Source organism: Lontra canadensis, unplaced genomic scaffold (assembly GCF_010015895.1).
Source record: "Lontra canadensis isolate GAN:19392208 unplaced genomic scaffold, GSC_riverotter_1.0 scaffold73, whole genome shotgun sequence".
Classification (NCBI taxonomy): Eukaryota; Metazoa; Chordata; class Mammalia; order Carnivora; family Mustelidae; genus Lontra; species Lontra canadensis.
Window position 1 is genome coordinate 2,939,993 of NW_022631067.1, and position 70,929 is coordinate 3,010,921.

Genomic DNA, 70,929 nt, shown 5'->3' on the forward strand with positions numbered 1-70,929 from the left:
ACCACCACTCTGCCCCAATCCAGGGACCAGTGTTCAGAAGGTACAACGGCCCCGAGGTTTCATGTGGCCCCCACCAACCAGAAGGAACTGGTAAAAGGAGGTGCTCAAAGCAAGGTTCTTGGCCAGCTCATTCTAGGGAATCACCTCGCTTAAATCTGTAAGGGAATGAAGACTTCTGCTCTACCTTTGTCTTCCTATACTACAAATTATAATTTATGTTGCAAGTAAGTTTCCATTCATATACAACGTCCTCAAGAAATAACTCTTCCCTTTAGGGTTCAATATCTTTAAAATGTTAAGTAATATTGTCCAAATGTATTTTATTTAGTATTGGTATCTATTGGTATGATACAGTAGTCAATCAAATGCCGCTGAAAGTGTATGTGTTAAAAATAGTTGTAAGTTCTTTTAGGTATAAAAACAAAAAGATAAACCACAAGAAAGTTCTCTAGATTGAATGAAAGCATTTGAAAGCCTTTGGTTGTCCCTTTTGGGCAAACTTATGGACTTGATACCTTGAAAATTTTCTGCTGTAAAATACTTATAAGTTATCAAATAAAAACCACATCTTTAAAGTTCATAACAGCTTTGTAGGAAAGTAAGAGAAATCCTCAAGGGATTAAACAAAATGGCGCAGGAACCTAGTGGTGAGCCAGCTATGAGTAATGGCTCACTGGAGGCCAATGCCTGTGTCCCCAAACCTTGTGCTTTGGTTTTAAAATCCACACAGAAGCAGAATAAAATAGCTAGGGCTCTTGGAAGGCTAGACTCTGGCTGGATCTCCTCCTGCAGCAAGAAACTCCAAGAGCCACCCTGAGCAAGAGGATGAACATGAGAAATTATCTGTCCTTCAAAGGGAGAAGTTCAGACACAGAAACCGACAGCAAACAGGCGATGACTCGGACACACACAGACACAAAGTCAGAAGCTGGGATTGTCAGACGCAGAGAGAGAACTTATGTCCAAGTCTGTGTTCAGGGGGACCCAAAGTGAAAGAATGACAAGGTTAAATTCATTCAGAAACAGAAATTTGGTCTAACATTTGAAAATCAATTAGTGCAGTTTGCCATATGCATAGATTAAACCAGAAAATCCAAAGATCATGGCAACAGATGCCCCAAAATATTTGATAAATGTTCCCGTCCTGTCAGCTTAAAGCCATGAGCGTAGTGGGATTTAAATGGGATCTACCAAAGTCTTTGAGAAAGCACAGTACCAAATGGTAGAACTTAAAATGTTCCTTTTCAAAGATCATTAAGACAATGTTGTCCTGGTACCACATACTGTTTGTTCTAGAGAATTCAGTACGAGTTAAAAATAGAGGGAATGAAAATTTGAAAGGAAAACACAAAATTCCCACAACTTGAACATTATCTACAAAGAATTTCCCTTTAACCCTCTCCAAGTTATTCAGATTGATAACAAGGTTTTTAACATAATCACTGGATATGAGATAATGGATTAAAAATCAATTTGATTTCTATACCCAAGCAATGAAGAGAAAAACAGAAATTTTATATACAGATGCTATTTACAATAGCAACAAAATATACAAGGTGTTAGGAATAAATGTAACCAACTATGTTTAGGACATCTACGGGAAAAATTAAAGAACTTTATTAAAAAACATTTTCAACTCCCCTGAATAGATTGGGAGAGACGCCGTAGTCATGGATGGAAGCACTCAGTGTATTAAAGATGTCCAATCTTCCCAAACTTCCCTAAATTTTAACAAGGTGGTTCATTAAGCTTGTCAAGCTGATTCTAAAATGTGTAAGGAGTAGGGCTGCAAGCATTCGCATGTTCCTGTAGAGGAAGGAGAAGTAAATGTTTCACCAGACAGTGAGATGTGTTAAGAGAAGAGACTACTGCAATGGCGTGACATTGACAAGGTAAATAGAACAGAGGAAGAGAGGCGAGCACGTCTATCCATGCGAACAAGGAGATTTGGCTCATTCAAGCAGTGGGGGAAAGCCAAATATTCAAAACATGCCTCCAAAAGGGTAAGAAAAACGGAACTGAGCCTCTATCACATCCATACATAAGCAGGTGAATAAATGTCAACGTGAAAAAGGAAAAGAAAGAAGGAAGGAATGCTTGTGACTTTTACAGTAGGGAATTTTTTTAAAAAGCAAAGCACAAAACCAAAAAGGAAGTTTGATAAATTTGACTCCATGAAAGTTTAGAATTTCTGCTCGTTCAGAAGACAACATAAAGAAAACGAGGAGACGGGAACAAATCAGGAAAATCCATTTTTGCAAAGGATCAGTGAACGGAGGAGGTAAGGACCCCTACAAACCAGGGAGGAAGGACCAACAACCCGGAGGTTGACATGAGCGCCATCTTGATCCCCAGTGCACGGAGGAGGAATGGCAAACGGCCCACCACCCTCCCAAGAGCCGCTCTGCGTCGGGGGCGACCGAGGAAACACAAAGTCCAGTTGTGAGACGCCATTTGCATCCCTGCGTGCAGGAAAACTTAGAGTCAACGATACCCTGCTAGTGGAATTTTTTATTGCATACTTACTTGGGAAAACAATTGTTAAAGATGTGTTACAATTAAGAATGGGCAGAATTAAGAATAGAAATTCCATTCCTGGGGCACCTGGGTGGCTCAGTGGGTTAAGCCCTTGCCTTTGACTCAGGTCATGATCTCAGGGTCCTGGGATCGAGTCCCGCATCGGGCTCTCTGCTCAGTGGGGAGCCTGCTTTCCCCACCACCCACCTCTCTGCCTACTTGTGATCTCTGTCGAATAAAGAAAGAAAAACTTAAAAAAAAAGAAAGAAATTCCATTCCTGTGTCCAGACCAATGTGTGTCAGAATATGTGTACATGTGCAAGTGATTGCTAAACGGTGCTTTAATGGCTAAGAATCACTTAGTTGTTGAACTTACATTTTTTTTAAAACAAGTAATTCTAAAATAAAAATTTCAAAAATTATAAATAGTCAAAACGGCCACCGGCAGAAATGAAACATTATTAGACATGTGTCACCGTTAAAATGAATGAATTATGGCTACATTGGCCAAGTTAGACGACTCAAGGACATCTTGTTGATGAGAGACGGAAGGATCACTGGTTGGCTGGGCTCAGGGAAGGGGCGTCAGGGGAGAGTCCTTGTGGGCACGAGGTTTTTCTTTAAGGTCATGAACATGTTCCAGGTTTAGACAACAGTGATTGTTTCACAACTTTGTGATCATGCTAAAAACCTCTGAACGGTACATTTTTATGCAATATGAATTACATCTCAAGATCTAGAACGTTGTTTAAAAAAAAAAGCAAGTGACAGAAGACTGCAAATAGTGTGATGATATCTCTAGAATGCTTGAATATAAGCACAATGCAGAAATTTACTATTTAGGCTTACGACATATCATAAAGACAAATCATAACGACAGTAAAAGAATGATAAAACCCAATTTAGAATGGTGGTAAGGCCCGTCTCTGGACTTCCAAATATTGAATCTGCTCTCTTAGTTAGGGTTGGAACTGAGTACATTGATGTCCCATGACTTTTAATTGGCATATATGTTAAACGCCCTTTTGCATGTGTGTACTATGTTGCATAATGTTTAAAAAAAAACTGTTTCTTAAGGTAAACAAAACAAAATCCCATCAAAAACGTGTGAGAAAAGTTGGAAGAGGAAAACAGGATCTACTTTGTAAGTGTGACAAGTAAGAGATAACCAGTGCCGTGCCCTGGTGCTCGACCAGTGAGGAACTCAGAAAACCGAGACCCAGGCATGCACACGGGGGTGGGTGGTGGTAGAAAAAGGTGACATGTCTGCAGGATATTTTGCGTGCAAGTCGACGGGCCCTGGCCCTGGACGGGCTGGGAGCGAGCACCGTGAGAACTGCTCGTACATCTCCAGCTGGAGTAACTGAAGTGTTGAGACCCACTTGCCAAGATAAGGAACACCACAAAATTATGTTTAGTCACCGCAGCTCAGTGTTTAACAGTAAGAGATTAGAAACAACAAAAACAGGCAAGCATAAGATGGTAGTTGAATGGGTCATGGTGCATTTGCGCAGAGGAATGGTACGCTTAAAAACTGATAGTTCAAGACACTGGAGACATTTCAAATTTTGCAAGAGGACTAAAGTCTGCCTAGGCACTATGGTTTCCGCTTTGCACGATAACATATCTACTATTTGTGGATTTCTGTATCTGTCTATAATACGTATATTTTTATATCTTTTATATATCTAAAAGATTATATATATATATAATCTTTTAGATACACTTAGTGATGGCCACACATCCAACAGTATTAGCAATGGTGCTCCCTGGGTGGTACAATGATAACGCGTTTAAATTTTCTTCTCTTCACTTTTCCTGGAGTCTAAAAATGTTCTACAATAAGCGACGATGACTTCAATAATCGGAATATTTATGTGGCATTTAACACCGCCACTGGAATCGTTGCCAGTCTCTCCGAGCATCTGTGAGACGGAGAAGGGACACGGGCTTGGGAGACGCCTGGGAAGCCGCGGGTGCCGCGAGCTGACGTGGGAGAGCGGCGGGGAGGAGAAATGTACGTGTGTTATGAAATGATTATGTGGTGCGGGTTAAAAGCCTCTCCAGCAATCCAATTCCAGCGTTCACTCCGACACTTTTAATGCACAAGCGTTACACCTTCTTTTCGAGTGGATCCCACCTGATGCCAAGTGAACGCTCAGCCCTGCGCCCGCCTGCAGGAAACCACCCGCGGGCAGAAGGCGTCTCGGGTTTTCAGACAATCTCTTTTCACCAGGTGGGACTCCAGGCACATACGTTTCTCTCTCCTCCAGCGTTCCGCGCGCCCTTCCTTGCCTTGCCCTCTCTCCTTTGCGTTCTCCATCCTTCTCTTCTGCTCTCCTACTCTTCTGCTTTTGGAAATAGGAACATCTTTTGGAATAAATACTACACGTTGGGGCGTCTTCTACAGTTTAACCATGAGGTTCCTTGGGTCCTCTCGCCGAGGTGACATGCTTCAATCGGGGCAGATTTTATGAAATAAAACTCACATCAGACAAAAGAGCGACATTAAATTATTTCCTTTCATACTATCTCATGGTAGGTTTCTGTGGAGAACATTTTGAAGCTTATTGTTTTAGAGCAGGTTCAAGGTCACAGCAACACGGAAAGGCAGGTGTGGCGAGCTGCCCACCCCCTCCCCCACCCGGAGGCCCGCAGGGGGGCCCTTCCCCGACTGCTATGGTCACTTACCAGGATGGTACAATTTTTACCAAGGATGTATCTTGGAAAGTGGATTTCAAAATAAGAAAGCTGTGTTTGCTCTGAGCTACAGAGACTTGGGGACCCATGTACTTCAGTACAGAGAGGGCGAGTGAGCCTCTCCCTTCCAGTTCACCCCCAGATCGCAGATTTCCCTCGAGATCTACAAAGTACACACTCACGTTCAGTAACTGGAAAATGAATAAAAATGTAAAGAAGACACACGCTTTATCCCGATAGGTTTCTGCAGTTAAAAATCAGAATAAACAAGTTCTACATTACCATACTAGCACAGGAGAAATGACTAAGATTTTATACATTAATCCACTTTCCTGCCAAAATGATTTTTTTTTTTCTCCCTAGAAACCTGTAGCTTTTTCTGATTGGCTTCACTCATTTTTTGCCTCTAGCCATGGTTAGAAAACAAACCATTGCTTTTCTAGAATTAAATATAGAAATAGTTACTAAATATCTACTAGTTTATACTATGTATCCACTTCATATATATTCTTCCAGGCACAACTTGATACAAAGAAGAGTCACTTTTTTAGGTGTCAACCTTGTCTGACTCCCCCCCCCCCACAGAAGACCTCAATTTCCCTACCTGACTCCGTCCCTTTCCTAGGAGGCGTGAGGATGGATTCTTCTAGAAACCTTGAGGGCAGTGAACTCCTGTACAGCTCAGAGCTCTGTAACTCATGGTCACACTCACAGTGTCGGTTTCCTGGGTCCCCTCTTTCTCCCCTGCACCCGTCTCTCCCTGCACCCAACACCCATTTCTGCCCTCCCTGCCCACTCATTTGCTGTACCCTCTGGAATTCCCACAGCTCGACCTCAAGAAACACGGCTCTGTATATCCTCGGGCGTCGGCCCCCACTCCCTGAATAGAAGGGCCCCGAGGTCTCCATGCTTGTGGTGCACAGAAGGTATGACGCAGAACACAAAAGAGTAACAACACACGTTTATTGACTATTTACAACGTGCAGGCCCTTTATCATTGAAAAAGCTTAATAGATCGCTTTATTTGAGTTTTTCTGTAATTGCAAGAATGTCCAATTAGAGGACCAAGTATACAAGCACAATCCGGAAGGTAGAAGAACAATCCTGACGAGAACAGATTGAGCACCTGCAAGGGGGTGGGTTCCTTAAGAAAGTGGGTCAAGTCAGCAAAAGCCCAGGCGGGTTCAAGGGCCGTGAAGCAAGTTCTTTCAGGCTGGGCCGTGAGGAAAGCCCGCCAGCCTGCAGCACCGAGGATGGGAGGAAAGGTCGGGCACGGTTTCTGTCTGTTCCAGAATGACGTCAATGCTCGTCCCGCGTGGTCAGTGGCACCTGACGGTCGGCTAATGGCACAACGTCTGGAAATTCTTGGCCTGAGCTCTCACCGGGAGCTGCTGCATAAACAAGCCGCATCTACCCCAGGTACTATGTGAGCAAGTTCTAACAAGCTGTCAGCTTGAGAGTCAAGGAAAGGGATTCTGACCCATGTTCCAAAAATGCAAAAGCAGAAGAGAGATAGCAAGACGACACTTTGGGGGAAAGTTGGGAATGGGGGTTCTACGATTTACAACAAAGCAGAACCGTGAGATTGAAAGGAATGGTGGGGACCCCGTGTCCGGACATGTACAAGGCCCCCAGAAGCTCCATGCCAGGGACTCCCCCAGAGTGATCAGGGGCACATGTAGATCTCTCCTTGTGCCTGTCCCTGTCCCACACAAGGGACCCGCTGGCTGGAGCCTCTCTGGTCACCAACTGTGGATGCCAACACGAGCAACACTGAGGGAAGGGGTCTCGAGTGCTCTGGCCTTTATGAGGGCTGGCCCCAGCTCAGTGGCCACCTTCACAGCCTCTGTTAAACCCAACCTGCCGTGGACATCAGGCTCCCGCCCACAGCAAAGCCCCTCCTGCCAGACACCTGCTCCCACACGCCTGCGCTAAGTGGTCCGTGCCTTTCAACCAGCCCCGTTTTCCTTCTTTGTTTCCCAAACACTTCTAGTACATTCTTCTACGTGTCATCCCACCGTACACCTGAGTCTGTGTCCTGTGGGGACCCCAGTTCTGTCCTGAGGACGCTGCTGCCCTTTGCCCCCAGGACCGGCGTGTTCTCCAACTCAGCTCTCTGGCTCCTGGTGTCCCTGGTGACCCCCAGGGCTTTGCCGGCACAGGGAAGGGAAGTGCCGCACCCATGGCATTTCCTCCGCAGGGACCCTGGCCAGTCTTCCACGTGCCTCTGGGCTGCGTTCCAACCTCCTCATCCCCGCCGATGCCCAGGGGGGAAGCGCTCTTGCCGTGGAGGTCAAGCCCCACTTCACGGGAGGATTCCCCACCATCGTCCCTGGCTGTGGTTCATCACCGCGGCTGCCGGCTGCCGCCACACTCCCCTCTGCTCACTGTCGGGACTCCTCCCCCAGTGGTTTCCTCCCACTTCAAAGGCTGCTCCTGCCCAGGACCCTCTGTGGGTTCTTCTCCCATCGCCTGTCAGTGCTGGCGTGGTCTGGGCAGCTGTGACCGCCTCTCACTCACCCTCCCAGCCCGGCACCCAGTTAACTGCAGCTCTGGGCCCCGGGCCCCCAAACTGATCCCCTGTCCAAACCTGTCCGTCTGAAGGTCTGCTGACCTCTCCCCTGGGGGGGCTGACAGCTCTGTCCCGCCCCTCGTGTCTAGAATCATTCACTCCATGCTCCCTCCCCGACCTTCTCTCAGGAGAGGGCACTGCGGGTCCCAGTCACCATGCAAGACTTTCCAGGAGCCATTTCTGACTCCCCCCTCTTTCCGCACACCCGAGCCATCCCAAAGGCAACTGAGCCATTCGTTAGAGCTAAAATTATTTTCACATCTTTGACTATTTAATAGGTTCTTGTGTTATAAAATCCAGAAAACCCCAAAAGTCATTTGGTACAATGGGGGTCCTCACCCCACTTCCCACCCCCCCAACCCAGGTCTGCACTGTCACCAGCCTTGAGAGTATGGTTCCAGAGCGTCTGTGTGTGTACACACACATTTCCTTTTTATAAAAATAGCAGCATTCCATTAAACACACTGTTCTGTGATGTCTGTCCCACCTTGCTGTGTATTCTCCAATGGGACTGCGGTCAGTGTAGATAGAGCCGCACCATTCCCATCGCAGAACATTCTGGTATGCATTAATACTACCCTTTTACCTGCTAGGTTTTATGCGGATGTGCCCTGTTTATGAAATGGGCACTTGGTTCTCATCATTAAAATGTTTTCATTATGATTATATTTAAAATTATAATCCAGTCTTGATTAGGGACACCATCTGTCTATTTCCTTGCGAGCTAATATCGATGGCTAGGTACATAGAGGAACAGACAACGTTTGATCAGTCCCAAATTGTTGGCATTCAACTTGCTTCCAAGTTTTTGCTATCCCAGGCGAGCCTGCAACAAATACACCTGCATACGTACATGTGATTTCACACAGCCCTATTTCTTTCTGGTCCAGTCATGAATGCGATCAACACCCTTGTAGAGAAATCGCCTCGTGTATGCACGAGTAATTCCTAGAAGTTAAACCGTGGGTCAAGGACCGTGGGCATTTGTCATTCGGGTAGATTCGGCGAAAGGGCTGGGTACACGAGCTTCTGTTGGTGCCCCTGCAGCCCGCTGTGGGAACCCCTCCCGACATTCTGGCAAACACGCTGTGCTATCAAACTTCTTAGTCTGAGCCAATCTGATAGGTGAGTGATTGTACCACTTTGTGGTTTTAATTTGCATTTATCTTATTACGGGAAAGGTTAAGCAGGCTTCGGTATTTTCCAGACTTTCTGCTGCTTATTTAGTTTATCGTGACATTTGTGTTCAGACCCGTTGCCCATTTTTGGATTCTTGATTATGGTCTTACGGGACCCCTCAGGTACTGACTAAAGACAGAACTAAAGCATTACCTGTGATACAGCTGTGATTACCTCCCCTCACAGAATTCTGGTTTAGGAAGTCAAATTCATCCAAATTTCTTTCATTTTCTCTTAAACTCTATGGTTTCGTGTTTTAATATTGAAATCTTTGGTTCAACTGACATTTCGGTGAAAGCAGACGGACATGCAAGCTTAATGAGTCTTCAGATGTACGTCCCGGTATGCCAGCCCCGTTTAGTGACAAGTTGTCTTCTACCCTGGTGAAGTGTAGCGCCCACTTGGGAAAGGCACCAGGTCCCCCCCGGGCGGGCAGTCGCTCTAGCTGTGGACAGAGCGCGACGGGCCCTCTGATTCGGCTATTTGCATACACGTCCCCTTCTTCCCGGTGGACTATGAGCTTCCTGAGGGCGCTGCCAGGGCTGGAAATTTCATTTCATCTCCTTACCGGCTCATTGGTTAGCCTGCCTCGTGACACATGCGCCAGGCGAGGACGTGAACATCTTGGCTCAGAGACTCGGGGTGGGCCTTGCTTCTACTCCACCCAAGCCCCAGGGGGGTGGCCTGGAGAGACCCAGAGCACCTGCTTCTGTGTGAGGTTGTCCCAGCTGACTCTCGGGGGCTTGGAGAGCCCACCTCCTTTGTAGCCTGAAATAAGCAAGTTTGCCGTTTGTCCGTTTGTCCGGGAAGGAGCTGTAGCTTTTTCTGTTGGGGTGGTTGTCTGCAAACCCGTCCCTAGAGAGGCTTAAGTGAGGGTGGCCACTGTTTACCACTCACTCATGAACCCAGCAGGAGGCGTCGGAGCAGGAGTGAGCCTGGGAAGACGGTCCCTCCCAGCAGGGCCCACTGGGTGGTGGCTGTAGGTTTGCATTGTTGGGGGTTTGCATTTTTGTCCCCAGAGGACCCCACACAGTGCCTAGCACAAAGTGAATGCTGAAAAATATTGATAAATTTTCCAGAATCAAATATTTCATTGGTTATTAGGGATTTATCACCAGATAACATAACCAGAAACCATGTATCCCACATCATTCCACACTGTGCAAACAGCTCCTTCGCCTGGAGCCTGGGGCGGGCTCAGCACATGGGCTTTTTAAAAATTAACCTAACACTGGACTAAATAGAATTAGTCATGTTTGTCTAATTAAAACTTATTTCCATGAAACAAAATTTGGAGACTGTATTTACTAGTTTCATTCCCTTGGAAGGGTTCAGCAGGTAACTTGGAAGGCGGGCTCTGGGTATAAGTGCCCTTAATCTATTTTAAATGAATGTGCCTTAGTTATAAAATGGGCACTTGGTTATTATCACTAAAATGTTTTAATGATGCATTGTCATGTTTGAAACTGTAATCCAGTCATGACTAGGAACACCATCCAGTAAAGAAAGCTGGGAGACCAAAAAAAGGGCTTGTCCCTCTATGGAATTAGCTGCAGATTGCAAACACCATTCAGGAGGCAGAAAAGGGAACTGGATTAAGAATGTAAAGGGAAGGGGCACCTGGGTGGCTCAGTCGGTTAAGCAGGTACCTTTGGCTCAGGTCATGATCCCAGGGACGTGGGATTGAGCCCCACATCGGATTCTCTGCTCAGTGGGGAGCCTACTTCTCCCTTTCCCTCTGCCTGCTGCTCTGTCTACTTGTGATCTCTCAACATCTCTCTAATAAATAAAGTCTTTAAAAAAAAAATGGGACAAGTTCGCCCAAGAGTGTTTACTAAAAAAAAAAATAATAATAATTAAAAAAAGAATGTAAGAGGAAGAGAAGAACCAATGGGAACAGCAGCGAGATTCAACAGCACATGGTTAATTTCCATGTTAACTACTCAGCGCCTAACATCAAGCACAACAAATCAAGACACCTTAAAAGAGATTCATTTTGAAGTCGCCTCAATGTACCTTGTACTCCTTCTCGTGTATCTCCTTTCTTTCTTGTGGTGCAAACAAAATCATAATCGGACAATGCTGCTACTTAGCAAGCTGAAATTCAGTTTTTTTTTTTTTTTTCCATCCCTCCTTGTCCTACAATTTTTCTGAACATGTAATGTGATGTGGTGGGAGATGGTTTGTAAAACCTTTGTGCTCAGAGATGAAAATCACTTTCTCTGCCATATATTATTGGCAAGAAGAGGCTAAAATAGCAATATTAGGAATTAATATCAACTGTTAAGAAAATTAAGAACATGCCAGATGATGGTCATAATAACAAAAAATAATTTTTGTTTCCAAATTATGAGATAATATCGAATAAAAGGTAGAGAAAAAAAGAAACTTCTTGAACATTAATCATTTAAGGAAATAATGCCTTATTATTTAGATAGAAAACCAAAAGGGCAAAGACTTACATTCTAGATAATTCCTAAAATACATTTGAAGCTTAACAAATACTGAACATATGTTTAGTGATTTTTATATTTTGGACTGAGGAAGATACAAATTCACCTGAGTAGTAAAGGATATCCCTCCTTTCCTATTATTCTATAATTAAAAAACAGTGTGACTTTAATCAATGGGGCCAAATGGCTACAAGCATATTGATTTCCTTTTTAATTCATCCTATAAGGGGTATGGGTGCCATGTTGAAATTGTAATACACTCTCGGCGTATAGAAATGTTAAAATCAGGTACAAGTTTACCAAAATAAAAACAGAAAAACATCAGCTCTCAAAATAGCAATATACTTCATTTTCTGTTTGCTTTTCAGTAGCAGTGATAAATACAGCTTTTTAGTTTTTCTATTCACCACGTAAAAAGGCATTCTCACAGTATAAAATGTAATTTTAAGACAACTTTTATATAGAATTCTCATTTTTTCCATGTTTTAGAAAGACGAGAGACTGAAATCTTAATAAAGAACCAGCAAAGGTGAAATTCTGGCCAGTATTTACACTCAAAGTGGTCATTCTTGGAACGAGCTCATTTGAACCGACCTTTCCACCCAACACTCAACAGCCAGCAGGAAAGGCCCTAAGAGCATCGTTGTTATTTTCTTGCGAACCTCGCTAACTCGTATTTCCTCAGGCCGGTTCAGTCGATATCGTTTGCTCTTAAGTGTTCTAGACAAGGAAAAAGTATAGTAACTACGTGAGCAGTTAATCGTTCTTCTTACAATCGTATGTGGGCACATAGCACACGTGAGTGGGATCGAAAGACTGAGGTTCCATTCCCACTTGCGCTGGAAGCATGTCTTTACACGGTGTCAGCATCATGGAATAATTACATATATTTCACTCGTCCCATAACCCGGTAAGAATCAAATAGCGTAACATACATGCATATACTGATAAGCTGCCCTTACCAGTTATAATATTGCTTTTTCCACATCGGCACTTTTTTTCATCCACAGGTAAATGTACCTGGAAGACACGCTTGGTGGCAAAGAAATTGAGTCTTCTGATCTTCTCGCTCTATTTAGACAGAGAACTGACCTCTAAGTGGCATTACTAACTTGAGCATCTCTATTATTTGCACTGCCTGAGGATGAATTAGAACAATTAAAAAGAAGATGTAATTTATACATTTAGAGTTGATAAATAAGTCAAGTGTATAAGTTCAAATTATTTCAGTAAAAAATAGCCACATTGGACATTTATTAACTGCCATTTATTGTTTATAGTTTAAGTGTTTTTGTTATTCTTAGCTTTTAAGATATATTTTCTTTCCAACCCATGCTTTTTCAAATTTTGCTTTTCAATATCCTTGAAGATGACCAGCATTTATTCTCAAAAAATTTGAGACTGGTAGGTCAATGTAGTGAAGAAATATGATAAAAAAAAAAAAGTTTGCTTGCGAGACAAGCAAATCTTGATTGTAAACTCACATTTACTCCAAAATAGTCCTGAGTTTAGATCCTTGTTTGTTTTAACTTTGTTGGCTAGGTGGCTTTCTAAGCTCTTAAAAGAACACTGATGTTCATTTTTTATCCACTAACTGTTCTTGTAAATACATATGCAAATTGAGATATGAAATGGATTTTAAATTTGAATGTATTAGCTTGATACTTCCCCAGGCATAAAAAAAAAAGTTTTTCAACTGAATGGAGCCTTTCGTTTGTCCCCTGATAACGCCCTGGGTGGCTCACTGCCGGTATTTCTTTGTTTTCTCTCTCATTGTTTCTAGCAGCTTATTTAAAGATTTGTGCAAAGCAAATGGATGTTAGGTTGTAACCAACTTTCTGCCCCTACTCTGACTGCAACGTCTTGCAAAAAAGCCTGCTCTGCCTTAGGAAAAAGCGTTGCCAGTTGGTGGCACCATTCACAAGACCGGGTCACATTTCGCTGTTATCTTTAGGTTGGATTTCAAAACAACTCTAGAAAACAGACTCAAAGGCGAGCCTAGAAACAGCACGTGAACTGCAGAAAAGTAGAAGGTTTCTGACTACAATCCAGCTCCACAAAACCCCGGAGCATCTGGCAAAAAGCAGGGTGGCTCGTGTCCTACTTACCTCCCGAGCGGTTTATAAACAGGGTGAAAGCTCGCTGGAGAGCAAACAGTGGGATCAATTGAACACAGGCTGATCTCTGCTTCCTAACATTTGCTCTGTTCAAGGACACACAGCGCTCCTCACTGCTCCTTCCCCCTCCCTCCTAGAAAATAGAGCTGTGTCATTTTAGAGACTTTTTTTTTCTTTTATGTCATCTGCTCATGATCTACAGATTGAGAAGCAGACAATTCTGTTCTGCTCTGACAGAAAGCCACAATAGCAACAAACAAACAACATTTTGACCCAGCAGCTAGGACACTGCCAGCCAGCACTACCCAGGGCACCAGTCTGGTCATGCAAAATGTGAGTGTATTAGGCTACAGGGCCAAGTATGCCAAGAGGGATATTCTAAGAAGGAACGCCCCTTTTTTTCCACGGTACAGTAATGTTATACAGTCATTAATGTAAAATTTTTATTTTGATCATGGAAAGTCCACGGGGAAAAAAAGGTAGTTGTTTTTTTTTTCAATTTAGAAATATATTCTCAAAATCCTAACACAACATCCAGAGGTGAACTGGTAAAAACGTTAAGTCACTAACTATAGTCACTTTGTAATTGGTGGTTTACATGTTTAAGTTTCTTCAACATAATTATATTTAAAATGAAAATGTTTTCGGTATTGGGTGAGCTGTGCTTGTTCCTACAACATAACTGAGTGTTTTCCTAAAGAGCATTAATTCAGTGCATACATTTTTCAGAAGAATTCTTATTTTTAAGTTATATTAAAAGTTACAGTAGTCTGCTCCACCAAATACGCCCATGAAAGTCATTTATTTTAGAAAATCCCTCTTTCAGAAAATCCCTCCTCCCTAATGAATATTTAAGAAAGATGTATGTATTCTTAATGAATGAGCAACATAAACACCTAAGTGGGAAGCCTTTGTAATTTCCAAGGAACCAATCTGATCTATTAACAAACCCTGATTCCTCAGACATTTGGAATGCCATGCATAGATAGTAAGCTACCCAAACAGTGCTTACATTCTCTCATGTCAATCATTCTGTTGCACACAATTAGCAGGTTACAAAATTCTTGTGAAATTTCAGTTGAAACATATTAGCAAATATATTGGTGGGAAAAAAAAAAAAGAACACAACAGCTATGAAAGTCCAGGAAGTCCTCTTATGAATTCTAGATGAGGAAAAAGGCTGCCTTTGCGTGGCTCATTCATCAGAGAAAGAGAACTGTATTAAATGAAATACATTATTTAACAAAGCAAACTGTGATAAAATGCTGTCCCTTTTTTGAAAGACTAACTAGGGGGACGCCTGGGTGGCTCAGTGGGTTAAAGCCTCTGCCTTGGGCTCAGGTCATGATCCCAGGGTCCTGGGATCGAGCCCCACATCGGGCTCTCAGGGAGCCTGCTTCCTCCTCTCTGTCTGCCTGCCTCTCTGCCCACTTGTAATCTGTCTGTCAAATCTGTCTGTCAAATAAATAAATAAAAATCTTAAAAAAAAAAGACTAAGTCTTCTGACATAAGGCTCTGAGGTTCAAATCTATACTTCTTCCTAAAGCATATTTTATGTTATGTTATTTTGTTTTTTTCCCCATAAAGCACATTTTAAATCGAAGCTATTGTAACTGGTTGCATAGTGTTCCACTTAACTATCTGCTCAGACTGTTTTTAGATACAGCTCATCCAGATAGGAAAAACTGTCAAAACTACTGGGTTAAGAATTACAAAGGGAAAGAAAAAAAAAAAAAAAGCCAAAAACCTCCCAAGCACTAAATGCTATCTACTTTTGTCCTCCTAGGTGGGTCTGCCTTCCATGAACTAGCGAAGAGAAGGATGCTTACTCTTATTTGTATTATTATTATTCGTGTTATGGATGTGACGCATTTTTAATGTCTACCTTTTTATGAAACTGACTGCTTTGTGAAAGGTCATTAAAGGATCCCAGGAAGGACATTTGTTTTAATCAAAGAATCATTGTGTAGGATTCTATGTAAACAAAACAGAAAGGACAAACAAAAAACACTCCTGGCTAAAAGATATGGCCATTTAGTTATCCGTAAAACCAAGGAGAACTTCCAACGAAGGATCTTGGACCACGAGAAAAAATTTCACCCAGGCTGCTGGCTGGCAACAGGCCATGCGAAACAGCACCCAGCCCTGCATGGAGAGCTGGTTGACAGATGTTATTAGCTGACTTTTGCTGAAAAAGTACGAGAGAACAGTTGGAAAATCACAAGGTGTCGGACAAGCTTTAAATAAATAAATAGCTTATTTGGCAGTAGAAAGGGAGAAAGACAATGAGCTCCTTCGTTGAGGAAGAAGACAGGGGTACTTCTAATTACAGAGTTCCTTACTGTTGGTTTCACGGGCTGACTTCTTAGTGAGAATGGAAATTGTGCCTCCCACCCTTGTATTTAGAGGTTCTAGGACTTGAGAATGACAATTAGTTTGCAGTTTTGCTCCAGATTTGTGATCTTCCTGGTATAAGAATGCCACTGATGTAGGTGAGAGCTTGTCACCCTCCTCCCTTGGTGACGGAGGCAGCACGTGGGGAAAGTGCCAAGTGCCAACTTAGGGCTTCTAACACCTTGACTTGAATATGGCATTTAACACTAGAATAGCCCTAAGGGAAAAAACAAACACTCCACAGATGACACTTGTTAACGTCTGAGGGGCACAGCAAACAAGGATTCAGAGAATATGTGAAAATCTAATTTTGTAGGAGAGGCCAGAGACAAAAGGAAAAGAATGAAACAACTGCAAGACATACTTTCTCGGAGGAGATCATTAGCCCACAAGGCTGAGAAGAGGTTATCCCAGGATCACCCTTGGCTAGTCAGGGTTGCCGGACATATAGGCAGGCCCATTTGGATCCCTCACAAAGTGAGATGGAAATCATCACAAAGCAGACAAAACTGGGCCACATTTCTTTCAAATTCCAAGAATCCCGTCATCTCTCTTTTCTGAGTAGACATATTGCTAGGCAACATTTGTTAACACAGAAAGGACAACAAGATCTAAAAAGAATAGAAATCCACCAAGTCTACGAAGGTGCGCCAGACACACAATCTTACACACACACACACACACACACACACGCACACGCGCGCACGCACATACAGGCACACACACTTCACACGACGTTCCAAAAGGTATTATTTTTCTAAGCATGACTTAAAATGGAAGATCGACTTTAAATACACGTCTTTGAGGCAAGCTCTGTCCTTCCAAATTCACCGTACTCTACAAGAAACTAACTGTATTCCGGCTAAAACCCTTGTTATCTTTGTGTAAATAGGGCTCTTTTGGCACAGAAGATCAACTGGCAGAATCCTTAAGTCACATGCGGACAAATATGTGAAAATATTTATTACCCTTTCAAAAATCACAATCTTAAGTTATTATCCTTAGACTTAAGATTTCATTATATTTAAAATAAATACCTTTGTAAACTATAGAGGACATTCAAAGGCAAACTTCCAGGACTTAATAGAAAATAACCAACATTATTGTTTCCAATTATTTCACGAAGACACACAAATTAGAGGAACAGAACAGACAAGGGCTGGTTTTGTTAGCCTTCTCGGGTTCCGCAGGGGCCCGGAGCCCACGCCGCTCTCCGCTCAGGGACGTGCCCCCTTTACCCCCCCCCCCCCCGCCCGCTGCCCCCACCGTGACATTTAGGCGACGCGGCTGCAGGGCTGCTTATTTGTGATCGACTTCGAAAGTCACAAAAGCCACCACAAAAGCCCTGTAGCTGGAAAACACTAGAAACGCTTCTTCAAGGGCATTTTCGAGGAGGCCGTCGCCGCCCGCGAAGGGCGCGCAGGTCTGGAGCCTCCCGCCCCGCGCCCGGACGCGGGGGGCCGCGAGGGGCGCGCGGGGAGGGCCCCGGGCACGGGGACCCGGGCCCGGGCTGCGCCCCCGCCGGCGCCCGCCCTCTCCCCGGCGCTATGGAAACCGCATTCTTGCGCGCCTGCTCGCCCTGCCGCTCCTCCGACCACATCCCGGGCCGGGGACGGCAACTTCCCGGGCTCCCGACAAGTGAATGGCGCTGATGACGCCCCGGAAGAGCCCGCGACCTGGGTGCGGGGGAAGGGCGTCCCCGAGAAGGGGGGGGAACCCCGGGAGCCGCCCGAGGGGACCGCGGTCCGGGGTCAGGGGCGCCGCCCGCGCCCCTCCCCTCCTGCTGGGAAAAGGCCCCGCGCGGCCACCGACCCGGCGCGCTCCGGGGACTAATGGGATGCTCGTAAACAAGGCGCGGGCCGGGCTCCCGGGAACCACCCAGGCGCACACCCGCCGCGGCGGCCGGGCGCGCGCCCACCCCGAGTTTGGGCGCCAGATCCGCGCGCCCAAGTGCGTGATGGAGGGAGCGGGGGAGGCGAGGGGAGCCGAGTTCACGGGTCTCCCCAGCCCCCGCTAGGGCGGCGGCAGCGATGTGAGGCCCGAGGAACGGCGCTGCTGCCACCTCCCGTCCCCGGCGCCCAGCCCCGGCCGGCGGTCCCGGCCCTTGATCTCCGCCGGCCCCCGCCCCGCGCGGCGTCCCCTCCCCCGGCCTCCTCCCCGGCGGAAGCTGCGAGCCCAATTAATTGAGTCCGAGGCGGGAGGGAAGGGCCCTCCGCGCGGAGGCCGGCCCCCGCCCCTCCCGCGCGCCCCTTTTCCCGCCCTGGGTGGCATCTCCTCCGCCGGCATCCACAACGAGCCTCTGATTAATGAGGCTCGGGCCGGCCCCCACCCCGCCCGGGCCCCGGCCTCCGCGGGAGGGGGAGGGGACGGCGGGAAACGCAGCCCCGGGAGAAAGGGGGGCGGGGCGGGGGCGCGCGGCCCGCCCCCCCCGCGGCGCGCGCCCATTGGCTGCGCCGGCCGTCCGTCGGGGGGCGCGGCGCCAATGCGGGCGGCGGGGCGGGGCGGCCGCGCCGTGTGTGCCTGCGTAACGCCGAGTCACATGTTGTTTTGCTCTTCTTAGTTCAGTCACTCGGTGCGCGATGTGTTACTCACTGTGCGGCGGGGACCGCGACGAGCCCGGTTCGCCGTTGGCAGCAGCAGCAGCGGCAGCAGCAGCAGCCCCGGTGGCGGCGCGGACCCCGAGTGCCTGGGCGCACCCCGGCACCCCGGAGCGCGGCGCAGCGGCGGGACCCGTGCGGCTGCGCGCGCCTTAGGCTCGGCCCCGCGGCTCGGCGCGGGGACCCCGACTCTCGGCCCAGCCAGCGAGTCCCCAGGCGCCGCCCGAGAGATCTCGCCCGGGAGGCAGCGGCCGCGGGCAGCCGGGCCGGGGGGCGGCCACCGCCCGCGCCGGGCATCCTCCGGGGCCCCGGAGCGCGGAGGGCGCTGCGCCACCGCTCGGGGCTGGCCCCCGCGGGCCTCCCCCAGCCTTCCCCACCTCTGGGCCCGAGGGACGCGGGCTCCGGCGGACGAACGCGGGGGGGAGGGAGCCGCCCCCGCCCGCGCCCCCGCCCTCCCCCACGCGCGCCCCCAGCTCCTCCGCGCCCGGCCGGGCGGCGCGGCCTGAAACGCCGGCGATGGCGAGCCCGCCGCTGCACGGGGCCCCCGGGCCGGCGGGCGGCGACGGCCCCAACCTCAACAACAACAACAACAACAACCACAGCGTGCGCAAGTGCGGCTACCTGCGCAAGCAGAAGCACGGCCACAAGCGCTTCTTCGTGCTGCGCGGGCCCGGCGACGAGGCGGCGGCGGCGGCGGGCGGGGGGCCGGCGCCGCAGCCGCCGCGGCTCGAGTACTACGAGAGCGAGAAGAAGTGGCGGAGCAAGGCGGGCGCCCCGAAGCGGGTCATCGCGCTCGACTGCTGCCTGAACATCAACAAGCGCGCCGACGCCAAGCACAAGTACCTGATCGCGCTCTACACCAAGGACGAGTACTTCGCGGTGGCGGCCGAGAACGAGCAGGAGCAGGAGGGCTGGTACCGCGCGCTCACCGACCTGGTCAGCGAGGGCCGCGCCGGCGACGCGCCCCCGGCCGCCGCCACCGCCGCGTCCTGCAGCGCCTCCCTGCCCGGCGCCCTGGGCGGCTCGGCCGGCGCCGCCGTGGCCGATGACAGCTATGGGCTGGTGGCGCCCGCCACGGCCGCCTACCGCGAGGTGTGGCAGGTGAACCTGAAGCCCAAGGGCCTGGGCCAGAGCAAGAACCTGACGGGCGTGTACCGCCTGTGCCTGTCGGCGCGCACCATCGGCTTCGTGAAACTCAACTGCGAGCAGCCGTCGGTGACGCTGCAGCTGATGAACATCCGGCGCTGCGGCCACTCGGACAGCTTCTTCTTCATCGAGGTGGGCCGCTCGGCCGTCACGGGCCCGGGCGAGCTGTGGATGCAGGCGGACGACTCGGTGGTGGCGCAGAACATCCACGAGACCATCCTGGAGGCCATGAAGGCCCTCAAGGAGCTGTTCGAGTTCCGGCCGCGCAGCAAGAGCCAGTCGTCGGGCTCGTCCTCCACGCACCCCATCAGCGTCCCCGGCGCGCGCCGCCACCACCACCTGGTCAACCTGCCCCCGAGCCAGACGGGCCTGGTGCGCCGCTCGCGCACGGACAGCCTGGCCGCCACCCCGCCGGCCGCCAAGTGCAGCTCGTGTCGGGTGCGCACGGCCAGCGAGGGCGACGGCGGCGCGGCGGCGGGCGCAGGGGCGGCGGGCGGCAGGCCCGTGTCGGTGGCCGGGAGTCCCCTGAGCCCCGGGCCGGTGCGCGCGCCCCTGAGCCGCTCGCACACCCTGAGCGGAGGCTGCGGGGCCCGCGCGAGCAAGGCGGCGCCGGCGCCGGCAGGGGGCGCCCTGCAGCACAGCCGGTCCATGTCCATGCCCGTGGCGCGCTCGCCCCCGGCCGCCACCAGCCCCGGCAGCCTGTCGTCCAGCAGCGGGCACGGCTCCGGCTCCTACCCGCCGCCCCCCGGCGCCCACCCGCACCTGCCGCACCCCCTGCACCAGCCCGCCGGCCAGCGGCCCTCCAGCGGCAGCGCCTCGGCCTCGGGCTCCCCCAGCGACCCCGGCTTCATGTCCCTGGATGAGTACGGCTCCAGCCCCGGCGACCTGAGAGCCTTCTGCGGCCACAGGAGCAACACGCCCGAGTCCATCGCCGAGACTCCCCCGGCCCGGGACGGCGGCGGGGGCGAGCTGTACGGGTACATGACTATGGACCGGCCCCTGAGCCACTGCGGCCGCCCCTACCGCAGAGTGTCGGGGGACGGGGCCCAGGACCTGGACCGAGGGCTGAGGAAGAGGACTTACTCCCTGACCACGCCTGCCCGGCAGCGGCCGGTGCCGCAGCCCTCCTCTGCGTCCCTGGATGAGTACACCCTGATGCGGGCCACCTTCTCTGGCAGCTCCGGCCGCCTCTGCCCGACCTGTCCCGCGTCGTCTCCCAAAGTGGCCTACCATCCCTATCCCGAGGACTACGGCGACATCGAGATCGGGTCCCACAGGAGCTCCAGCAGTAACCTGGGTGCCGACGATGGCTACATGCCCATGACCCCTGGCGTGGCCCTCCTGGGTGGGGGCAGTGGCAGCTGTAAGAGTGATGATTACATGCCCATGAGCCCCACTAGCGTGTCCGCCCCGAAGCAGATCCTGCAGCCTCGCACTGCTGTGGCCCCAGCCCTGCCCCCCACGGGAACCGCGGTACCCGGGCCCACCCCTACAGTCAGCAGGGCGTTTCCAGCGAGCGGGGGCAGCTACAAGACGAGCTCCCCAGCCGAGAGCTCCCCCGAGGACAGTGGGTACATGCGTATGTGGTGTGGCTCCAAGCTGTCCATGGAGAATGCCGACACCAAGCTGCTCCCCAATGGGGACTACCTCAATATGTCCCCCAGCGATGCCGGTACCTCGGGGACCCCTCCCGACTTCTTCTCGGCTGCCTTGCATGGCAGCGGGGAGATGCTCAGGGGAGTCCCCGGCTACTGCTATAGCTCCCTGCCCCGCTCCTACAAGGCTCCCTACACCTGCAACGGGGACAACGACCAGTACGTGCTCATGAGCTCCCCCGTGGGGCGCATCCTGGAAGAGGAGAGGCTCGAACCACCGGCCAGCCCGGGGGACGCGCCGTCCAGCAGCGCCTTCGCGGCGGGAGGCGGCCACAGCCAGCCTCCTCACCCAGTAGTGCCTTCGCCCAGCAGGCCGAGTGGCAGCAGCGGCGGCCGCCCAGAGGGCTTCCTGAATCAGCGCGCCCGGTTAGTGCGGCCCACACGCCTGTCCCTGGAGGGGCTGCAGACCCTGCCCAGCATGCACGAGTACCCTCTGCCGTCCGAGCCCAAGAGCCCCGGCGAGTACATCAACATTGACTTTGGCGATGCCGGAGCTCGCCTGTCTCCGCCCGCGCCTCCGCTGCTGGCTTCCGCGGCCTCCTCGTCCTCATTGCTGTCCGCCAGCAGCCCGGCCTCGTCCCTGGGCTCCGGCACCCCGGGCACGAGCAGCGACAGCAGGCAGCGCTCCCCGCTCTCTGACTACATGAACCTCGACTTCAGCTCGCCCAAGTCGCCCAAGCCGGGCACCCAGAGCGGGGACCCCGTGGGCTCCCTGGATGCCCTGCTGTCCCCCGAGGCCTCGTCCCCCTACCCGCCGCTGCCCCCGCGCCCCGCTGCCCCCGCTTCCTCGCTGCAGCCACAGCATCCCCCCCCGCCCCCCCCAGGGGAGCTGTACCGCCTGCCCCAGGCGTCCACTTGCCAGGGCCCCAGCGCTGCCTCCTCTTCGTCCTCAGAGACCGGGGACAACGGTGACTACACCGAGATGGCCTTTGGTGTGGCTGCCACCCCGCCACAACCCATCGCGGCCCCCCCGAAGCCGGAAGGTGCCCGTGTTACCAGCCCAGCGTCCGGCTTGAAGAGGCTGAGTCTCATGGATCAGGTGTCAGGAGTCGAGGCCTTCCTGCAGGCTAGCCAGCCCCCGGACCCTCACCGGGGAGCCAAGGTCATCCGCGCAGACCCACAGGGGGGCCGGCGGCGCCACAGTTCCGAGACCTTCTCCTCGACCACCACTGTGACCCCCGTGTCCCCGTCCTTCGCCCATAACCCTAAGCGCCACAACTCGGCCTCCGTGGAAAACGTCTCTCTCAGGAAAAGCAGTGAAGGGGGCGGCAGTGGCGTCCTGGCTGGGGGTGACGAGCACCCCATGTCCCCTCGCCAGTTGCAGCCGCCGCCCCCCCAGCAGGCACGCCCATGGGTACCGAGTCAGCCGGGTGGCTTGGTGGGCTGCCCCGGGGGCAGTAGCTCTCCAATGTGCAGGGAGACCTCTGCCGGCTTCCAGAATGGCCTCAACTACATCGCCATCGACGTGAGGGACGAGCCTGGGCTGTCACCAACCCCACAGCAGCATCCGCATCCCCAGCCCGGAGACAAGAGCACCTGGGGCCGGACCCGCAGCCTCGGGGGTCTCATCAGCGCTGTGGGGGGCAGCGGTAGCAGTGGGGTTTGCGGGGGACCAGGCCCTGGCGCCCTCCCCTCTGCCAACACCTATGCCAGCATTGACTTCTTGTCCCATCACCTGAAGGAGGCCACCGTTGTGAAAGGTGAGGCCCTTGGATCTCGTGGTTGGCGGGTGGAAGGGTGGGGAAGTCCGTGAGCAGGCTCTGGGTTCACTGCCATTCTCTTCTCTGGTACCTTGACCTGAGCGCCAAAATACTGGACCAGCCTCCTTGTTTTGTTTTCCTTGGGGCTCCTCCCCTGGCTTCCTTCTTCTCCAGACACCAAGAGTAGTCCGGTGGTCTTTGAGTCGAAGGTGAAGTTTCCCACTCAGTAGACTCGGGTTTGTTTTTCCGGCCCAGCACCCTCTTCCCATTGGTTCCCAGGGCGGTGTCTTCCCAGGTCAGCTGCCCCACAGTGCCAGCTGCGGGTTCTTGACCTTAAGTTTGACAGCTGCCTCACCTTCTGCTTTGTTTTCCTGGAACCATGTCCCACCTGATCTTTGTGGCGGCTCAGAGGTTATCACAACAGGTCTGCAGATCATTTAGAAAATGAGTGTCCGTTTTGGTGGCTGCAGCAGGGAACAGTGAACCATATTCTCTCCTGAGGGTCTGAAATGGGGACGGTGCCACGCACGGCAGGAAAGCGGCGGAGTCCAGGTCTACCTGGCCGTCACCTGGTCCGAGCTAAACCCGGGTGGCGGGGTTGCCCAGGTTCCGATGGCTGAGTCTAGGGTGTGGCCGAGACTGCGCCTTCCTAAGAAGGCTGTGTTGATGCTGCTGGTTGGGGGGCGTCCTCTGAGTGCCCTGTCCCCCGTGAACCTCCCCTGAGGAAGTTACCTCTGGGGCCTGGCCCAGATGCAAGCAAGCGAAGCCTCCAGCGGGCAGACCGCAGGCCCTGGTGCAGTTCAGAGTTTGCCCAGGTGATGGGAACGTGCAGCAGGGTCTAGTATCAGTGCTTTAGGGAGAACAAGAAGACGACCTCACAGGTCTTTTCCAGAACAGCTGGGCGTGACAGTGCCATCAAATACCCACGAGGAGGGAGGGGTGTGCTTGCTTGGCTGGTGGTGTGTTCTGAGGATCTCAAACTTCAAATGGCTGGGGGATGGGGGGGGTGGAGAACAAGGGGGAGCTAGGGTTCATTTCCTCATTTTCTTTGGTGGTGGTGGGTGGGCTGCTAGGCAGGGAGAGGCTCTGGGGGGACCATAAGATAAATCCCAAAACGCAAAGTGGCAAATAGCGTTCCGTAGCCTGAGTTCTGTGCTGGCCTGAGGTCAGCAGGCTGCAGAGGGTCCGAGGGGATGATCTCAGGGGCTTGGGGATCCGTGTGTGCCTTTTGTCCTTAAAACAAACAGAGTAGCAGAATGCCACCTGAGTCCAGCATGGGGTTTGGAGTTTGCTGGGACGGTTGGTCCCTGGCGCTCGGAAGTACAGCGATAGGGTAAACAGCCAGTTGTCCTGTTAGGACAGGGGAAGAGCTGTTTGGCTTCATTTAAAGGGAGTTACCAGGAGCATAGAGCTGTGACATCTGATTAGATCCCGTGGAACTGGTCGGAATGTATCCCATAACCGGCGACTCTCCACTGAAGGTCACTGCGCTTGGAGTTAAGTGAAGCCCTTGCAGATACTTCTGAAAAATGGCTTGTGTGTGTCCTGGGGTGGAAGGAAGAGTCGCCTGCCAGGACACAGACCGGAGAAACGGCCCCCGCAGTACTGGAACTGGGTCGGGGGAGAGATGCATCCTCACAAAAAGTTGTTTTCGTCTGCCCAGATGGGTGTATAGGGTATATGCCCTAGTGAACATGAAAGTACATTTTGCTGAAATCTGATTCTAATCAGAAAAGCAGCCTGAGAACATAACACCTTTTACGCCTTTTGGGGAAGGAGGCAGCAAAAACCTGGACTGGACCGCGCAAGGCCTCGGGAGCGGGTTCTGGCCGCATCAGGAGGAGTGAGCTGGGGTTTGCGTGGCCAAGCCTGCAAGAATTCAAGGCCTTTCTGATAAAGGAGATACATTCGGGAGCGTGATTCGTGTATGATAGAATGAGCCTTTGCAGACTAGAGAAAATTTTAAACCTCAAGGGAGGAGTTTAGTTGGAGACCTGATTTTGCTTTGTTTTGTTGGTTTTCCCACCAGTATAAAATTCCTTTCAACCTATGGGATTCAGGACTCTGAAACCGAAGCAGCCGGTCACACGCTGCACGCCGGCTGAACAGGAATGAGGCCGGGATTTGCTTGCTGTTTTTCCAGTCTCTGTGGGCATTATGCTAAGCCCCCTGGTAAGAAGGAGAGCGACTCTTTTTAAGCAAATAGAGAGCTGTGATCCATTGTGGTGCCCAAACCAGTTTTTTAAAAGGACTACATGCTAAATAGATCTAGTAAACGGATGTGACACAGAACCGGAGAACAGGAAGGACAGGGATGTCGTCTTTATGGACGTGAACCTGAGTTGTGGTCTGCGGAGAAAGGAACTCAGGGAGCGTCCACTTTTATGTACCTCACGTGCGCATGTAGAAGTTGGTTTGTGGTGCTCGTAAGTAAAAAGTTCCCAGGAGATGAGCGTCCTTTGAGAGAATGATTTATAGGGAGGAAGACTTGCAAAGCGTTTCTTTGAAGATGAAATAGGAGAACTTCCTGGGTCATCGCGTGCGCTGGTCTGGTGCTCAGAGGAGGCTTCTGTGCACACACTGAGCTCCTCGGCGCCCGTGAGGAGACGTCATTAATTATGCCGAAGCCGAATAATTTGGGGTTGTTTGGGCAGGGCTTGGCATTTGCATAAGCGGTAACAAAGATACTGGTTTCCTGCAAGGCTTGATGGCTGTTTACAGTAGGATTGGGGATGGTGGGATTTCTGTGCCTTAGCAAAGGAAACAAGTTAGTACACCTTAGGGGTGTGTGTGTGTGTGTGTGTGTGCGCGCGTGCGCGTGCGCTCTCTGGGTTAATATATAATAATATATGTGATACAATAGTTATATATATTAACCCAGAGCAAATAATAATTGAACTCTCAGTTACGCATCTTACTTGGGAGCAAGGGAAGGGTCTTACTGTGTGTTCTGTGTGTGCGTGTGTGTGTGTGTGTGTGTGTAGAAAAATCCAACCCATTTGTCTGAGCGTTGTTGTTTCCGAACTGGAACTAGAGTACGGATCTACTCTGTTTCAAAGCAGCATTTGAAAACTAACTGTATACATTTTGTCCTATGATTGGAGGTTGCTGTATGTTGTAAAAAGTGCTATCTCAGTTTCTGTTCCTCCGTCTCGGGATTTTATTCTAAAATTGGTTTTCATGTCTGTGTAAGACAGGTTAGATAAGAGTTACCACTGAAGCATCTGTATTTAAATTCTGTTTGCTAAAAGGACTGTTCATCCGCGTCCTATGGCCAGAGAGTCTGGGGATAAGAGGAATGTCTCCAAAGGAACAATATAATCACGATTTACGTTTGAAAGGATTGCCTATTGGAAATCTGAAAGCAAAGAACATGAATATTTTTAGAACCCCGGTGAGATCCCTTGACAAACCACATGCCCTTTGTTTTTCTGTTGTGCGTGGTCTCCTGCTTTGGTTGGCCAGCTCCTGTGGTAATAAGATAATAACGGACGCCGCTCCTGCCCTGTTCCCAGGAACAGAGGACTCAGGTGCTAATGAAAACACACGGGCTTTCGTGAATGAAAGTCACGTGACTTGGTCTACTTCCTTTATTGGAAGAGAAACCTTTACAAAAATAGTACTTCGTAGAAGGAAGCGTAGTATTGTGGAACATTAAACCAGGAATCAGGAAACCGGGTTTCTGGTTGCTGATCTTAATGAGTCATTGTGGGACAGAGGAAAACCATTTAACCCCACTTTCTCACTTTCTCTGTCTGTAAAATGGGGTAATTATGACTCTCTCCCTTCCGTGTCCTTGGCCGCTGGGCGGTCCAGCAGATCATAAAAATCAAGAACAGTTAAAGTGCCCTTCTAGAGGGCCCTGCTCATAAACCATTGATGCCCTTGATACTTACTGCCTTGAAACCATGAGTATTTACAGGAAAATCACTTTTGCCCATGACTGTTCTTAAAAAAAAACCCCAAAACCTCAATCTGAAAATGGAGCTAATACCCTTTTAAGAAACGTGTGTCTTTTTTGCTTCCTTGCTAGTTCCACTCCAGTCTTGAAGAACCGTGTTTCCCCCCCCTTTACTTAACTTGAGATGTTGTGCATAGATAATTATCCATTGCAGAGAAGCAGAGGTTAAATTACATAGGAAAATAACAGTTGAGGAAAACAGCATCCTAATGCTGAAACTGCATTAAGACTGCCCTTTTATGATTTGTTTATATGTAAAAGATACTGTCAAGATGAAAATTTGCAATTAGAATATACATCTTTTTTTGTTGTTGTTGTTAACGGATAGTGTTGACTCTCAGCATGGGGTGTATTGAAAGGAAACCAGAACCTTCAACTTTGAGCTGCTGAATCCAGTGTTGGGCCTGGGTTGGTTCAATTAGGGTCGCCCCTCCTGCAGTTTGGGGTTGTGTAGTTGTCAGACACCATAGGGGAACCTCCGAAGTTTGCTAGAGTCATTTGCTCTTCCGCAGTCCCCCTCCCCCACAAAAGAATTCTCATAGATAATTAATGTTTTATTTTCTCTGGAGCTCTGTGGATTAAATGAATCTCTCTTTTTTCTGGAGAGGAGAACTTGCAGCAGTTTAACGGACACCATGAGTATAATGGGTTTTCTGTTAAAATTCCCACTAAGGCATTTTCTGTAGAAGCATAGTTCCAGGAGCTGGTTAACTTTTGGTATCAGATTTGGCACGTGGAGAGGGTTCTTTTTGTTTTGTTTTTTTGGGTAGCGCAGAATCAAGTGTTCCCATTTCACCTTAGAAACTTAAGGGAAAATGTAACTTTACTCTTACCTGCGTTGCCAAGTAGAGTGGGGAAAACTCAGAGGGAAGTAGAGCCCCGCCCAAAGCCCGTTCTCCACCCGAGTCCACTCATAATAGGGGACTTCACTGCCGATTTTGTCTAGTAATACGGGGGGAGGATGTGTATTTCTATACAAGACGGGGAGCGCATCTTAATGTTGGCTTTTTTAGTAAACAAATGAAAACAGAGTGTTCTGACCTTCCCGTATGATCCGTTATAAGCATGTTATTGATCAGGTCGTGGGTTTTCTGAAAACACACTCTCTGAATTTCAGTGGGGGAGGCTCTGTGTTAGTTTTACCTGCAGACTGAGTTCAGTGGGGAAATGGGGGAGTCCTCGTCAGGACGGGGGAAATGCTGAGGCTGGACCTTGCTGGTGATCATCGGATTATTTCTCGATAGCCGCAGAGACTTGCTTGAATTGGGCGCAAACCTGAAAGGCACAGAAGGTTTGAGGAGAGGGAGCTGGAACAGACTTTGTACGCTACCGTCTTGCTCAGTGGAAGCAAACAATACGGGGTCCTTCCGGGTGTGGTGATCTCGCTGCCTCGTTGAATTCCTTGCACGGAACGCTGAGATAGAACTGGGTCACGGTGTAAAGGCTGCGTGTTTACAAGTAATAAAATCGGCAAGTTAGTGGTTCTGATTTCTTGGCGATTGGACTGGAATAACACTAAGTTTGCATAAAGTTGCTTTCACATGTCCAGAGACGTGGTAAAACTCCCGTCAGGTGAATGCGTCTTCCGATTTGCCACCTGCCCTCTTTGCTTACGTCACACATGCGTAGACGCGCACAGAAAAGACTTACAAAATAGTCTTTGCCTGCTGTGCTTTTACTGAAATTTGGAATATTTGGTCAAACTTTGTGGTAGATCTACTTTAAAGGTTCATAGCGCCTTGTAAATACTGGGTTTTATTTTAGTGTTGATTTTATTTATTTTTAAGGTTTTACTTAGTTATTTTAGAGATGGGAGGAGCAGAGGCAGAGGGACAAGCCGACTCCGTGCTGAGCACAGAGCCCCACTCGGGGCCCCATTGCATGACCCCAAGATGGGGACCCGAGTCCAAATTGAGAGTCTGATGCTCAAATGACTGAACCCAGGGACCCCTTTAGTATTGATTTTTGAGTATCAAATTTTCCAGAAAGAAATATTTTGTGTGTGTGTGTTATGGGGTAAGGGCCTCCATGTCTCCTCTGGTCATGCACCAAGAGGCTTGATGTGAATTTCTTTTTAAATTGAAACTCGAATATTGAATAATGACATATTCTCTAATCATGTTAAAACTTTAAAACCACAAGTACAATTAAAGTCTTACTGGTGCTTTAATCTAGCCCCACTGTTGGTATTGGTATAAATCATCGTGTGAATTATTACAGTCTAGGATTAAATTTCAGTTTTTTTAATGTGTAAGAAGGGGGATTGTGAAAGATTTCATTATATTATGTGATTTTCATAATTACCTTAAAATCCATATGTTTATCTGAAGGATTTATGCTTTTCCTTAGTCCTAATGCATAGCCTGCCGTGTTTATGAGTGTGAGATAGTGCTCTCTCCCCGCAAATTTATCAGTAGCTATTTTCAGTCCATCTTTTGCCTCCAGTGGTGGGTAACTGACGGTCCCAGAGCTTGAGGGCAGCTGCAGCTGGAGATGGTGACATTATAACCATTATCCTGATCAATATTGAAAGATTATTGTGCGTCCCTATCCCCTTTAGGTCAAAGGAATTGTTTAAAATCCAGAAAGTGTTTTCCCACTTTGTGGTGGAGAGACATTTTCCTACCTGTAGTATCACGTAATGCCCCAAAACCCAGTGCCGCAGGAATCTGCTGCTGAGGGAGGCCCCGGGACTTGCCAGGTTCCCCGAGCCGAAAGGAGGACTGTTGGCAGTCCCAGCGAACGGTCTGGCAGCGTCCTGGGGCTCTGCGTCTTCGTGCGCTTTTCATTCTGTCCCATGTCTCCCGGTGTCTGCTTCCGAAGGTCCCAGCCAGTAGTCACGTGCGGACTGGACTGTGGACCCGCCTCCGGCAACTCTCCCGGGGACTGTGTGGTGTTGTATCTCACTTGGGGATAGTTACTTCATTTCTCTCTCTCTTTTTTTCTTCCGTGTATTTATTCATTCCCAAGAAAACGTGGGCAGGTGAGCAGGAAGTAGGACACGGGAGGACCGCACCCTAACTTTTTTAAACCAGTGATACGCCCGGCATTGTGAAGAGCTTGGAATCTGGTGGGTCTTTGATGGCTGTTATGGTGTCGCTGGCGTCGTTGTCTCGGGTTGTTGGTTGGTGACAGGTTCTGGAGGTTTCCAGGCTGGCTTCCCGGCATTCTGGGGGTCTGCGGCGAGAAAAGCTGCAGTCCCTCCAGCTGTTTTTACTTCAGCAAAGCTGGCTGTGCCTTACACTGGAGAAGACACCTCCCTGCCCTCCCAGCCCCAAGTGCATTCAGACTCCTTCCACGAAGCGGGGGGAGAACCCACAGGGAATCGAGTTGAGTTCGTGTGAAGGGAGAAGAGCTGGGAAGTGTTGGTATAATGTAACTCATTTAAGGTTGTGAACAGGGAGGCTGAGGGAGGTCAGACGTCTTCTCCAAGGTCGCCATTTAATTAGTTGGTAGAAATGTTTGTAAATAGTATCAAGAAAGAATCGAGTGTGTGCTCTCTCTGTGGGTCCTTTGTGTACTGATGAGTAACTTTGTTCCGGGGCTGCCATTTGCTGCAGAACACCTCAGTGCTTGTAGAAGTGCTATCTGCCTGTCTTACTTGGGGACACTGTGCTCCAAGCATGGACTAAAAGGTCTGGTCACCAGAAGTAGGGGACGCATCGAAGCAAGGCCGTGGGCTGTCAGTCTGGGAATGAGCCCGCTCACGGCCATGTGGGCAATGTTTACTGTGAGGCAGAAAGGCGAAGGTTTGGCTGATATTCAAGATCATGTACTTACTTGTTAAAAAAAAAAAAAAGAAAGAAAAGAAGAGAATTCCTGGCATAATTCAAATGGAAAATCCTCTTTCATCTGGGGAGACAGATGTCCTTGATCTCTGTGATGGGTTCAACCTGCACAGTTGTCCTGGTCATGGCTTGAGGTGTCTTTATGATGTATTCATTCTATATGTGAAATATCATAATCTCCTCATTACGAATAAGTCCATTAACGGTTTCCTAAGAAATGAGTCATTAACCTCTTTAATGATGAGTGTATTTGAAAACTAACCAATTTAGAATTTGCCTAAGGACTGATAAGTTAATTCATCAGTTTTTGCTAAGTGGTGATCTTCTGGGCACTGGGTCCTTTCATGAGTGCCTGTCTTGTTTGCAAGACTTTTTTTTTTTTTTTATCATGTAACTGAAGTTTTACACCAAGAAAAGTGGTTTTTCTACCTTCCTAATGATGTAACTGCAACCCCACTTTCTGAGGCATAAGGGAAGGCGTCCGCCAACCTGAGCTCAGAAGCTGTCCGTAGTTTTAAGAACCATAGTGGGGATCTGCGGTCTTGTGCCGCTGTGGGTGACTTGGTTTTGTTTGCATGAGCTGCTGGTCCCTCGCATCCTTGGAGAGACGACTTCCTTCCGAGCAGATGGCAGCCTTGGGCCCACGCGCCTGCCTGGTAGACAGGGAGACCCGGTAGTCTACCCAGCTGTGCGGGACCCCGGGCCACCTGCCGCGGGGTGCTCAGCGAAACGGGACACTGCCCTGCCCTCCCCGTAAGTGCAGCTTTTTGGGGAGCAGGGAGAGCAGAGTTCAGAGTGCCCCGTCTCTTTGCTTCTGGGTCTGGGGAGTACTTATCAGGATAAATAGAAAAGCTGACCCATAAAGACCGTGGTGTGCCCCTCTGTAGGGAGTCTTCAGAGATAAGCCAGCAATCTTTCCCGGGGCGAGGCTTGGATCCCTTCCATAGAGCACCCCTGGAACGGACATGGCTGCCCTGCCAAGTGTGCGGGGTGCGGGTGCGGGGGATGCCAGCCAAAGTAGGGACCGCAGTGTCTCCCCCCAACCCCACGAAGCCCCGGAATTCCCAGGCCTGTTGGAGAAGCCACGGCCACACCCCCCGGGGTGGGGGGTGGGGGGTTTGTCCCCACTGAGGGGTCTGACCAGCACCTCCTCTCCTGTCCCCAAGCAGGGTGTCGGGCACCTGGTGGGTGGATGAGTTGGGGGAATTGTGAGGTGGGGAAGCCGTTTTGGAAATAGGCCTGGATGTTCTTATTAAGTTTGAAAACTAAGCAAATCATGCTTTAGAAACTCTGAGCAACAAGCAGGATTAAACCAGGCAGGGATTAGTGTGTGTGGAGCAGCTTGGTTTTGTTGAAAGGTGAGAAGCGGAGGCACGAGGACGTCGGGACCTGTGGGCACCGTGGAGCTCCTGGACTCCTCGGGCGGGTGAGGTTGCTAGAAAGTGGTCAGTTTCTTACGCGGCAGCCTGGACGTGTGTTTCAGAAGATAAATCACTCAGGCGACTGGCAGTGGGTGCTTCTGTTTTATTCTTACATTAGAGTAGCGTGTTCAGAAATTGTTTTCTGGCATAAATGTGACCAAAAATAGCGCTTTGTGTACACAGATGAAATGGAAAACAAAACCATTCGCTACCCTCTTCCGGTTGTATATATCAAGTAAGTTCGAAGACATGTCTTCAAAGAGTTTCATTCGTTTGCTGAGTAGACTTCTAAATGTACAGTCAACTGAAAATATTTAGGTAGGATTTAGCAAAATATATTAGTTGCAATACTGCAAAAGCTGTATTTCTTCCTTTTTTAGGATATTGTAAACCCGGAGGGTACGGTTGCATTATAGTTGGCATCAGAAAACTCACTTCAGCTGATTTAGTTTAAAAAAAAAAAAAGAAAACTTAAATAATGCATGGTGTGGACATATTAGATATGAAAGCCTGACAAACTTCTAAACATTAATGAATTTAAAAACATTCTTTAGCTTTTCCTTACTTTGACAGTTTTTCAAATGAGCGCTTTCTTTCCAAGTTTGAAGTTTGTGTGACTTCCAAATATAATGACATTTTGGTATTTGGGGTCATATCAGAATTTTAAAGAGGCAGAAGAACTGACTCACCTTAATTCCATTTTACTTCTTATCATTATTTGCAGTTTAGCTTATCAGTAGGGCTGGTTTATTAGTAGCCTCCGTTCCAAATGAAATAACCCCAGCAGTAAAATACCCAAGTTTCTCTGTTGTGGAGCATTTAATTAAGTTCCTAGAATAACTGGCTGATAAGCATTCATCTCCACACTCTGGAGTCTGTCCCCTTCCACGGGAATGTTCAGAATTCTTCAGGTCTTAAGCCATTTCCTAGAGTCAGAGACGGTTGAGCCGTCACTCGGTTGAGGTTCAGTGTGTCCCAATGTCCAAGTCCTCGCAGGGGCGATGGGACGCCAGCCTCTGGCCCCTCGGAGCTCCCCACACCCGCTGTTCCTGGGGCACTGCTCCGAGAGGTGGGTGTCCACCCTTCGCAGGGGCCGGCCTCACCGAAGGTTCTGATGGGGGAGCATCTCCAGCGCGGAGCCCCTCCCCCGACACCCTGGGGTGACTTCCCAGGATTCTGGATCGTTTTCCGGCTCAGAAGCAATAGCTTTGATCTTGCTGGGGTCCGAGCTGCTGGGTGTAGCCCACTACAGCCTGTGCCCTGGAACTGTCTCGGGATCTGTCTTTGTACCCAGTCTTCGCTGTCAGAGGGAGTTTTCCAGAAACTTCCCGCACTAGGTTAATGGCTTCCCTTTCCTGAGTCTTCTGGTTCTTCTCGGCCCACCACCCACTGCTGCTTCACAGAGTACATGCTCTCTTCAGTTGGGCTGGTGGGAGTTCTTTCTGTGAGCTCATCCTTTATTCTGCAACCCCATGGGGAAAGCTCACGTTTGAAATGTTTGCGGAGGCTGCTTGCGCGCCGGGGTGCCCTTCCGTGAAAAGTGAACCTGGAGATTTTAGCCACTGTCCTAACAATTTCCAAATTTGCTTCAGACCCAGCTATAACACACCTTTGATGGTATGCAGGTGGATCTGAAGCCCCTTTTGAATGCCTAGATCCTGTCCTTTTATAGACCTCGTGACCTAGCTGGGAAGGCCCCTCCCTCTCCTGGGCGGAGGAGGGTCCCGATGGCCACCAGCATCCCCCTCTGCTCGTGGAGCCTCCCACTCCGGGACCTGCTGCTGCTGGAGCCCCATCCTCTGCCACGGTGGCCAGAGGCGGGCAGTCCATCGGCTTGGCGGCTCTGTGTTACCAGCCCATCAGGCTGATGTGGGAAGTAGTTCCAGGCAACTTTCCTGTGCTTTTACCTTTTAATTGCTCATTGGGTGGTTGGGGCCTTCACATAGGGGCTGCTTGATAGAAGGAAGGGCAGTGGGTGGGAGGGACAGGGGCAGAAAGGTCAGATCTGCCTTCAACTTGCAGATTCAATCAAATTGTTGAATATTTTTTCATTGCAAAGATGCCAATTGTTACTTGTTAAACACTTAAAATGTTTCACGTGTTCGAAAAATATTAAAGTGTGGGTTAAAAAGAAATTGGTTTGGTTTCCATGCTAAAAAGAAAAGTGAAAGGTATTCAGTCTCAGGTCTGTATTTGAGACCCAGGAAATAGATTTAATTTTGAAATGGGTTCATACGGTGAAGCATTGCAGGTAGTAGTAGATGCTCCAGAAAATAAAGTGGGGAGCAGAGAGAGGAGAAAGGGGACAACTTGAAGGTGATGAGGAAGCAGGTCTTGTAGCTGTTTGGGGAGAGAATCCACATATGCAAAGGGAACAAATAGCCATGCAAAGGCCCTGGGGCAGAAGATTGCTGCCACACTCCTGAGTTAGAAACGAGAAGTGGATCCGTGTGACTCATGAGGAGGGAGAAAGAAAGGCAGAGCTTATCAGGCGATGAAAGAGGTGACAAGGGACAGTGACCTGTAGGGCCCGGTCAGGGTCAGCTGTTGTACAGCTGTCAGCTCGTATTTAACAGTATAGAAGCAGAGTAGAATCTTCAGAATAACACACAGAGTATTTAAAAACCTTCCTACCGGAGTCATCTGATCCTTCCATCTTGTGGTTCTTGCCTGGTGAGGGACATGGCGGCTCTTGACGTTGCTTCTCCAAACTCACAGAGAAGATGGCAGAAGCCCTTAAGGTGGGCCGAGGCCCTGCGATGCGACGGGGTGCGGATAACGGAGATAAGCAGCCAAGCCCCTGCCCCCGCGAGGAGTCACGTACTTGGCTACACAAACGTCTGAAGCACCTCGGAACTTATGAGACGTTTCTGAACGTGGTCGAGTGCTCAGGACCTCCTGGGAGGGAGGTTCTTGTTGTTCTTAGTTTTAGAGGAAAAACCTGAGGCTGGAGAGACCCACTGGGCCGGGACGGTGGCGCGGCCCTGGTTGTTCTGCTGCTGCCTGGTTCTGGCTCTTCCGGTTGACGCAGTGGCTTCCTTGGGGTGGGGGGAAAGGCCGTCACCCCGACAAGACAGACCGTGGCTGAGTTGGGAGCTGGGTCAGGGCCTCTTGATGCCGCTTATGAACGACCCCTGAGCTGGGGGCCCAGCAGGCTCTGCTTGTCCCAGGGAGTGCCCGGCTCTGGCTGTGCAGCGCACTGGCTCCGTCTTCCAGCCGATGGAGAACCAAATCTTCCCTGTGTTCCGTGGCAAGAACCCCCGACAGGACAGTGCTGGTGCTGAGTGAGCTGGGGGCTGCGGACACCCGGGGGGGAACCCGCGGCCACTGGGAGGACCCGCCCACCCAGCCTGTGTGGGAGGCAAAGGCACGTTTCGCACATGGATTTGTGTGCAGTTACTTGTAGCTTCTGTGGTTCTCAGACTTGACGTGGCGTGGAGGTCCGTCTTCAGGATTTAGGTTTGTTTCACTTAATTTCGGTGAACTGTGTACAGAATACGGTAGCAGACATAGACCGTGTTCGGCTCCTCCGTCTCAGTGGGACGGATGGCCTTCTCCCGATGGCTTACGTCCCTGGGAGCAGGTCCTCCTCCGCTTGGGGATGCTCTTGCCTCGTCCAGGCCAGAAATGGGAAATTTCAGTTTTCGTGCTCAAGTGCGTGTGCTAGAAAGTATGTCTGTGCTCGTGGGTCTCCTTGATTTCTCCGGGGCCTAAACTCTAGAGAACTTGCTGCGGAAGGCCCCACGGCAGCGAGTGGCCGGAGTGGGAGGAAGTGTGTCCCTGAGTGGCCATCTGGCCCGCGTCCAGGGCCTTCGCAGACATGCGTGGCTGAGGCGCCGTGGACTCCACAGTGGATGGCTGGCAGAATCCCACACTCCAGCCCCTGGGGGTCTTGCTGTCGCGGGCAGTGTTCAGAATGAGGCTGTTTTCTTCCCATTCCTCTTGGGCTAGGCCACTTCGAAGCCCGATCATGGTCAGTTCAGTGCATCAGGTAGAAGTTACAGAATGGCTTGTTGCTCTCTAAGGAAAATCATGAAAATAACCATTGTTTTTCTCTTAATGCCTGTGGACTGTGTGTCACCGACTCCTTGCACTGGTACCTGTGAGTTGGAGGAAATGATCCCGTGGGTGGACTGTCGCGGCGGGCGGGCTGCGCTCCGGCGTGTGATGGAACCGCGGTGAGAAGCTTCTGTCTGCTCTGTCACATTTTTGTCATTTTGGTCCCTAAACAGGTGTCTAGGGAAGGTGTGTGTTTTTTAAATCCATTCTAAAAGTCCTAGAGAATTCTGTCCCGCTTGGAGGGACTGGGGATGTGATGACCAGGCCGGTCCGCGAGCCATCCAGCCTTCTCGCAGTGGAAGGAGAGATGTCTTCATACCCAATGTCCTGTGTCCCCCTCCCCAAGCTGTGTCTTTCTCTGCTTGGCCGTTTTGCTCCTTCACTGGGCTTTCTTCTCGCCAGAGGAGAGGGACGGGTGAGAGACTGTGGGCTCCTGTCCCCAGTGTGCCGCCATGTGGGCGGAGCCGGGGCCCTCCATCCCCGCGGGAATCTCTCCCATGCCAGAGCGCGGCAGCGGGTGCTCTCCTGGCTCTGGGCGTGTCAGCCGTGGCCCTGGCCTCCAGCAGGCACCCGGGGCCAAGGTGTTCAACTTGCCTGCTCTCTTGGATCTCCCGAGCGGCCGTGAGAAATCCCAGGCTGGGCCCCTGACCAGAGCCCGTCCTGTGGGAAGCCCCTCCCAGCAAGCCAGCATGGAAAATGCCCACTGGGTCGGGCCACTGCGTTCTGCGCGGGCGGAGACCCTTCCTCTGGGTAGACAGACACCTGCTGTGCGCGTCCGGCTCTGCCACTCTAGCACTCTGACGGAGAGCGCGTGCGGCACCCCACCCTGCCCTAGGTGCTGTATGGCTGGGAGCGGGGTTGTGGAGGTGGACCCCCGCGGGCTGGGGTGGGGCCGGGGGCGGGGGCAGGAGCCACCACCGTCCAGTCCCCTTTGCCCGGGAGGCCTGGCCGTGCACAGCTGTTGTCTCACGCGATGTTACTTTTCAGTAAATGAACTTGACAGAGATGGTTTGCAGCTTAGCCTTGGCATTTGTCGTTCCTGAGACTTGAATAAATGCTGCTTTCTTTGGGTGTGGGTCTCTCTCATGGACCGTGGAGCCTCAGTGCTCATCTGCGGTTTGCTGCGCTTTTGTGCGTAAACCGGAGACGCAGAGGCCCATGCGGGTAGCCCCGCCGGCTGGAACCCAGCTAGCCGCGCGCTGGCGGGGTTCGCTGTGCACCCGGAGAGGCGTGGGTGCCTGCCCTGCCTCACGCGCCCGCAGGGGACCTGCCCGCGGGGGGACGCCTGCGACCCCGGCCCCATCCGTGCATTCTGCCCCGCAGCGAGCCGCTGGCGTCCATGCAGCGCTGGGAGCGGGCAGCTGCGACCAGCCCGGAGCCACCCCGAGAAGCAGTTTGGCTTCTGTCCGCTTCTGTGCAGTTACCCCGAAGCTTACTCACGTGGCTCCGGGAGCCGCTTGCCCTTGTTTCTCCGCATTCAGTGGTTCGTTCGCTGCCTGCGCGTCCAGCTCGTGCTGTCATCCGCGGGTGGGATTTTGAATGCAGGGAAGTGCTGGGATGGCAAGAGGTCGCGGCAGGGCGCCCCGGGAGCGCCGTGGGAGGACTCGGGTTGGTGGCCCAGGGCTGCGGGTCTTGCTAAGAAGTCTTTGTAGTTCGCAGGGACGGGTGGTGACAAGCAGATGTCGTTTACAGGAGCTTGAAGGAAGCTAAGGGACCCAGCCGCAAAGCGCAAGTCAGGCCAGTGGCATGGGGTCCTCTGCACGCAGAAACTCAGGTGTATCCTGGACGGTGCTGACTGCTTTATGTGTAACCGGTCCATGCACAGTCTCATTTGGTAGCTTCTCCTTGGCCCAGGGAGGAACTCCGCGCAGGACAATAAGGTCCCCGTTTTCAGAAGGAACGGATTGGTCAGTGCCAGATCCTGGGCCCCAGGACCCTGACTCCGGTGGGACCCGTGGCCATCCACCGCCACGTCGTACTGAGCCATTGGAATGGCATTCGGTTCTAAGGGGTGGGGATGGCTTGACCTGAGTCACTCCTAAGCTCCCAGGATGCTTTGGAGATGAGTGGTGGTGGGAATGAGCCAGGGCACAGCAGGGCGGGACCCTCAGCCTTGACTTTGCTGGGGGATTCTGCCCCTGAGGGCTGGCTGCCCATTCACACCAGAGCCTTTAAATGAGCTCAGTTCTGAGCCCCCGGGAGACAGCAATGACACCCCGTATTATGAGCATGTTAGGGACAGGGAGGGAGTCAGCGGGGAAGCCGTGGACGCTCAAGGCTGTCAGGCACGTTTGTGCACGTTGGTGCCCCGTGGAAGCTCCTGGCTAAAAGGGAGATGGCTGGGCAGGGGTGAGGCGGGCCAGGGGTGGGGGGCAGTGGATTCCAGAATCTTCCTGTTGCCATTAAATGTTTCTTTCTTTTTTCCTGTAATGAAAGACAAGTGTTTTACTGCTTATTCTCTATTTTTAATACATTTCCAAATTACAGTATTATTGTTAAATGTGAAAACCAAAGTATATTTTAGAATCCTGAGGCCATCCCTTTTTAACTACTCTCCTAAGTCTGTTTCCTATTCAGTGATATTATAGAGGGGATCTGAGTTGTATTTGGCATAATTTCAGACTTCCAAAAAATGCTTATTTCGGTTTCCGTAATAAAAACAAAAAAGGGATGAAATCATAAAGCTAAAATAACCCCCATAGCAGTTCTTAAGTATTTAAGTATTTGAAGGAGAGAAAGGTGCATTTGAAATGAGATACAAAAACAGGATATTTGGGGTGAATATATTTTGAATAAATTGTTATTGTACATGCCTTAATTTTGAACGAAACACATAATATTTAGGTTTGAGAACTTCAGATAACAATAATGTAACAAACACTTTTGTGGTCTACATAAAATACATATTCTTTATGTCAGCGTAAATGTGTGAGCATAATAATATGTTAAATCCAAGGAAAGAATTACACCGTTCATGGGATATGTGCACTTTTAATGCACGTGGTGTCACTTGGCTCAAGCATTCTTACTGTTTCATAGGTTAGAAGCATAACGCTTATATTCCTGTTCTTAGATGGCCCCAGAAAGAGAAAAGACTTGGACGACATATCGTGAGCTCACCTCTGTTGAAGGTGGGTTATGTTTCGTGATAATCATACGCACTCAGTGCTTACGTGTTGTGTATGGAGAACCAAGCAAGAGGAGCCATGGGTAAGGGAAGTTAATCCCCAAAGCGTGCTGGCCTCATAATGAGTGTGTGACTTGCTTTGTCCTTTTCAGCAGGGCCTGTAACAGGATAGCGTGGTTTTTAGTCCGTGGTGCTGCGTTTTAAAGGACGGAAGCTTGCAGATAATCTCCAGAGGGAGAATCAATTAGTCTCTAGGTGTAACGCACAGATGGGAATATATGGTGTTATTTTGACTGCTTCAGCCTCCTTTGTCCTCAAAGTTTTCCTCCTGTCCAGCGGCAGGCAGTCTCCAGGACCACTCCCCTGTGCTGCTGAGTGCAGAAGCGACCATCTGCTAATGAATGAGCATCTGCTCTGTTCCAGGAAAACTTTACTTACAGAAACGGGCAACAGGTCAGATTTGGCACACTGTGTGGGCCTCTGCCTAGAATGCCTGCGTCTCTCTCTTGCTCTCTCGCTCTCTCTGTCTTGTGAACTGAAGAGGCTTTTCTTTTCTGGTGGGCCTCAGACAGTCCTAAATATTCGTTCTCCTTTAGAAGAATTTTTTTTTCCTTTTAAAAAAATTTTTTTTTTTTTAATAGCTTTTCTGCCTGTGAGAGATGGCGTAAACCACATGGGTCTTTATTTCAAGATAATTCATTGAGGCTTTAGGAAGGGCCACCAAGCATTATACAGAATGCTGGGGACAGGTAGGGTTTGAGGGCTCCACTCACAGGGGACACAGGTTTGTGCGGCCGCAGCCCGTGGCCCGGGCAGTGTTTCGTGTCGCTGGGGAGAGTTCTGGAATGAGCCCTTGGGGCTGTGTAAAGAGTGTAAACTCCAGGGACCCCATCACAGTTACAGACCCTCTCTCTCCCTCCCCAGCCCCACTCCTCTCTCCTTATTTGTAACAATGGACAGTGACGGCCCCAGCGGAGCAGGGAGGGGGCCCCGGGGGACAGTTACAGTCCATCCTTCACTGCTGACCAGTCTCTGACGCTCCGCCATCTGGTTGGTACCTAGGAAGGTCTGACATTTCATGGTTGAAGAGCAGGGTCCCCCAGGAATTCGGGGGACCTGCCCCTCAGGCGAGCATCCTGTTTCTCCTGCACTGTTGGACGCCACGGCCTCGCATACAGAGGGGTGCTCGCGCCGTGGCACAGCTTGTAGGAAGTGCACGTCGGACTCCCTACTGACAAGCACAGGAAGGAAACACGCACGTGCGGTAGGAGTCTGCTGGGACCCCCAGCCCGGGACCCCTGGGGGCTCTAGTGTGCGGTGATTAACACAAGGTCTCACCTGAAGGTTTAAACGGGAGCGAAAGGAGGAGAAGCCCCCTTTTCTGACCCCAGCCACTTCCCAGGGCTAGACCATCTCGTCCCGTCTGTGCTGTGTCATTTCCATCGAGTTTCAACTTGGGGCTGGGACATTTCTTCAGCAGCAAGCGGTCAGGATGGAATGATCTTACTTGTCAGTGGAAACGGTGATCTCATAGGACAGACAGTTTGAAGTCTCTCATGGGTAGGGTTGGTGAAGTAATTTGCTGCCCCCGTTTGTCCTGGGGGAACGTCTTCCCTAGTTTCCTTTTAAGTTGTGTGTTTTTCTTTTTTTTCTCCTATTTAAATGAAAAGTTCAAGTAACCGTTTTTCTTAGAATCTCTGGCTTGTTATCACATTTCACTGTACTTTTTTTTTTTCCTGCTGGTATAGTCAAGAGAGCTTTGCCTTTAGTCAAGTGTGGAGATACTGTATTATCAGGGTTATTTTTCTAGGAATTTCTCATGTAACTGAAAAGTTTATGTTCTCCTGTAAGTCTGTGTTTAACATCAAAGGTTTAAATGGGCCAAAGGGCATGTCTGGGCTCATTGCAGGTTTCTTTCCTCCTAATCATAGTTGCCGCTGGAAATAGAGGTTTTCATTTTGAGAATATGTTGTTTCTTTGTCATGTAAGTTGTCCTCTGTGGCTCTCCTAAGCACCTGCAAGGGTTACGTCGGTCCGGTTGGATCCAGGTCGGGTCCCTGCTGCTGTGCTGGGAGCTCCCTGCACCGTGGAGTCGGGTGTGGGGCTCTGTCTTTGTGGGGCCCCACGCACATCCCCACCCAGCCTGCCCCGGGGCTCCACGTGCAACGCGGGTGGGAACTAGGCTCTCTGCAGAGGAAACCAGGGCCTCCCCGGGCTGACTCGCCACCACTCAGGGCTGTGCGCTGAATTCTGGCGCTGCGATATGCACCGTGAAGCCACCCGAACCCACAGACTCCTGAGAAATCAAAACGAAAATGTCTTGAGCCAGAATGTGTATCGAAAATGCTGCTTGAATTAATTTGCCAGTGCAGATTTCCCCGATTTATCTCTAGAACATTCTAGACGCGAAGCGCACCATATTGGGAATCCTGGAGCCCCGCGCACCGAGGACACAAGTGTCCGTGTTTCGACGTTGGTGCTGTGCGTGGCAAAGACGCCTTCCCGCTTGTGTTCATGACAAGGTCTTCAGTGACTTGTTTTCTGTTTCTGCTGCTGCTTTTTGTAGAGCAGAGCAGACTGAAGGCGGGGTCTTTAATGACAGGGCCCTTGCTCATTTGCATTCTGATTGCTCTTTCAAAGGAAAAGTCCCGGGATTATCCCTCCTCCCAGGAATGAGGGTGTCAGGCACGAGGAAACATGTCCTTCCTGTGGCCATCATTTGTCACAAGATGGGGAGTAGCAGGCCAGGGTGACTTGTCCAGTGGAACAACTTGGATCTTGTTAATGCAAGGGTTTTTTTTTTAATCAACTAATTTTGGGCGCCTGGGTGGCTCAGTGGGTTAAAGCCTCTGCCTTCGGCTCAGGTCATGATCTCAGGGTGCTGGGTTCTCTGCTCAGCAGGGAGCCTGCTTCCCCCTCTCCCTCTGCCTGCCTCTCTGCCTACTTGTGATCTCTGTCAAATAAATAAATAAAATCCTTAAATAAAATAAAATAATTTTAGGGCCGTGCTTCAGTGAATGGGTTTCTTTCCAAAGCAGTGTCTAAGCTGCAGACCAGCACTGTGTGTGATGATATGACAAATTCAATGAATGCCAATAAGTTTAAATTCCTTGGAGACGCGCACCCCCAGGATAGCATCCAGATATCCTGGTGATCACATTCACGAGCAACGTGTGGTTCTCGATGTTTCTTTTTTTGTTTTGCTGCTACACCTAATGGACTCAAGGGGTATCTTCTGTCCTGATGAATATTCCGTGTGGAATGATCATAAAATTAATGATTTATACTTTGCTCCTACTAGAATTAACATAGATAATAAAGCCCGTGAAAGTTTGCTGGTATCACCCTTAGAAAGCATACGTACTTAAAGGCGAGGATGTCAGGTTGGTCATGTTAGAAGACTTTTTTCCTAGTCTGGATGAAGCAGATTAATTTTCAGGAGAGAGATCATTTAACTTCCTCTAAAAGTCAGTAAACAAAGATAGAGGCAAATGTGCTTGGTTCCCAGGCTCCAGGGAGGGGGGAGTGGAGCAGAGCAGGGTGCGGTGAGGCAGGCAGCCTGCCGATCTGGAGTTCCGTGTCTGGGAGGCCGCTGCCTCTCGACCCTCGACCCTCGGAGCCCCGGCCCCTTTCCGTTGGCCCCTGCCCGGGGGCTCCCCCTCCCCCACCAGCACCCCGCAGCCAGAATGAAAGAGGCCCCCCTGTCCTTGTAGCTCCTCACAGCGTGACAAAGCACAGAAGGGAAGGTTTTGACACTGGCTGAGGGATAAAGTCCCGTGTGCCCTGGAAGGGCGCTCCGGGAGGTCCCATGCTGGGATCTGGGTCTCAGGACGGAGCGTCCCCTCAGCCTGTGGTGTGCATGGCCACCAGGCCCCCGAGAGTAGGCTGGTACGAGCGGGGCACGTCCTCAGGAGCGGCTGATGCGGGTTTCTGGGACTGTGCTTCCGCTTGGGAGATGGAGGGATGCACTTGCTTAGCGGTTCTCGAGGCGGTGGGTGTGGGGTTAGCAGGAGACAAGTCCGCCACGTTTGGCTGATCATTAAAGTCAGCCGCAACCCCAGACCTTCGTGTTGGTGGATCCAGTGCCCCGAACACCCGCTCAGGCCCGCCGGGGACTCACCTCCCACTCAGCCTCAGAACAAAATGCGAGCTCGTGTTTGGGGAGAGGTGGGAGTCCGAGGTGGAATTTGGCAGCGCCCGCGGTCGGAGGGGCCCCAGCGTCCAGGTTCGGCCGTCACACGGGCTTTTGCGGGGACGACGAAGTAGTGGGGGTGATGCAAACAGACCACTCGGCAATTTGATTAAAAAGCCAGGAAGCTTTGGGCACCCGGGGGGCTCAGTGGGTGAAGCAGCTGCCTTTGGCTCAGGGCACGATCTCGGGGTCCTGGGATCGAGTCCCGCATCGGGCTCTCTGCTCAGCGGGGAGCCTGCTTCTCCCTCTGCCCTGCCAACCCCTGCTCGTTCTTGTTATTGTGCCTTCTCTCCTCCCAAAATGAATAAAATCTTAAAAAAAAAAAAAAAAGCCAAGAAGTTTACAAAGAAAGGCAGTTCGCTATGAAATGGTGAAGTCTCCAATTCGGTCTGACCGTTGAAGAACACAGGAAGTTAAAAACATGCCGGAAACGATGGAAATTAGGAACAGGTTGAAGAAGTTTGATCCTGGTCCCTGAAGGCAGGAAGCTGTTAGGGCGGGTTGGGGTCCGACAGCTGCGTCATCAGTAGGCTCCTGGGGGTCAGTGACCCAACCTGGCCCGGGGCGGCGAGGCCCATGGGGAGGGTGTGGGATGATGAGAGTGTCCCTGCAGTAATGTGTGTGGTCCTGGCCGTTTTGGGAATGCGATACATGACCCAGGGGGATGGTTTTCCGAGGCAGTCCCATGTTCACTGCCTGTCCCATGTTCCCACCAACCCCCGATGGCGTGATTTCTGGGACGTGCTCCCGGGCCCTGGTGTCTGTCCCTTCGTGAGCTTTCCCCTGCAGCCCCTGCTGAGAGCCGGGACAGCAGGCTGGCCACTGGGTCCATGGCTTCTGTCCCCGAGGGCAAGGGCAGCGTCCTTTCTCTGTGTCCAGTCCAAGCCTCACCAGAGAGCATGCATGACCCTCTCAAGTCACTAGCCCCGGGCCGTGCTTCCAGAGGCGAGGAGTGTGTGTGCGGGGGCTGGGGGGTAACCACCCTAGAAAACACAGTGAGGAGATGGTTCTTCCCAGAGTGCATCATGCTTGCAAGTGACACGGGTCATGAGGGGACTTTTTCTCACTCAGGATGGCTCTGTTCCTGTGACAGTCACCACTGACTTCTTTCCTTTCTCTTCCAGAGTGAGGATCTGTCTGGCTTGATCACTATGACGTCACACGTCTGAGAATGACATCAAAGGAAGATGCTCAGTGTGGGGTTTTTTGTTCTGTTTTTAAATCTGAAGCTGCTTATAATTTTCTTTTGGATCTGAGCAATGACTAGGTTTGGGAACATCTGCGACCGTATTAGACTCTGAACCAACAAGACAAGGACGCCTGCCCCTCTCCTGGCTCCCACGGTGGGGGAGGGGCGCACTCATCACTCTGCTGTTTGTGCTGTGTTTTGTTTGTTTGTTGACAAAATTCACCGAAGAAGTTACTCTCAAGAAAATTGGATGTTCCCATTGGCCTTCTAAGTCACGGCCAGTGTCTGACTTTCTTCTTACTTTCATTTTGGCAAAGCAAATCGATCCCTCGGCGCGCTGGGAGGTTCTCCCGATGCCCGCGGAGGTGGTGAACTCTGGCATTCGCTGGCACGCACTCAGACCTACCACAGTCCTACCTCAGTTCCAGGTGAAGCCGGATTTGTGCGGGGGGCTGGCGGGACCTCTGCGCGTCTCTGCTGAGTGCGGCTCGAGGACGGCCCTTCAGCCTTATTAACTGGTCCCAGGACGCATCCGCTCCGTGGGCTCCAACCCAGGTTCCTGCGTGTTTCCTCCGACAGAGCCCAGGGTGGGACTGACGTTTCTCGACGGAAAGGCAGTTTGGGATTGGACTTCGAAGATGGATTGATAAATAACGATAATGATGTGTAACTGAAGCAACCTACTTTTGAAAAAATCATCAACTATATTAGGGAGTCGGGGGGGGTTGGGGCAGGGGTAAATGTCTGTTTTTACCTTCAGCAGACGTGCTGAATCTTCTCTGTAGATGTTTCTGTAGGTACTTCAAACTGCAAAAGCCTTTGGTCCTGTTCACAAGCTCAGATGTCTCTGCTGTCCTTAACCTTGAGCTTGCATTTCTTTAACCAAAAATTCACGTAGGCATGCTAGCGATCCCACGGTGGTCACAGCTTTGGCAGATTTAAAAGAAAAAAAAAAGTGTGTTATCTTTACTTGATGCTGTTGTGTCAGCCAATGAGGCTGTCCTGAGTAACAGTTAAAAAAAAAAAAAAAAACACAAAAACTCAAAAAAAGACAAGGGAAGCAAAGAACTTGGTAGAAGAGCTGTTCTGGCCCCTGTGTTGTTAAGGGAAGAAGAAAAAGGAGGAGACAAAGAAAAACCTCACGGTACATCTGACTTGTCGAAAAGTTCCCAACAAGACTACCCTCATTATGTGTTTGCAGTGTTCTGATTTCTGCAGGTGTTACCCACCACTGCTGACCTTGACCAGCAGAATGTCCTGTCACCTCGCTGCCCCCGTGACACATGGCGGAGGGCTGCAGAGCCCCTCCCATGGGCACATCTGCAGTGCCTGTGTGCTGGGGGGTAGTCCTGTAGAGGTTACACTAAATCATTGGAGATGGGAGCTTTTTTTTTTTTTTTTTGGAGAAAAAATATATATAAATATATAGATATATATGACTATAGAATAATGCATTAATAAAATGAGGCTTTTTAAGAGGAAGACCAAAAAAATTCAATGTCTTAAAAAAATATTTAATGGCAATGCAAACGTCTTCCTGCTTCCATGCTGACTTCTAGAACAGAGGATTGTATTGCAAGACAAAGTTGAATGTAAAGTGATCCCCCAGAACATTTTTAAAGTTTTACTTTTCTAAAATTACACATCGCAACAGGTATGGACCATACGATGTCCGCGCAAAGGTCAGTTTCAGTGTAGGATACATACACTTTATGAAAATGTATAAAACATCCTGAAATTTGCATTTAGTTTTGGGGACTCGGGACCGGTGGGTGGTGTTTGCTATGTAGTCCCCCCCGGTCCAGTAGGACTGAGTGCGGACCCTTTTGGCTACAGCGTGCGCACGTCTGGCGTGGGTGAGTAGGCTCTACACTTAGAGTAGGTCTCGGCACCTTCCCCGTGGCTCCCGTTCATACCGCAGCTTACAACAAGCAGAATAAAAAGTTGATAATATACTAAATTTTCCTCTATCCTGTACATTTCAAAAAAGAAAAAAAAGGCATATGCAATATTTACATTTTTAATTTAGTTTACAGAATGGAACCAAAATGTATAAATGTTATGTTTGCTAAAACTTCACAATGTATATTAGGTCTTTGTACATTTTGCCTGACTTACCTTAAATTTAAAATATTTTTTGCTATATAAACTTTAACAGTTATTAAACAGTGTTTTCTTTTTGGCTACGTATTGTTTCTGGATATCAAGATGTTAAATATATTTCTTGCTATTGTGATATGACGAAAGACTTACTTGCTCTGTCTTCCACTGTCCACGCTGTACATAAAGCGTCGATGAGACAATGCTGGAGACGGCGATAACGGGCCTAGAGTAGTGCATTGTACTTAGTCTGTATTGATCATGGATGCTCTCCTTAACAGCCATATGCAATAAAATAAAATACATTATTTATGAGATGAGCGCCTGGAGGACGTCTTCTTCCGCTTGGATGTGGAGTTTCACGTAAAGCCGCTCCTGCTGTTTGAGAGTGAAAAAGTAAACACGGAGCTCTTCAAATACTTTGATGCCTCGTAATTTAAATGTTTTCATCCCGGGAGCCTGATAATGGTCCCCAAATGATAGAACTTATGAAAAGGAAGTGTATTAGGAAAACAAAGATGTTACTTACTTCGCAAACACACAGGCTACTCCCGGCGTGCTGGCTGCCCGCTGTTTGGAGTCCGTCCCCACACCAAGTCCTTTGTAGTCCCTCACCACCGCGGCGGTCGAGCCCCCGACCCATTTTACAGATGACACGGTGGGAGGGTGGGGAAATGGAGCCCTGAGCCCAGGAGCCAGGGTCCGGGCTGATGGCGACACTCATGCTCCTGGCCCTGCCGCCTCCTGGGCGTGCCCGCGTGAGAGGGGTGAACCGAAGCCGGGAGGCAGGGTCACTGTGGTGGCTGGCAAGCGCAATTTAGGAGGCAGAAAATATAAAAATGATGACTCTTGATTTTTATCGAGAACAACTTGACCTCCTTGTTGGAAATAGTTTTTCTGCCCCTCCACGTTACCCTCACGTCACAGGAATACAACACGTGGGTGTCCCCTCTTTTGAGCAAGTAGAACCGGAGCAGTTGGGAAGACGATTTTAAATGTTGGTTTTTAAGTTCTGAGACTGACGTCCTCCGTGTAGGGGTGTCTGGGGACTTGGAGGTGGCAGGACGGCCGGATGGAGGTGGGACATATGATGCTGTGACGGGGCGGGGATGGGGGGCTCCCGTTAGCCACAGGGGGAAGATGGCCTGCCAGGTCTGATGCCTCTGAAATCTACTTTAATGAAAAGAGCAGGTCATGGTCGCCATTCTGGGAGAGTCATATAAAGTAGGAACCGGTAAATGGATTTACTCAAAAGATCTCATCACAAATGAAGTGGGGACTCACTGCCAAAATCTGCAAATGCCAGGAGCATTCGCTTGAAAGTGATCTAGAAACTCGGAGGAGAAGGCAAAGTGTTGTAGGATGGAACGATGGGAAGGGTGGAGATCCCCCTCTTTGGGTTTTGGGAAGAGCGTGGTTCTGACCCATGGAGGGTCTCTGTAGTGAGCTTGGGAGAAGCGTCTCGCTCCCGGTCTCCCGGCCTGGCGTCCTCCGCGGAGGTCTGGTATCCGAGCTGCCCTGCGGGACCTGGGGCCCCCCGGTCAGACAGTACAGAGCAGGCTGTCTGTCCGCGGGCGCAGGGAGGTCTGAGGAGATGAGTGTGCGAGCATTTGGGTGAAGCCAGCACAATGGACTTACCGTAGCGGCGCTTTGATGCCCCGCTTGAAGGACAAGGGATGATAACTGGTGCCTTGAAATGTGCCCTGTGTCTTCTCCATCACTCCTCCCCTGTGCCGCCCTCCCGCGCTTCTTTGATGGATACAACTTGGCGGGATGTGAAGTCTCCGATTCTTGCTTTGGCAGTGATCCGGGAGACAGGGCCGTGTGGCCTCGTGCCCTCGACAGCTGGGCAACGTGACCATCCCTCTGGGATCTGGCCAGGGTTTCTCTCCTGCAGCCTGGCTCTGTCCTGTTCCGCGTGCGTTCCCGCCTCTCCGAAGGACGCCGTTGAGCTGTCGGGCAGATTCCTGCCTGCCTGTCCTTAGTACCTCCTTGACTTCGTGCTAGAACGCCGTCCTAGCATCCGCCCAGCCCTCAAGTGACTCATGGCCTTTGCCCTGACGTGTAGAGAGTTCTGGGCTCCTCTGACCTGAGCTGTGCCTCCTGGGTTGGTTGGTTTTTTGGTTGGTTTCCCGTCTTTTTTCTGAGTGCACTCCTTTCACCGAAGGGGGGGGGGGGACTCTAAAAGCTCTAAATTTTCACAAAATTCCTTATACCTCAAGAACGCTGCCGGAGCGGCCCTGCCCCCTCTCTCCAGCCTGCCCATCTCAGACGTCACAGATTCCCGGGTGACCCCACGTAGAACAAAAACGTTACATTGATTGCATTTCCCAGGAAAGGGGGTGTGAAGTGCCGTGTGGGTATTCACAAGACAGAGTTCACTGCAGATGACAGAAACCCCGGGCAGTGGCTGACGTCTGCTCTCCAGCACGCGGGCGGATCAGAATCACCCCGAGTGTTGTTAGACCCGATCTCCGGATGGTCGGTCCCCAGACTTTCTTTTCGGTCATCTGGGGGCTGGGGCTCAAGGATTTGCCTTGCTAGCAACTGTCCCAGGGGCTGCGGGGGCTGCTGGTCTGGGACCGCCCTTTGAGAACCACTGAACAGTAAAGGGATTTGTTATCTCTGGTAACAAGGGTCCAGGGCTGGATTATTGAGTCAGCTACCTGGCCTCGTCAGGGGCCCGCACCTTCTCACCTTCTACTCAGCCACGCTCGGCATCTTGGTTTTTCTTTCTCAGACCTGCCCCCTCGTGCTTATAAGATGGGTGTGCTAGCCCCATAGGGCCTCTCCTCCCGTCAAAATATCCAATAAAGACCGTCGCTTGTCCTTGGGTACTTTTGGAAGGGATGCAAATGGTCCCAGAACAGCCAGACCTCACTCCCGTGGACCAGAACCAGGTCCCTGACCATCATGATGCTGTTCCCTGGGGAGGGAGGTCCCCACAGCTGGTTTGTACTGAATGAGGCTCAGCCCCTGCGCCTAGGAGCCGTCGGCATCCCGGGACACGCCAGGCACCAGGTGGTGTTGGCTGCTGGTGACAAGCTCGGAGAGGGCGTGGTGTCTCGAAGGGCAGGGCTGCCGCGGCTATGCGGGCAGCAGAAAGTGGACCCGTGATCAGAACCCTTTCCAATGCAAGTAGACCTCAAACAGGCCCTCTACGTTCAAGGTGCACGTACCCCCGATCTCCGGGAGGCTTCGGAAAGGGGGCTCCCAGCAGCGTACCCATGGAATAAAGTGGTGAGTTTAGCCTGATCAAAGACATAGCAGCGATGCCAGCCTGTGTTTGCAGAATTGTGTTCCAGACCCTGGACTCACTCCACCAGTCCTGTGCGGGCTTCTCCGCTGCTACGTACCCTGCTGGACGCTATGTTGTGAGCACTCAGGATACAAAGGACGGAACGTTGGACCTTTGCAGCAGCTCTAAAAGCAAGGACTATTTGGGTTGGAAGAGAGAGCTGCCGTGATTTATCCCCATCAGTGCCGTTAGAGGCTATGACAAGAGATTTGTCACCGACCTTCCTGGAAGAAGATAGCACCAGCGAAAGGGACGAAAGGCCGTGGGAGAAACACGTTCACTTCCCAAAAGGAATAACTCAATAATAATGAGGACTGTTGAATGCCAATACGGACGCTGGGAGGACTGTAGTTTACATCTCGGAAGCCTGAAGAAGTAGGACGTTTTCGAAGGGAATGGAGAGCGGCAGGCGGGTCGCGCGAACTCCGGCCTTACTCAGCTCTGGGAGCCAGAGGCGGCTGTCCCAGACGCCCCTGGAGCGGCGTGGCCGGAAGCCCATGGAGCCGCTGCCGTTTCTGGTCCTGGCATCGCTGAAGATGGGGACGCTACTCGGCACTGGGTTTGCGCAGGAACAGGAGAAGGATTTTTACGTGCGTTTACTTTGTCGTGTGAGTACGTAGCCAGGAAGTGTTTAAGAATCTGCAGTGAAGGGGGGCGCCTGGGTGGCTCAGTGGGTTAAGCCTCTGCCTTCAGCTCAGGTCATGATCCCGGGGTCCTGGGATCGAGCCCAGCATCGGGCTCTCTGCTCAGCGGGGAGCCTGCTTCCTCCTCTCTCTGCCTGCCTCTCTGCCTACTTGTGATCTCTCTCTCTCTCTCTGTCAAATGAATAAATAAAAAAAATCTTTAAAAAAGAAAAAAAAAAAGAATCTGCAGTGAAGGGCGCCTGGGTGGCCTGGTCAGTTAGGTGTTGGCTTTTGGCTCGGGTCATGATCCCAGGGTCCTGGGATCGAGTCCTGTGTCGGCTCCCTGCTCAGCAGACTGTCTGCTTCTCCCCCTGCCCCTCACCCCACTCTCACGTGCTGTTTCTTACGCCCTGCCTCTCAAATAAATAAAATCTTAAAAAAAAAAAAAAAAAAAAAGAATCGGTAGTAAAGGCTGAAAACCTGAGGACGAGATCAGGGTCTTAGGTCAGTCCTGACCATACCCCACGCTATCAAGTCCTACTGCTAGACGACCGCCAGTAATACAACGTCGAGAGATGACAAAGCCTGGCGCAGCCAAAGTGACAGAATGGTGCTCACGAAATCTGCGCGCGACCATCTCTCCATCTTGGTTAAAGATGCCCCGCCCCTCCCCCAGCCCGTTTTCTTACAGGGAGTCCAACTTCCCGAGCCTGGTTGACACAGCCCATGGCCTTCGACGGGCCCATCGCGGCTCCCACCGCGGCCACCCCTTCCGCTCGTCCGCGCCCGAGTCTTGCCGAAGTCCGGGAGCCACCCCCAGCTCAGCACGTGGACACAGAATGACGCCGGTAAGACCTGCTGGGCTTGAAATCATGTTGAAAACATTCTTGTATTATACCTTTGGAAACCTCTTATTTGGAAATTTATTGAGTTTTGTACTTCAGGGACAATGATTATTGGATGGGTTTTACCTCTGGTGCTTCTTCATATCCGGTCGTTACCTTCTCTGTAAATGTCTTGATACTGTTCCCTGTTTCACGTCCGTATTCACTATGGCTAGAGTTTTCTCCATGTCAGTAATTCCCTCCAACTGTGTCTAACCCACTCCTTACGCTGCATATGCACTAGTGTCACGTCGGTGTTGCACGGTCCTGGTTCGTGGCTTTCGGACTTCATTCCGCTTTTGATCTTATTCTGACTTGGGTTACGGACTCATTTCAGAGCCCTTAATGTATTGAATCCAGAGATTTGGCTGAATGGTTTCCGAGTTTGAATCATTTCTGGGGACTTGGCCTCATGAAAGTTGCCACAGACTATACATCCTGCTCCCCATCCCGCGAACCAGACTCAGCTTCTGCTTCTCTGCCGCACGCTCCTAGTGCTGGTAAGAGTTACACTGAACTCATGACCCGTGTGAACCCTTTCAAGACTCTGTTCCCTTTGCCCTAGAGCGCGGAGGGTGCCTTCTTCACCTGGAAACCTGTACGCCGGCTTCAAGACAGGTATCGTCAGCTGGACCTGTCAGGATAAGCTAGGTGATGCTGCAGTGAGAAGCACGCCTCGGATCTCAGAGGCGTATTTCTCATAATGACATCTCCAGCGTGAGCCGGCGGAGGGAGGAGCGAGGTCTAGCTTACGGTAGTCACCAGAGACCAGGGTGGATGGAGGCACACAGATTTGCTCCCAGGACCACTGCGCGGTAGGAAACAATGCAAATTGTCCACCGTTCCTTAAAATTTACAGTCTGAAGTGAGGCATGTCATCACTTCTGCTCATTTCTCATGGACCCAAGCGCATGCTATGTCCACATCTTCAAAGGGGATGGGAAGCGCCATGGACCAGAAGGAGGAGATCCAGAAACATTGGGTGAGCAGGCTTAGTGACAACACAACCTATTTTCAACTCACCTAAGCAGAGCTGGTTACTCACTTCTCTGGGTTCACAAACTCTCAAGGGCTAAGTGTGATCCGGAGCACCGGAGCTCAGAGAGGTGGTGCAGCTTGCTCAAGGTCACATAGCTTGTAAACAGCGAGTCGCTGAGTGCCAGGTCTTCACCGCCGCACTTTGGTAGAGCTAACGCAACACCTGGTAGGGACCAAGTGTTTGCTGAAGATTCTAAACGACTACCCTGTCTTGTACACGTCCAACGGCACTGGTCCAAGTGACCTCATCAGTTTTGAATGCTTATACTGTATGTGTGCGTTATTTCTCAAAATTTACCTTGTTTACTAGCTTTATGAATGCATAATCTTACTCAGGGAATTAAAATACATCTGAATTATAATAAGTGACCGATATTTAATCCCAGTGTTCTCTCAATACCTAACGTGTGCAGGAATTACACGTAGCTCCCTAGACTAGAAAAACCAAAACAACAATTGTTCAAACAAAGGGTTTATTCTCTCAGGTAAAACGAGACCCAATGTGGACATTTCATGAAGTTTCCCAGGATCACAGCTCCTTCTGTCATTAAGTTTTGCCATCTCCAGTGCACGTCTTCTGTCTTCAGGTTTTCTTCATGGCCCAATGTGGCTTCTGCAGCTCCAGCCATCACACGTGCTTTTCCAACAAAAACGATGAAGGGGGCATGAAGTCAGCTGCTTTATAAGTGAACCTTCTGGTTGAGCCTCACAGGCTAGACTTTAGATACATGTAGAAGCTGCAGGAGAAGCTACGGGACAGACTTGGAACTGGTAGCATCACGCCCCGAAATGTGACAGGGCTCTCAGTCTAAGGAAGAAGGGGGACACGTTGTGTATGTAGATCTGACTTCAAAAACACCTGCTTCCTTTGTATAACAGGATCATGGGGTTTGATTTTTAAACTATATACCTTTTATTAGGTTTCCTTTTCTCTCAAAGATTTTTAAACTCGGCATGATTCCGAACTGAATGAAGGACTTAGTCCCACGGGTCGTGGTGCTCATGGACAAGCACCGAAAGCATTACACATAGCAGAGTGATGGTTTAACTAACACGTGTTTACTGTGACCTGTGCAGTGCTGGAAAGGAAATACACACAGGGACAGGTCTATTAACAACGTATGAGCTTATGTTGTGAGAACACCTCCGCTTTCTCAGGGGAAAATGCACGCATTTAAAATGACTGAGATGACATGTGAACCTCAATTCTGGTGGGAGACCCTTAGCTCTGGTCCCTCACTCACTCAGCTACCCGGAGGCAATGGGGAAGTTCATTCGACACTAATTCATGACAAGAATCAGTAGACCCGGAAATTCACTCAGTTTTTCCCGCTTAGAAGACAGAGAGAAGCATGACCGTCCCTGTCTGACTGTGAAGGTGTTTGTCTTCAAATTGAGAAGCCATGTCACTATATGTGCCTGCGTATTTGAAACATGTCCCTGAGAACCTTTCTTTTCTCCACCGTTTGTGTCTTCAGCAATGTTTACCGTGTGTCTTCCTCTGTGCTGCACACTCTTCTAGGCACCGGGTGCAGTGCGGGGAGGAAACCTGCGTCCTAGCACTCACAGAACTTCCAGTGACAAGCAAGTCAGTAAACAAGATTTGAAGACGAATAGGACAGGGCACAGTATAGAGAGGCTAGCTTGGGGGAAATGGCAGGAGCATTACCTTCTTTGGTGGCCAGAAAAGGCCTCTCTCTTAGAAGGTGACCCTTGAACAGAGCCCTGAGGGGGCCCTCTGGGTGGAGATTCAGAGGAAGAGCATCAAAGTCCAAGGGACCAGCATGTGCAAAGGCCCTGGGACTGAAACCGATTTGCCATACTGGAGAAACAAGGAGGCCAAAGTCTCAGTCCCCTCCCCGCCATTTCAGGTTTTCAGCGAGCTAGTCTCTTGTTTAAGAGAACCAGTTATGCAAATAATCTATCAAAGTGTATTATGGTTGTTAACAGCTTTGATTTACGGCCTAATACAGAGAATGGGCAGAATAGGAGGCCGAAGAACACTAAGCAAAACCGGAAACCCGCCTTGGCTTTGAAGGGCTATTCATCCGCAGTGAGTATATATCCGGAGAAAGGGAAGGACAGAGGCAGGCTGGACATTAGCAGGAACAGTATGTCTCCTAGTGGCGGCTACGCCCGCAGAAGCACCAGAAGGGCTGAGAGCAAGGGACCCCCTTGCCGACATGGTCAAGGGCAGTGCGTGGGAGCCAAGGCTGTCGGAGCTGGCGAGCTCCGTCGCCTGGACACGTGCCGACGAGCTGCCGTCCGCAGCCTGCGCGGCGGGGCTGGTCTCTGCTGCCGGACAGCACCTGCACCGTGTCATCGCTGGCCGGTCACCCAGAGGGCTTCCTGAGGTCCAGAGCGGAAATGAGGCGGGCCCCATGCCAGCGGGATGCTGATCGGCTGGGTCCCTTGACCCACATTTCAGAGTTAATTTCATGAGTCAGCGTTATCCAAGCTTACGAGGCTGTGCAGTTTCTTTACCCACGGATGCGATTACCGCTATCACGTTATTGGGATCTTGTGTGTTATCACCATCCGTGACCTCTGTTAAAAATGTCCATGCCATCCAAAGAAATTAAAGCACAAAACATCACGGCGATCTCACCCATTCGTTCGCGCACGGAAGGCTCACTGCCTTGCTGAGGGGCGGAGATGGGCGTGTCCTGCCAGAAGAAGCGAAGACAAGGTTTTAGGAACGTGCCCTCTCTCAGGCCATGTGGTTATACCGTTTTACAGGGCATCTCGCTCCGCCATCCAGCGATGCCGGAGGATGTCCAGAAGCAATCACTCCCCCAGCAACTTTGTAAGATTAGAGGCTTGGTTTTTAACTGCGTCGAGCTGCGTCCGCGGGGAGCAGGTTTCCCTTAAAAAGAAACACAGGCAGGTTAACTTGCAATGGCGTAAGATGACATACATGGCGTCCATCTCTCATGCACCTGTCAGAGTCCTTGCAGAGGAGGAGGGAAGCCTCAGGCTGAGAGTGAGCCGGGCCCTTCCTAATGAGTATGAGGGATAAGGGAACCCAGATAAGGAGCTGCTGGCCGGCCGGAGTGTCCCGCGGCGAGAGCCTGGGCCGGTGCCGCCTGGCTCAGCTCCTCCATCCTTTGGCCCCAGGTCAGGTTTACTCCAGGGCGGGGCCCACCCTGGGGGCTTCCTCCCCAGGGGGCATGGGAAGTGACGGCATATGCGCTGGCCACCCCCCCCAGCCACCTGAGCTTTCTAGGACCTGCTGGAGATGTCCGTGCTCCTCCCTGCGGCTGGCCCAGACTTTGTTTCCTGCTCTCAAAGCAAACCCGCACTCCTTCCTGCCGTCTGGTCCATTTTCTGAAAACACGAAGCTCTTGGCTCGAAGTTAACTGCTTCCCGCTCTCATGAGCTTGGGCCTGAACCAACGAGGTCCAGCCGGCTGCCCGAGCCGGTCCCATGTGGGCAGCGCCGTTGTCCCTGCCGAGTGCACAGAGGCTGGGGGGCTCAGCCTTCGGAGAGCTGTGTGCTCCCTCTTCTCACCACAATCCCCTAGGAGTTATTCGGTGTCAGTGCCCTTCTGAACACTGCACGGGAAGGCGGCATGTCTGACCCGGGCCCTGGTGACACGCCGAATCCAGTTCAACTGATCACGTCATTCCCCACCTCGGGTTCCACCCCGATCACAAGGTGGCACTCCCCCGGGGCAGGGGGACGGGTTTCTCCGGGATCTCCTAAATCCTGGCTCTGGTAACGGAGCCTCCTGTCCAGCATCCTCTCGAAAGCTAATTGAATACAGCAGGAAGCCCTAAGGAGGGCCTTCGACTGTGTCTGCCTCCTTTCCAACAGGAAGCAAAGCTGCTCCATTCCGAAGAGGTAATTACCCCCTCTGCACCACGTTCCAATTATGCAAAGGTATGTTGTTTCCCTTCCACTGAGAGTTTTCTCCTGATTACCTGGAGGCATGCAGGTGTGCCTGAAACTACGCTCAGCCCCCCAAGTAAATGTCTACACTGAGGCGCGCGCACAGCCGTGCCAGGCAGGCTGCCCACGGCGTGGGTGCTCACAGGGACCCACGGCTGTTCCCTTGGTGACTCGGGCAGGACCCCGAGGCCAGACAGACTGCAAGGTGCGCGCTTTCGTTGGACGCTTGAGAGCAGTTCCTGGGAAAGGGGATCTCATGCCCCTCCCTGCCCGCAGTCCCGCACTCCGTCTCACGCTCTCTAATCCACACTCAAGGAAGAAAAGCAAACTTTTCACTCTGTTTCCTTTGCATTCAAGGTCAGGTAGCAAGGTGTGACCTTGTAACCATTGATGGGCACCAAAGTGCCCATGTAGATAAATTTAAAATATCTGTTGCGATAGTTTCTGTGTTGTCTCCTATCAAATAACTTCTAGTCTTTATTTGTTGTTATAGCCTGGACGTGTGTGTGCCCCCAGATTAATTTGCGCATGGCAGTGGGTGGCCGGCTGGCTTTGAGGGGTGTGACCCCCTTCCTGAGCAGTAGGAGCTGGGGAAGAGCTCTGGGGGCCCCTGTGGCACCCACAGCACAGTGAAGGGGCCCAAAGGTACTCTTTGAAGGGCGAGCCAAGCCATCAGCCACTAAGGGGATTGTCCGCACGGTTTCCCATTGGGGTGCGGTGCACACGGGGACTAAGGCAGGGAGCCTTTCACTGAAAGTTGAGGAGTCTGGTTAGCTCCTTCGAAAGCTCTTCTTTGGCAAAACCCAAGTGGATGTCATTTAATAGCGTATGATAATGTTTTTCAGCTGATGCTGTAGGGACCATCCTTGGGGCAGCAAAGGGCAGAGGACGCAAAGCATCGCTGATAGGACGAGGAGCTCGCTCTCCACGGCAGCGTCTCCTACCTTATCTGTTCTTCTGCAAACCCTCCTTGCCTAGGAATAGGGCTAGTGAACCCGAGTGGAATGACAAGGTCAACTCGTGACGTGGGAATGCGGGAACTGTACCTGGTTATCCGCACACGGAGGTGCCGAGGGCCATGGTCCCACCAGGCAGCCTCTAAGGCAGGGTGGCCTGGATCTTCCTGTGTGACTCACACGACTGTCCCACCAACGCCACCCTGCCGTGGGAACGATCTCCGTCAAGCCCCGACCCAGGGCATGGAGTCTCTCCGTCTGTCACCCAGTTGTCACAGAGGTCTACGCAAACATTAGCTTCTGCAGTTGACACGAGAAGCCACGTTGCATCAGGCAAAGTGGCGGGAAGAGCCGCTCTCCTCCCTGGGGCCCCTGGGTTCCGACTCCATCACAACCCAGCTCAGCTTTCGTCCTACCTTCCTGCGAATTCTCCCCACGGTCCTTAGGAGCGATCACGAAATCAAACCTGCTCTGCCTAGTTTCTTGTTGCTTTGGGACCAGAATCCCTGTGTTTGGCAAGAGAGGACAGGGACACTAACCCGGGGGTGGGGGTGGGGGTGGTGAGCAAAGCCTCCCTCAGGGTTAAAGTCTGTGTGACACGGCTCCTTTCCTCTCCCTGTCCTAGAAATACGCGATGCTCTCTATCCCACTGCTTGTTAACTTGACGCCCTTCCCCTGACACCCTTGCGCACCCACAATGCACTGCTAATCCATCAGCTCCCCGCAACACGGGGCACACCCACCCACCAAACACACAGGCCAAGAAGCTGGGGGCCACCTCTGTCCATACCCCACATTACATCCTTTAGCAAATCCTGGTGTTTTCACCCGCCCCTAACCCAACCCCTCTGCACCGCCCCTTGTAGTTCATTTTGCTTCACGGGGTCCTCACCGGAACCCCAGCTCTGTGCTGGGGGAGCCCCAGCTCTGTGCAGGGGGCCCCACCTCCACACCGTGCTCCCTCTCCTCTCCTCTTCCTGGCCCCACCCCCCCTCTCCCCCTCCCCCTTCGCATCTGGCCGGAGCACTGCCCCTCTGCACTGGTCCGCACCTGGCACCTGTCACCTGCTGCGGGCTAGGACATCTTCCTGCCCCCGTGGCCCTCAGCTTCATCCTGGCGGGGAGGGGGACACGGGAGCCTGGGAGCAAATCAATGACTGGATTGTGTCCCCGGGACGTCACATAAAGAACAAAGGCCCTGGAGACACCAGAGGCTGGAGCAGTTGATTCCTCTGTGAGGAGTCGGGGAGGCGGGGGAGGCCAGCTCATCGGTGCCCCTTGGCCAGGATGGAAGGGCGGTTTCCAGGTGGAGGAGGGCAGCCCCCGCCTTCTGTCTATGGCCTCCCCTGCACTCTGGCTTTGGCCCTGACACGGCTGTGGGGAGGGCCTCTGAGCCCTCCAGACAGTAGCTCATGCCCCCCCCCACCCCAGCAGCTCCTTTCCCAAGGAAGGGAGCGTCCCCGCTCGGTGAAGCCACAGGGAGACTCCCGAGCGCCAGCACCAGCCAGGCCTTGCACCGAACACCGGGCATCCCGTGTCTCCCTGGAGACAGCTCCCAGCTAATGCGGGAGGGAAAGTCAGAGAGTGGCTCCTGGGCCCCAGGGTGAAGGGGGGCGGCAGGGCAGGGGCAGGGTGAGGAGGTCAAGGGGGTGGAGCAGGGGCAAAGGTGCAGGGGTGCAGGGGGGGAGCAGAGGTGCGGTGGGGGGGTGCTGTGGTGGAGCAGGGGCAGGGGTGCAGGGTGGGGCATGGCCTGGTGGGGCAGGGGTACGGAGGGGTGGGGGCAGCCCTGGTGGGGGCAGGGTTGTGGAGCAGGGACAGGGTTGAGGGAGTGCGAAGGTGGCAGGGACAGGGGAGAAGGGGGCCCGTGGTGAAGTGGGTACAGGAGTGTGTGGGGGTGGTACAGGGCAGGGGTGTGGGGGGCCAGGGGTGCGTGGGGGAGGGGCAGAGGAAGGGGTGCTGGGGGCTGGGCAGGGCAGGGGCCAGGCTTGCAGCACAGTCTGTGTCGTTGTGCCCTGTCCACACCGAGCCCTGCCGCCTTTGCTGAGCTACCCTCTTCCTTCACCCCTTGTCGCCTGTGGTCCGTGAGCTCCTTCTTCCTCCTGGTAGCCTTGCCCCTGCCCTGGCAGGTGTGTGCCACAGGCAGGAATCTGGTGCTCCGAGGGAGTCCGGGTGTCCACTGGTCCAGAGATGGGCTGTTGTCTTCCCTGGACACCACTTCCACCTCCCAACCATTTTCTCCGAGTTCGTGAGGCTAGAACTTAGAGGGCGCGGCTGCTCCTGCAGGCCTGGGGCCGCCCCTCAGCCCATGGAGTTGGGTCTTGGAGATGGCAGGGGACCCTCCTTCCCTGCCGTGCCTGATAACACGTCACTGATAACACCAGTCTCCGCCGCTGACCCCCTTCTGTGGATCCCCTGATGCTGGAATAGAGTCCCAAATCCGCTTTCTGTGTTCCCAGCCCTGAGAATCCATGGCAGCCCGGTCAGCGACGGCCGTTCCACACAGTCCCTGAGCCACAGCCACCGGCCACAGATAGAACCCCGTGTCTGCAGGCTCCTGGGTCCCCGCTCCCACTGGTAAAAGCTGGCTGGCCCCTCCTCCTCCCAGGCCCTTCTCCACTGTCACCACCTCCAGGAAGACTTCCCTGACGCCCTCGAACCCATTACTGACACTTGGCACTCCTTTGGCCCACGTTTGCCTCTGAATCGGGGCACCTCTTTTATCCTTCTACTCAGAGAGCAGGAAAAGGGACCGTCCCATCTGCCAGGAACCTCGACTCTCACGGATTGTAATTATTTAGAACATGGCCTTGAAATACTAAGTTACGATTATGAGCACAGTGGCAGCCACGGTTTTAGAACTCAGGGATAATCCTTGCAGCAATGCGCAAACACTCCAAGAGACTAGCCCGGAGAGGTCCGCCATGTGGTTGCTAAGGAGCCCGCAGCTTTAGGGGGGCTGGAAGCTGCTGGGGTGGCGGGCTGTCGCCGGTTAGACTGTTGGTACCAACACTGCAGGATCTCTCCAAGAATGTGAGTGTTTGGGTCTTCGAAGTCATTTATTTGTGGAATTGTGGATTGGTATGAAAAGGCTGCACTGTAGAGAATGAGGTTGGGATTTGATAAATGAGTTTTGGGGCCAGTTTGGGGGAACCTAGCTATACTCTGCGCTGTATGTTTCGGCGGCTCTACTCTTCCAAAATGCGCTTACGGGTAACACCAGCAAATATGTCGAAAGCGTGGGTCACGTTTTTCTGGCCCCTTGGTTTTAACAAACCTATTCATCAGGGCAGCCCAGCTGTGCCTTCAGAAGATCTCGCCAACGGACACCATGGGCGCTTTGAGAAGCCGTCTACCTGCATTCCCTCATTCACCGAAGCTTCTCTGAAGCTCCATGCAACACGCATGTGTTATTCTGAACATGCAAAGACTTTACAAGAAATGAAATGACAGTTTAATGTGTGGGACGTAGGTCCAGCCTTCCCTCCCCAAGGCCAAGATATCAGGGGAAGGAAAATCAGCCCCCAAAGCCACACTGCCTACACCATCAGCAGCAGGTACAAAGATACCCTTGTTCCAAGAAGGCCGATGCCTCACATTCCCACCCCGTATGTAAGGTTCCACTTGGTGTCATAAAAGCAAAGCCATGAGCAGGCAAACAAAAAGAGAGTTGTTTGTACTTCCTTTCCTCCTTTTACCTCTGCCCTCCCTTCTCCCATCTCTCCCCATCTCTCCCCATCTTTCCTCATCTCTTCCCCATCTCTCCATCTCTCTCCATCTCTTCCCATCTCTCTCCAACCCTCCCCATCTCTCTCCATCTCTCCCCATTATCTCTCCGTCTCTCCCCATATCTCTCCGTCTCTCCCCATATATCTCCGTCTCTTCCCATCTCTCCCCATCTCTCTCCATTTCCCTCCATCTCATCTCCCTCCCAGGTGTCTTCTTCCCATGTGTCTCCCTCCATTCAATGTCTCAGTCAGGTAGCTTTGACCTGGTGGCCGCACCTGACACCACCAACCTTTCCTCCTCACACAAGTCTGCACTTGATTTCCAGAAGACGCTTGTTAGCATCTCTGTCTCATCTCTGCCCACCGTCCTTAGTCTGCTGGGCTTGCCCCTTCACCAAAACACCTCAGAGCCTCCCTCTGCAAGCCTGGGACCGCAGCTACACTTGTCGCTTGTGCACACCCGCTAACATTACTGCCCACTGTCTCCCGGCATATGCACTGGACAACTGGCAAGCCCCAGAAGCTTACTGTGTTCCAGGCTGAGTGCCTCCCCTCCACCGGACAGTCCTGCCACTGCCCCAGCCCACTGCATGGCATCTCCGTCCTCCCAGGTGCTCAGGCCAGCAGAGGTGGTGGTCCTCCTGCTTGATCACGGAAGCCAGGCTCTCCACCCGGGTGTGACACCCACCCCCGTGGGGCCCCTGCTCACTTCCCTCCCTGGATTTTGTTGTCCTTCATCACAGGGGTCCTGCCCTTTGTCTTAACCTTGATTCTCTATTCAGAAGCAAAGAGGTCAGATGTGTCCTGGCTTTGCTCAGAGCAAACTTCTAACTGTGTCCTGAAAAGCAACCCCAATCCCCAAGGGTGGATCCCCATGCACGGTCCTGGGGAGCCCTGGGCTGAGCTCCCGGAGCTGACCCTCCCCAGGTGCTCCATTGGCTCAGTCACCCAAGGCCCTTCCCTGCCCCGCTCTGCATTCCCCTCCCCTCCCTACTGGGCTCGCCCCCTGGGCTTCAAGCTGCCTCCCCTAATCCCCCAGGTGAGCCCAAGTCCTTGTTGCAGGAACTGTCCCGGGCATGGTAAGACACAAGCTCCTGTCCTGGCTACTTGTCCACCTAAAAACTCCAGCCATCGCTTCAATAGTTCCTAGACGCCTTTCCTATTTTGTTTCTTTCCCACACGCGCCTCTCATTACAGCACAGCGGGTTTCCCGTGTTCATCTTGTGTGTTGTCCGTCTTTCCTCCCAGAATGTACGTGAGGTGGCCACTCCTGGGTATCCAGACCCTCGAAGAGTGCCTGGTGTGGCCAGCAGGCATTCAGCCCACCTCTGTGAATCCTTTGTCCTGATGACCTGGGACAGTGCTCTGTTAGAAACAGCACTGACGTTCTGGAATCTTGATGCTGGAAGAGGCCCGGCGAGGATGAATCCCATTTCCTTCTCAGCGCAGAAACATCGGTGGGCCCTGACCCCTCCAGTCCTGAAGCAGGCTCTGTCCTGGGGCTCATGGTTACAGGGGACACCCCATTCAATCCAGGATTCCTGTCGTCCTAGCTGCACACACATGACACTCAGGACAGGTGGCCGCAGACTTATTTCCAAGGAGCGAGGCAATGAGGATGGCATTTCTGGTGATTCAGATGGCCAGTGGTGCAGGGGCCACCTTCCCTGGCACGTGAAACCTTCCTTAAAATGAATGCCGACCTTCACGGATCCCTTTTAGATTTTCCAATTAAGTGCCAAGTCAGGAAATAGAGTAGCTTGATCTTATTTTCAACAGATCAGCTGGATTTACTTATTTATACCGGAATGTACTTCCACATGTAAAAAATCTGTTATGTAAGTTTTGGAATAAACTGCCCTTTGGTATATAAACTTAATTGCCCTCATTATAGATTACCAATTGTCCCATCATTTTGCATTTTATAGTTTAAGTCACCATACACTTGGATTTATAGGAAACAAGCAGGTTCTCTAAAATCCCAAGAAATACATTTATTTAGCATAATCCAAGAGCTTCGTGGATACCGTCCAAATTATAATTCAGATTGAAAAGCAAGCGTTGAACTAAAGTGACCCAAACCTATGGAAGTAACTGGGACTTAATTTTATTTTCTCGGGTCTCAGCTACCCTAACCATTTGTACTTAGCTAGAAAATTAGTGTTGGCATTATTGAGTATCTTAAGTGCCACTAGCATTCTTTGGTGTTTAAAAACGATTCTCGGAGCTGCAGATCAGGACACAGAGTCAGACGGGGAACGGGCTGCCCTCACGCTTCTTAATTCTTGAAGAATTTCACAAGGCGGCAGCTGGACCTTTCCTGGTCTTCAACGTCAGGCCATCAGGATTCTCCCAAAATGAATGAATTACAGCAAACTCTTTCGCAGCCTGTGAGTTGTTAGCACCTTTTCCCAGTGCTGCGGGGAGTGGGGGTGGGGGAGAAAAGAGAGAAGGAAACGGGCTCCCAAGGGAGGTAAGTCACACAGGGAAGCAGCCATGCCCTTCTAGAGGCCGCAGGGAGACCTGGGCCCCTAGGATGGGGGCGGGGGAGGGGATGCCGCCTGCTCAGGCACATCCTCACCCTTGAACTCCGTGCAACCCGGGAGGGAGGGGCTGGGAACACAGAGGCTCGCAGCACCCAGCCAGCCTGCAGGCGTTCCGGAATCCGAGGAAAACACTTTAATTAATATGTAAAACAGCAGTGGGGAGAAAAGGGAGGTTAATTTCCAAACCACATCACTGCGCAGCTCTCCGGTTAGGAAACCCTGGGACACTTACAGCAGCTCCTGTTTAAAGGCACAGAGGAGCTTTTGTCCGGGGGCAGCTCCGAAGGTGCTTGCAGGCCCTTTCATCTGCCCCCCACCTTAGCGGTCCTCTTGGTGCTTACACACGGCCTCTGACGGGAGGGCTGTGGTTTTTAATTTGCAATGCATCCTCCGGTGGGAACCCACGGGGGCTCTGGCCCGCCGCTGTTGTTCGGGCCCAGCTGAAAGCAGCTGAAAGCGGTGTGGACCGGGCATTGCTGCCTCGCTGGCTTTCTCGTGCTTCCTTTGTTCCCCGGCAGGCCACCTCTGGAATGCGGGGAGCAGGCCCCGTCCTGCGGCTCTGGAGGCCGCAGGGCACTGGCTTGGGGTGGCACTGCAGCTCATTTCCTGGGCTGAGGTCTCCGACCCTGACCTGGGCAGGCTGCAACCCGTGCTCCTTGGGCCAGGACCGGCCTCTGGCGGAGACCAGGGTCCCCCAAGGGGAGGCGTGTGATGGAGCAGGGCCAACGAGTCTTCCCTCTATTGGACTCAGATGGCTTCGTTCAGGGCTCGAACTATTAACCCAACTAAAGCAGCATAAGGACTTGCTGACCTGTGACAGTGGGGCAGTCGGGGGGCGGGGGGCATCCTGACTCCCGCCTTCTCCGTGCCTCAGATAATCGAGCACTGTCTGCTTCTGGTCCTCAAACACCCAGTGGGGGGCCGAGGAGCGTGGAAGTCCTACAGCATCATCAGGTATGACGCCCCGGCCTACCCATCAAACACCCAAGCGTCTCCTAAGTCAGACATAGACATGTTCTTGGGTCACACGCTTCTTTAAGAATTAAACTTCTCCCCCAAGAGGAAAACATATCTGCCCACATGTGCAAAGTTGGCATGCATTTTCGGGGGGTTTCGCACACCCCGTCTGGCACGGTGAAAGGGTTGCCTCTAGAAACTGCCCCTCACTGCCTCTGTTTGGAATTCCACACACCCCTGCTCTGCCTGGATTATCTGTGACCCCCCCCCAGCGTCCAGTGTGGGGTCCTTCCCATCTGTCCCCACGCCGGCGGAGTTCGATTTCCGCATTCCCCAGGACACCTCTGTGGCCGCCCAAACGCCAGCTTGGCATTGTGTCCCGGGGGACTTTGAGTCTTGCTCTGGGCAAGTCGAGCGCTGTGGGTGTTCTGGACCCTGTGTCCTCCTGCTTCTGCTGGGACACCTGCCGGCCGTCTTCAGAAGGCCCAGCTCCTCGTGTCCCTCATGCTCACACCACCCTCGCTCCCTCCGGGATGCTCCTTGTTCCTGTGATGGAACCTTCCTTATATCCCGGGTATCTGCCACCGGGCGCCCCCTGGGTTCACCTCCCCAAGCACAGCCCTTGCGGTCCCGCCTTAGGGTCTCTTCCACTTGGCGTTGAGCTTCTGCCATCCCAGGTTCTGTCCCCTGTGTCCTTGTGGGTGAAGCTCCCAGGGCGGTGCCGGCCCCCGATTTCTGCCGCGAGAACTGTGACCTGCAGAGAGGTGATGACCCAGGGAGGGCATCTGGGTGGCTTGAGGGGCTGGTGGACCTAATGGTGTGGGAGTTACAGCCCCAGCCCCATCCCCACCCCCAACAACATCCCCAGGGAGTTTCCCCTCTGTCTGTGCAGAGACAGTGACAAGGCCTGGTGCCTCACGCACGTGCTGTGTTCACAGATGGATGCCTCTGGAGAGACGTGGTGAGGGACATGGTTGGAGCCCGGGAGTCAGAGGACGGGGGTTCCAGCTCCCCTCGGCCCCGAGCCACACGATTTCCCTCTGTCTCTGTCTCTGTCTTTGACTCTCTCACACACACAGCCCTGTACCCATGATCTTCCCACTTGTCCGAGGGTGTTGGCCCATAGGTTACCCCACATCGTGGCTTTGTACTTCCTCCTCCCCGGGTCCTAGGACAAGCCCTGCCCCAGGCTCTGCAGGACACACCTGCCATCCACGTTCCACACCACAGCATACCCCTCGCCCCCAACCCCCGGAAAGCTGCTTGCGACATCTCCGCGCTCACTCTCCCGCTCAGCTGGGTGATGGTCTCCACGCTCCGCGGAAGCTCACCGGCCTTGTTGATCCGCGGATCCCAAGGACTGCCTCTGACCTGGGGGCGGTGTTGTAAGCCACTGGCCACAGCCTTCTTCTCTGGGATGGCTGACCGCCTTGTGAGCCAGCAGGTCCCCTGTCCCCTGTCCCCTTCACGCTGATCTTGGGGCCACTGACTCCCAACCTGTTTGGCAGTCTGAGGAGGCACCTCATTTCCAGCCCTTCTGTGAAGACTTCAGTTTCTGTAATTTTCTCTTGGCTGGAGTATGGCCTCATTTCCAAGACGGAATTATCCCAGGGCTGGACCCGCACTGTCTGGTTCCGCCCACCTTCCTGCGGCCTGGGTGCTTTGCGGGCTGTTTTCTGGTTGGCGGGGTCTGGAACAGGTACCGCACGCTCCCCGCGCCCAGCCCTGCGCTGCCCCCACCGGTAGAGACGGGCCCCATCTGTGAGGCCTCAGATGGCCTCTTTCCTGCAAACATCCAGGTGATGCCTTGCTTCCACTCCAAACAAACAAAACAAAACTAGACACAACCTTGAAGGGACCCTTGTGCGGAAAAGTTTATCCTTACAAAATCTTTATGTTCTTGTGCAATTTACAAAAAGACTCTGTTCGGGCGCCTGGGTGGCTCAGTGGGTTAAAGCCTCTGCCTTCAGCTTATGATCTCGGGGTCCTGGGATCGAGCCCCACATCGGGCTCTCCGCTCAGCGGGGAGCCTGCTTCCTCCTTTCTCTGCCTGCTTCTCTGCCTACTTGTGATCTCTGTCTGTTAAATAAATAAAATCTTAAAAAAAAAAAGACTCTGTTCATTTTTTTTATCATGAAAATAACCCAAAACTATCTTGATGTTGTTTTTCTTATTATAATCAACGTCTCAGCAAAAAGAAAAAAAAAAAGTTAAGAGTTCGTGGGCTCAGGAAACAGAGCTCCCGGATGGATGTAGAGCAGCGGTTTCCTGTGGGGGCCGGCACTGGTCTCCCCTGGAGGGTGCGGGAAGACCCCGGGGCTGAGTCCTGCCTGGAGTTTCTAATTCAGTGAGTCTGCGGTGGCCAGGAATTTGCTGATCAGCTACGTCCCAATCGCGGCCGCCGTGCTGCACCCGGGACCCCACGCGGGACTGCTGGCCTGAGGTGCCTGCCCTGCTGGACTTCCGGCCCATGATACTCCCGGGAATCGGCCGCCTCTCTCTCCACCCCGCACGCTGGGTTCCTCGCCCTCTCCAGCTCCGCGAGCAGGGACCGGACCTTCTCTGGGCTGCATGCGAGGCGGAGCTTCTCCACCGGAGAAGGAGGCCTGTGCGTGGGAAACTCTCAGCCCTTCAGTGCCCGCCTGGTGTCTGCCTCCCTTTCACCAGAGATGCCAGGGTGTGGAGGGGCCGCCAGGGTGCACTGTTAGGGGCCTTTCACATGTCCCTCCCTCCTGAAGCTTCCCCCTGCTTTCAGATGTTCCTCTGTGTCCAAGGACGCTGTGGGGTGAGGTAAGACGGGCCTGGCCTCAGAGCTCCAAGCCACAGAGCTCCTCCGTTGGGCTTACGCTCGGGTCCCTGGGGCCCCTGTTTGGTCAGAGGGCTTAGTCGCCTTTTCCCATGCCCTTTGCTTCTCCGTTGTGGACTCCCCTCTCGCACAGACAGCAGCCTGGAGGAGGAGGATAATGGGGAGTGTTATTTACTGAGCATCTACTACGTGCTGGCGTTGAATCCTTGCAAAGCCTAGGAGGTAGATGCTCCGTTCCGGACAAGGAAGCCCAGGCTTGGCGAGAAAGCTGCCTCTTCCCTTGGGGCCCGCCTGGCTAGGTGCAGCGGTGCGGCTGGAGAGCCAGGAGCTCGTTCTGGGGGGCCCCGGGAAGGGGTCACGAGTGCTGGCCTCCGGCTCCAGCTCGTTCCAGACCTGGGGCGGGTTTCTCCTGGGCAGCCCTTGGAACACGGAGTTGTTGATGTTGATGTTGTTGCTCTAAATGGGATGACGTATAAATCCCCTCTCCCTCCAATGTTCCCGGAGCTTCTGGCAGTCGTGGAGGACTCGCTGCCTAGCTGTTGCCCCGGGTGATATTCTCGGATCCCCGCTCTGGGCCCAGGGCCATTGCCCCAATTCACCACGCTCAAGAGATGCCTTTGTTCGCACAAAGGCGACCTCAGGTAATCCCTGTGTCTGTCCACCTCCCATGTTAAGCACCAAATTAATTTCAGAAGTTGCATAAGGCACGGCCGACCCTCTGTTTCTCTTGGGAGGGGCGGCTCAGTGGGGTGGGGTGTTGGTCAGGTCCCTGCCCAGCCCCCTCTGCTCTGATCGGCCTGGAGGTGCTCTGGTGTGGCTGGAGGGGGTTCCTATCCGATGCTGTTGGCAAGCACGTGACTCAGGGAGAGCCTGAAGATTGAATACCCGTCTTCAGATCCCAAGACACCCTGCCCCGCTGTCCTGATCGCTCCGCACAGACGTGTGCTTGACACACACATCCTGCTCCAGAAGAGTTACAAAGAATCACAGTTTTGGGGGGCCCTACGGGACTTTATGCCCTCCCTGAAATTCTGCTCTCGCTCCATGTACAGCTCTGAACCAAGAGAAGGCAGGAATGAGGGCTGTGACCCTGACCAAGTCGAACACCAGAGAATAAAAGGGACGATCAGGAGGGACCAAACTTCCATCCGGGGAAGCCTGACGTCTCTGAGAATTTCGGGGACTAAGTGGAAAACATTTGCACTGTAAGGAGGACATAAAGCGCAAAGTTCTGGATCCTGACCGCCCCCAATGGAGGCAGCCCATCTCCTCCCAAGAATGATGGCCCCCTGTCACCTGTGGGGGTGGGCACTGTGCACGCCTTGCACTATGGCTGTTTTCTTTTTGGGAATTATCCCTCACCAGGGGAGAAAGCCCATCCCCATTCGACAGGGAGTTGAATTCAAGGAAGCCTGGAGGGAGGAGTGGAAACCTTGTGACTGAATTTTGCCTAATAATGAAAGTCCATATAAATCAAGGCTCATGCAGCTCTTTTATGAATAAAACATTATACCTGGAGGCAGGAGGATGGGCTGTATTTTACTATCTTCATTAATCTGCGGGTTTGCTGTTCAAGGCGGAGGCCACCCATCACCTCAAAGAGGAGACGTGCCCATCTGGAAGGCTGTTTTCTCAGATCAGGAAAATGATCTCTTTCCTGAGGAGAATCTTTTTCCTCTGATTAACCCGGGATGTCACGTGTTTTGAGGATCTGCAAAAGGACTTCAGCGTGTTCGGGCTCAGGGGCTGGCTGAGAGCTCGCACTGCATCCTGGGGCGTCCGCATTTTATGAGGGTTACTGTGGACTCCGTTGTCGTTGGGTCGGACACGCTATCGTCATAAAGACCACCGTGCGGTCGCTGTGGCAACGGACGGGAAGGGCCAGCTCGCTGCCCAGGCTGCTTGCCCTGGCCACGGGCCAGGCTTTCTAGACAAAGGGATGGGGGCTCCTGGGGGGCTCAGTCGCTCGAGCATCTGACTCTTGATTTTGGCTCAGGGAATGACCTCCTTCGGCTCCTGGGATCAAGCCCTGCATCAGGCTCCACGATCAGCTGGGAGTCTGCTCATCCCTCTCCCTCTGCTCCTCCTCCCCCTCTCTCTCTCTCTCTCCAAAATAAATAAAATCTAAAACAACAACAACAACAAAACCCCTAAACAGAAACAAACAAACAACGGATGAAGGAAACGTGTGCGAGCTGTCAGGACCTCCCCTCGGAGGGCTTCCTCGATACGTCAAGTATCTTGGACGGTCCCATCGAACGTTGCTTGTGACCTAGTTTGACGTTATTCAGGAGATGCAATAAGGTGATTTTTCTTTTAAACTATCTTATCAACCAAGCAGATTCTTCCCTGTGGCCATCTGCTCGTTTTGCCGCCGTCAGCTGTTCTCGGAGCTGAAAAAAAAATCCTGCTGTAAAAAAATCAATGCACTGCTCTCATAGAGACATAGATTTAATATGTCACCGGAATAGACGCCACAGAAATACCCAAATTGGTAACACTGATCATCCCCGTTTGACGGAGGGATCTTCAGGAAGACGGGCCAGGGCTCCATGCAGGGCCCGTCGCATTATTTAGGTTATCGTGTGAATAACAAACTCAGCGATTTTAGCAAGAGGAATAAGACACAGTGTTCTCGCCCTGAAAAGAGGCTGCGGACCTCTTTCCTGCAGTCCTGTCTCGTTGAGACTATTTTCCTGGTGTTTCTGAAACTGTGGTTCTGTTCATAGTTTCAAAAATAAAAGCTTTGAATTGGGCTCTGTTTGGGGTTCAGCAAATCAGGGCAGTTTGTTCTGGTTTGTATCTGAGGTTCCGTTTGGTACGTGCCCCTGGAGTTGGTGCCGTGCTTTTGGCCAAAACCTACGTTTATCCGAGTGTGTAAACAGGAAAGGCTGGATGGGAGCCCACTGCCACTCTGGGGTTCACATCCCCGACCCTGCCTCTAGAGCTGCAGAGGAGAGCGGGGCCCTCCGTCCGCATCTTCAGGGTGAGCCTAATGAGAGACAGGGTCAGTTAGTGAGAAAAATGTGGGGATCGAGACACCTGACTTCTGCTGCCCTGGCGCCCCCAGAAGGGTCTAGACACACACCTTGTCAGTGCGTGTGCCCCTTGGGGCAAGGTGGTGGTTTCTCCCCAGGAAGGGGCTGGTTGGCACCGCCCAAGTGCCTCTCTCCAGCCAACGGTCACAGGCGCCCTGCTGTAGATCAGATACCCGCCCCAGTTCCACATTTGAGGAAACAGGGATCTGAAAGTCACAAGACAAATCGGGTGGAGTTCATTCAGAGCTTTCCCGGCTTCCACGGGGCTCTGCTCTCTGTCTCGAGGCCTCCGTGGACCCAG

At 52.0% G+C, this 70,929-nt stretch overlaps 1 protein-coding gene across 1 annotated transcript; it reads left to right on the forward strand.

Annotated features, from left to right (window-relative positions):
• Positions 1-18,497: 18,497 nt before the first annotated feature.
• Positions 18,498-45,308, forward strand: IRS2 (insulin receptor substrate 2). Its single transcript, XM_032881052.1, has 2 exons — positions 18,498-23,030; positions 44,703-45,308. The coding sequence occupies exons 1-2, from the start codon at positions 19,046-19,048 to the stop codon at positions 44,705-44,707; spliced, it is 3,990 nt and encodes a 1,329-aa protein (XP_032736943.1). The 5' UTR covers positions 18,498-19,045; the 3' UTR covers positions 44,708-45,308.
• The last annotated feature ends 25,621 nt before the right edge of the window (positions 45,309-70,929 follow it).

Excerpts from the sequence above, each read along its gene's own strand:
- IRS2 (XM_032881052.1), top strand. The coding sequence starts at position 19,046 with ATGGCGAGCCCGCCGCTGCACGGGGCCCCCGGGCCGGCGGGCGGCGAC.